This window comes from Bemisia tabaci, chromosome 9 (genome assembly GCF_918797505.1).
Source record: "Bemisia tabaci chromosome 9, PGI_BMITA_v3".
NCBI lineage: Eukaryota > Metazoa > Arthropoda > Insecta > Hemiptera > Aleyrodidae > Bemisia > Bemisia tabaci.
The window spans coordinates 21,423,407-21,490,594 of record NC_092801.1 but is presented as its reverse complement, the minus strand read 5'-3'; the positions used below and the strand labels follow the sequence as shown (position 1 = coordinate 21,490,594).

The window sequence follows — 67,188 nt, the reverse complement described above, 5'->3', positions numbered from 1 at the left end:
AGGTCCTCACCTAACGAGCACGACCCTTCTTTCCCACCGGTCTCTGGTTCCGTTAGGCAGAAATACGTCCGATTGATGGAATAAAAATGGAGAATTTGCACGCAAATTTTTTGACGCTTCATTTGAGAACGCTTGAAGATCGGATCCAGAGGCGGATCCAGCAATTTGGCAACAGCGGATTTCTTCCATTTAAACCTATGCTAAATAATCGATTCTTCTAAGAGCACCTGGCCCCTCCAAGAATCGATTCTTTTCCATAGGTTTTAATGGAGAAGAGACAATGTTGCCAATTTGCTGGATCCGCCAATGAGCGGATCCACAGTATTTTTAATAACTTTATTATAAAATGGGAAACAGTATGTAAATAGATTTGGAACTGAGAAAATGCACCGCCTAGTGACGTCATCTGGCGGAATTTCCAATTGAAACGCATGTATTTTAGCGGAGCAAATCATTTTGTCATATCTCCTCCAATAATTGTTCAATTTATGAACTAAAGGTATTCTCGTGTTCAGTTTACTCAGTAGTTTCCACTTTAACACGAAATGTTTAAAAATTAAACACCTGCAAATTTTCCATTTAGGCAACACAAGATTTCTTTTCCCGATAGAAATTGTACGTAGAGCACGTTGAGCATATCGGAAACTTTCAAAATTAAGGGGAGTCGGCAGTGATTTTTTTTTTTTTTTTTTTTTTTTCAAAAAAAATTTCTTTCGGTTTTTTGTTCAAAGCGATTTCTGCATATACGCTTTTAAATCCGAAATTTTTAAAATCTGGTCATTATTAAATACAAGTTACGTGCCGTTTTGTGACGGACGGAGTAATACAACCCTCACGTGAGTTCAAAACTTTAAACAGGGTTTTCTCAAAACCATGTTTTTCGACCTTAAGGTACACTTTTCTAAAGATCTAATGGATGGATTCTCAAAACTTTTTTGTTCTTCTTTACTTTTTTTCCAACTACAGACGAGAGGATATGTTCTTATTGTTCCTCAAAAGGAAGAAAAAGTTGAAGATTTAAAAATTCATGAAAATTTCAATTGATACAATCTTCCAAAATCGTCTCGTCCAAAGCTGTATCAAAGTCTATGAAACCAAACAACATTTTTGTTTTGAAAATCCACCGGGTAGAACCTGCGAACAGTGCTGCCAAGCTGAGGAAAAACGCCGTATGAACCTTCAGCGTTGCCAAGTTTCCCCTGGCAAATCGCTAATTTTTAGGAAGGTTTTTTAATATCTGTCTACCACTTTCTCAGATAATTTTTTTTTTTTGTAATTTGATCTAAAACTACTGAAAATCCAAGGAAATATATTCATAATTTTCCTCAACGATGAACATTTTATCGAAGGAAATTTGGCAACTCTCGAATGTTCATGCGGCGTTCTTTTTTAACACGGCAGAGTGGACTTTAGCATCAGTATAGTTCAAATGGTGAGGATAGGGACTACCTACTCCCCTTAACTCATGCAGGTTATTTCAAAAGTCTCGCACCACCCCCGTAACCCCTAACATTCTTGCCCGTTTCCAGGGTGGTCCCTTTCAAATTTTTTGGGTCCCCAGAAATGTTTCTCATGACTTAGGAGCACTCAAAAAATTTTTAATTTTCAATAGTCACAGGGGCAATGTCTGGTGCTGGTGAACTAATCGTGCGCTAAACTTATGAATCACCCTGTAAATAGTTGATTCTTGGTGTGAGGCAGCTTGACTCGATATAGATTGTTTCACATACATTTCAATGGAAGCACTCAGTATACCAACTTGCCAGCAGTGGCGTGGCGTGCTTTGCGATATATATTGTTTGATCTGCCATTTAATCCTGTGGAGAAAGGAGCGATAAACAGGGTGTTCGCAATGAACACCTTAATAATTGATTCTTAACCATAGCTTCAAAAAGAGAAATATCGATAATCGGTCATTTATGCCTCGCGAGAATCACCACTGTATATATCTATTTTGTATTGCCAAGGAGAAACTCCGTTTGTTTTAGTTTCTTCACATATCTTTCCCTGGAGACTTTAACGCAGACGTAGAAAAGTTAACCATATTTCTGCAGCAACGCATTGTTGCATATTCGTTGCGCATTTCGCACGGTGTATTGCTGAGGAGATACTCCGTTTCTCCGTCAGTTTCTTCACATATCTTTCCCTGGAGACTTTAACGCAGACGTAGAAAAGTAAACCATATTTCTGCAGCAACGCATTGTTGCATATTCGTTGCGCATCGCACGGTGTATTGCTAAGGAGATACTCCGTTTCTCCGTCAGTTTCTTCACATAACTTTCCCTGGAGACTTTAACGCAGACGTAGAAAAGTAAACCATATTTCTGCAGCAACGCATTGTTGCATATTCGTTGAGCATATCGCACGGTGTTAAGCTAAATTTTCAAGAAAGTAAAGATTTCCTCGATTCCAAGGTTTCCTCCGAGACTTCAGCGCTGAGGTGCGGAAAAGTACGTTGTAATTTTTAGGGCAACGTATCGTCTCATCTTAATATTACTTGCGCATATCGCATTGTGTTCCATGAAATATTCAGTGAGGAAACGGAGAATGAAGGAACCTTGATCTCTAAGCAAATGTCAAGCAAATCAGTTATGTGGACATGGGACTTTTGTTTCTCTTTCTTTTTTTCAATGAAAGAAATGAAATAATAGACAGATGTGAACAGTATTTTTTGTACAAAAACAGTAATTTTCGTATTGAAACAGTAATTTTTGTATTGAATTTATAGTTTTTGGGAGTAAATATAGAACCTAATTGTTTCGATGATTAACTCATATTTGCGCACTGGAAAAAAATAACAGATTGGATCTAGAGTCCATACTCTTGAAAGCATTCACAAGAAAAAATACTCTTGATTCAAACAGATTTTTGCTTAAATCAAAAGGAAATCCGCTCAGATTAAGAGACTTGGTTGTTGATTTAAGCAAACATCCGATTGAATCAAGAGTGTTTTTTCTTGTCGATGTTTTTAAGAGTCTGGACTCTAGATCCAATGTGTTTTTTTTTTCCAGTGCAAGTTAAAAAAAGGTTGCACTATCTTAGCGATATTGGAATGCTTCTGGTTCCTTTTGGCAAAATGCAATCCAAAAATGATGTCATGATGAGCTAAAGTCTCTAATTTTGAGACCGGAAATAACTAATTGCGTATATAGATCGGTTTTGATCATTATGTGATGCCACTACACTAACCTACGAATGATCATCGGCGTGGCTATTAGGTAATATATGTAACTGGGTAGCAGCTAAAGAGACCAGATAAGGCCAACTTCCTCGGTCGCTAGTTTTTTTAGCCCCCCAGTTTTTTTTTCCTGTGTCGTCGCGCGTATAATGATTACTGATACTGACATCGCGGTTCGGATATTCAAAATTCGGCCGTTTCCGATTTTTTCCTCCCGATGCGAGGTAATCTCGACAAAAAATGGTACACTTTATGATCGATCTAGGGCAGTTTTATTATCTCACTCGATTACGAACGCATCAGCTTCACCGTTCGACTCCGATCGAGGACCACTTGCCCACGGCGCGGCACGGCGCGCTCTACAAAGCGTTTCGTGCGGAAGTTCCGAAGGGAGAAAAAACAAAAATAGAGGTCGATTACCTTTCCTGTTTCCTCGGTTCTTCGTTTTTTATCTTCTCAGGGCACGAAATCCATCTGCGTCCATCAAGTGGAGATGGGCCAAAGCAAAGGTGCAAAGCTCGTCTGTGCGAAGGAGCATTCTACCGCAGGTATTCCTAGAGTAAACTCTAGGAATCCCTCCTGGGAGGAGACGTAGGGGACGCCCAGTGAGAGGTTGGCGACAGGGGGTGTTAAACGAGATGAGGGAGTGTCAACTCCCTGATGACCTGTGGGAAGACCGAGCTTTGTGGCGATTAGGCGTCGTAAAGCGCCAAAGAGCGCTGTAAAAGCGACTCGTATAGGTATATATACTCTAGGAATACCTGTGGTAGAATGCTCTTAACTGTATCGTGAGAGGACACTGGAAAATCTTTTTCTTATTCGCATGGGGAGGGGGGGGGCTGGCCCCCAGAATTGTAAATAGTATAATCTGCGCCCCCCCCCCCCCAGAAATTCGGGATGGTGGAAAAATCTTCGTCGAAGATATATACCTCGTTTAATGTAGGGTTTCAAATGAAAACACCGTGTTCATTCAGTTGGTATGCTCTAAAATGTTCGTCATAGAAGCCTCAGAGTACATCCAAACGGAGTTGAAAAGTCAAAAATTTTAATCGATTCAAAGATTGATGATTCACGGCTTTGACCGTCTATGCTTGGATTCGTTGATCGATTCACGGATATGTCTATCGATGCACGGATTCGTCGACTTATTCGTGTGTGCCGATCGATTCGCGGATTTGTCAATAGGACGTATTTCTGCCGAACGGAACTATGTGCATAAAGACATGAGCCCTGGGACCCATAAGATTATATATGCATAACAGGGCTCACGTCATAATGCACATAGTTCCGTCTGGCAGAAATACGTCCGATAGATGCACGGGTTTGTCGATCGATCGCGGCTTTGTCGATAGATTCACGGATTTGTCAATCAATTCGATGAGCATGACCATTCGAATGTTGCCAAATTTCCTCTCAGAAAATTGTTGATTTTGAAGAAAGTCGTGAGTGTTTTCTCTTGAAATTTTCAGACATTTCGGATCAAATAATGAACTAAACTCCCTGAAAAATCGACGTGAAAATATTCACGAACTAGGAGGCTCCGCCCCCCTGACCGCTGCGCGGTTCAACCCCTGGGGCGCTGCGCGGCCCCTAAAGCCGCTTCGCGGGCAGCGAAATCGTCGAAATCGCCCGTTGGCGGTTAATGAGCAAAGAATTTTAATAGAATAACAAAACGAAGTTTCAAACAAAAATTTCCCGCCAAACAATATTCTCTAACGACTTTTTCCTTACCCTGAATTTTGATTCGACCTTTGGACCGTCTTACTCTTCCTACCTCACCCCGTCCAGCGTCTTAACCATCTATGGCATGAATCAATTTTGGATCTCAGATTCTCGGGGATTTTAATCTACTTTGTATCTTGCATAAAGAAGTAGAGTACCAAATTTGTTTTCAAAATTTTAAAGTTAAGACAATCGAAGTTTCAAAAAAAGGAAAAAACTAATGAAGAAAAAATCACGGCGCAGAGAAAAAATTCAATTTTTAAAAACCCTGAAAATACGTCGTCATGCCGTCGTCGTCATACGTCGCTATGCCATAAAGGGTTAAAAATGCTTCCATCAGAATAGAGAGGATTTAGATTGAATGTAGATTCGAGACTTGTCTGAGAAATTTTGGCAACGTCTGAAGGCTCATACGGCGTTTTTCCTTATCGCGGCAGCATACTGCCGTGATAACGAAGAGAGCCGTAAGTGCAAAAATGAAGTTTTGAGAAAACGGGCTCAGAAGCTTCTGACAAGAACATTTTATTGAAAGAAGCCTCCGTTCTTTGTCAAATTGCCACTAATCGTCCGGAAGACTCCTAGAAATCGTATGGATGATTAAAAATCGACTGATTTTATTTCCGTTACATAAAAAGGGTATTTTTCATTTTCATGCTAGGTTATTATTAGGCAATACAGCCGTAAGTGTTATCTTCTGGATGCTTTCTTGGTTGTGTTTTGGACGCACAAAAAACACATTTTCAGGTCAGAAATTGGCAGAGGAGGGCGGCACTTTACTGGAAAGCACTGTTCTCATTGGCTCTCATGCATCTACGACTGTCTTGAAAAAAAACTGTGTCATTTTTTGTGCACTTACGGCTTTTACATGGACGTATTTCTATCAAACGGAACTAAGCGCCAATTCGAGTTCCTTTTAAGGAATTTAGAATCCCGGGTAGCGCGTTCTGTCAAACGGACCTAAGCGCCATGGAAAAGCATTGCGAGTATAGGACGGAATAAGCCGGACGCCCGCTTCTGCCGCCAATTCAAGCCCCCCTCTGCCTTCCTCACCCTATGGCGCTAGGTCCGTTTGATAGAAATACGTCCACATGCGTCTCGTTTTCATTAAATTAGGATGAATTTTGCTGTTTTAGCTGTCTCGTTAATTTCATCTAAAAGAGTTTAGACGAATTTTGAAGAAAACTCGATTTCGAAAATTTTGCACTTACGGCTCTCTTCGCCATCACGGCAGCATAGCGGTTCAGTAAACCGGTACGGGCGAGGGCCTTCACCTTGATGGCAAGACACCGCGCCGCCAAATATCGTCGCTCCTCTGACGTAAGGGCGTATCTTGATTTCCGTATGAGCCCCGGAAAGCATGTATTTAAATGTAAGATAGGGCTCACGAGGAAATTGAGATACGCCCTTACGTCAGAGGGGCGACGATATGTCATCACCCTCCGAATGCACGCGGTGAGCGGAAACGCCCGGAGGAAGAATAGTAACCGCTCACGAATTACATCACCGTCATCCACTTTCCTTTTTCATTCGCGCGCTGCTGCTCCACGTGGTGTGGTCCTTTATTTCCGACGCAAAAGCAGTATGCTTTTGACACAACGCACGAATGGACCACTCTACCGTGCTAAAGAAAAACGCCTTATGAGCCTTCAGACGTTGCCAAGTTCCCTTCGATAAAAACCGAATTTACTAGGAGCATTGTAAATATTTTTCCCCAAAATTTTCGGACAATTTTGTACGCAATTTAATCTAATATATCTGCAAATGAACCACTAGACAAGGTACGAATTTCAGCATTCTGATACATGTTTCTCAACCAAAATTTCACGTAGAACACGATACGCACAACGAAAATCACCAAAATCAACTCCTGACGAAGATATTTAATGATTCTTGATGCGTGAATTCAAACCACCCGCTCATGAAAACTCAATGCTCTACGTGATTCACATCGCGCGCTAAATGTTTATCATGACAGTCTCTGCGATGTAAAAATCTTCAACTGCAATCTTGACACTTTGGCTCAGCTATAGCAAATTACCAATAGTTTGAATAACACACGGTGGAAAATGAACATTGCTCGATTGAGAAGCTTGCTGAAACCGTTGTAGTGCGCGATTTGACTCACGTAGAGCTTTGAGTTTCTTGTGAGCGGGCAGTTCAAATTCCTCGTAATCAGTGCGAAATAAAAACGTTAATATCTTCGTTAGAAGTTGATTTCGGTAATTTTCATAGTTTGAATCGTGTTCTACGTGAAATTCTGGTTAAGAAATATGTATCAGATTGCATAAATTCGTACCTTGTCTAGTGGTCCATTCCGAAGAAAAATGTGCATGAATGTCGTCAAAAACACATGTTTTATCAAGGGAGATTTGGCGACTCTCGAATGCTCATACGGCGTTCTTCCTTAGCACGGCAGCACTAGCAGAGGCGCGAATTTAAACATTCTGCCGCGATAGCGAAGAGAGCCGTAAGGGTCAAATTTTCGAAATCGAGTTTCCTTCAAAATTCGTTCAATCTCTTTTGAATTAAATCACTGAAATAGCTATAACAGCAAAATTCATTTAATTGTTTAAAAATGAGACGTGTGAGAAAGCCGTAAGTGTGCAAAAAATGACGTAGGTTCAGGTTAGACAGCAGTAAAAGACATTATTCCTCCGGAGAGCGAATGAAAACAGTGCTTTTGAATGAAGTGCCGCCCTCTTCTGCCGATTCCTAACCTGAATAAGCGCTCGCATATTTTAACGAATATTCATTCGTTCAGTGTTCACCAGAGCACCTATAATGTTGTGATAGCGAAGGGAGCAGTAAGTGTCAAACTTTTGAAATCGAGTTCCCTCCGAAATTAGTCTGATCTCTTTTAGATGAAATCACTGAAATAGCTAAAACGGCGAAATTCAATTTACTATATGAAAACGAGACATATGAGCAAGCCGTAAGTGCGCAGAAAAAAACATAGTTTTAGGCAAGACAATACTCCTCCATAGAGCCAATGAAAACAGTGCTTTCAAGTAAAGTGCCACCCTTTTCTGCCGATTTCTAACCTGAAAATGTGCTTGGTGTGTGCCCAAAATGCAACCATGAAAGTATGCAGGAGATGTCAGTAACGACTGTCTTGTCGAACAGTAGCCTAGCATGAAAAAGAAAAATACCCTTTTTAAGTGATTTTCGTTCCAAGAATCGTTTTCTATGTGTCAAATTTTCAAAAAGAAACGTATATCAGTATGTTTAAATTCGTATCATGTCTGATAGTCCATTTATATAGGTAGCTACTTTGGTGTAATCCTTCGCTTTGATCCCATCCCAAATTCCAATCACCGCTCCTTCTCAGCGATCTGATACATGTTTCTTAACCAGAATTTCACGTATAACACGATTAGCGGAACGAATATTACTGAAACTATTTCCTAACGAAGATATTTACGTTTTTATTTCACATTGGTCACGAGGAATTTGAACTGCCCGCTCACAAGAAACTCTAAGCTGTACGTGAGTCAAATCGTGCACTACAACGGTTTCAGCAAGCTTCTCAATCGAGCAATGCTCATTTTCCACCATGTGTTGTTCAAACTATAAGCAATTTTCTACAGCTGAGCCAAAGCGTCAAAATTGAGGTTGTCAGATTTTTAAATCGCAGATACTGTCATGATAATTTATAACGTTTAGCGCGCGATGTGAATCACGTAGAGCATCGAGTTTTCATGAGCGGGTGGTTTGAATTTACGCATCAAGAATGATTAATTATCTTCGTAAGGAGTTGATATCAGTAATTTTCGTTGTGCGCATCGTGTTCTACGGTAAATTTTGGTTAAGAAAAATGTATCAGAATGCTGAAATTCATACCTTGTCTAGTGGTCCATTGCTATGGACTATCAAACTTGGGTTGCCCGGCCAAAAACAAACCCTGGGACCTCTTGATCATGGGGCCAGCGCTACAACCACTACATCGGAGGAGATCGACCTTTTTCTAGATTAAAATACACAGGAAAAATAGTATACACTGGAAAAAAAAACACATTGAATCTAGAGTCCAGACTCTTAAAAACATCGACAAGAAAAAGTACTCTTGATTCAATCAGAATCTAGCTTAAATCAAGAACCAAGCCTTTTAATTTAAGCGGATTTCGTTTTGATGCAAGCAAAAATCCGATTGAATCAAGAGTATTTTTTCTTGTCAATGTTTTCAAGGGTCTGGACTCTGGATCCAATGTGTTTTTTTTCAGTGTGGGAAATATATGTTTTATATTTATATATTTATTGAAATATATTTAAGTGCTATTTATTAGTACAGCACTTATATATCATAAAATATATTCTTCTATCTCTCCACCATCTCAGTAAGTAACACTTTATTTTGTAAAATCAACTCATTGGTTGCTCCACATGAATACAACGATAAATCAAGAGGTATTATTTTAATAAGTTGAATGAATTTAACTAACCCTATTTCTTCACTAATTTTGAGTTGATTTTGCTCATCTTTTCCAAGCTCCTTGCTCAAGATTCTCGAGAGAAGTAAAATCCATCTCTGGTATCTTTTTCCTCCAGGTCAATTGATTCTCAATACCACCGCTTTACATACTCCGCGAGAGAAAAGTTTGAATCCATTGAATATGGTTCAACTTATGAAGTTTTAGTTCTTAGCCTTTTAGTTTATGTTTAAAATTTCGAGATAGCCAACATGTTTCGTGTGAAACTATCATCCGGAAAAATGTGGCAGTGAAGTTATTTTATTCTCAACATGCCCAGTACCTAATCAATTAGACGCAGTGCCTTGGAGACTTTAACGCTAAGTTAGAAAAGTAAGACAGTGGTTGATCATTCTTTAGACGATGATTAGAAAGATAATGAGGTTGAAGATGAAAAAGAATGGAAAGGGGTGGTTATTGTGCTTCAAATAATCTTACAAAAAATTTCACAAATACATTCGATTCAAATTTATTTGATACAAATCTTATAAAAAGATGCAATCAATTTATTATCAATGGAACGAAGGTATAATATAACGCTAAACGCACCTATAGTATTCTTACATATTTGGTGACTGATCAACACTCATTATGCATAAGAGAAAAGATTGTGAGGAACCCAAAAAGAATTTATGGAAAAATCCCACAAACCAACAAATTCACAAAAATTATTGTTAATGAAAATGACTATTTTCAAAAGTTGACACAGATGCAAGATCAAGGAAAAACAACTTAACTCTGATGGATTTGAGGACATAGCAAACTGCAATGGGCTATAAAAATGTTAATGACATTTTCTACAAAAGTCAAATTTTTGAAATGATGTTTTCTTAAAAAAAGTAGGTACCCTTACTATATATACTACAATTACTATTACTACCACTTTTACTACTACTACTTTACAATCATTAAGTCCTATCAAGCAGAGAAGTAAGGTAAGCATTAAAGCAGAGAATAAGAGAGATGTTTTGGGATTAGAGTCTGCTAGACTTTATCTTTTTATTCCTGATTAATAGAAAAATTTGCAGTTTTAGTCAAAAATTTCATGTCCGACCTCTCTAATTGACTCGATCCACTGTGCGTCGCGATTCGTATCCTTATGACGGAGGTTGGCAGTAAGTTAGAAGCTCAACCAAATCCACTCGCGGAAATTCGACTAATGCATGTGTAACTCTTAGGTATCACAAGATTACGACAAACAGAAGAAATAACTATATCTAAGAGTTAAAGAACGAATCTCATTGGGTCTCAAAAGTAACTGTCTTGTTCTCGTTAATTTTGAAACTTCCGTCATCATTCATAAACACTATTTTTATATGAACTTTTGATTTCTTGTCGATCTCAATTTTGCTATTTAAAAAAACATAGTAGGTCGATTGATCTGTATCGTTAAAAATGAGTATCGTCTCCTCTGAGCTACTTATGTAATGAACTCTGTCCCCAAGTTGTAACATACGAATGCCGGCTGCAGCAGGGCGTATATGAATTTCAATTTCTGCCGATTTCATCTCGTGAACGAATCCCCAAGAAAGTGCACCTCCATTCTGCTCCACTATGTCAGAAACTTTCAATATTTTTTTCTTAATTTCTTCATTCATATTTTCCTCTGAGCTACTTTTATGATGAACTCGCTCCCCATCTTGTAACCTCCGAATCCTGTCTGCAGCAGGGCGTATATTTCTCTTAATGTTTGCTGATTTCAACTTGTGAACGAGCTCCCAAGAAAGTACCCCTCCATTCTGCTCTATAACGTCAGAGAGTGACCCTAGTTTTCCCTTCGTTTCATCATTTATATTTTCCTTCGAGCTGCTTTTACGACAAACTCTCTCCCCAACATGTAACATACGAGTGCTGTCTGCAGCAGGACGTATATTTCTTTCAATGTTTGCTGATTTCAAATTGTGAACGAGCTCCCCGGAAAGTACCCCTCCGTCCTGCTCTACAATGTCAGAATGTGTCAATAGTTTTCCCTTTGTTTCGTCATTTATATTTTCAACCTGAGCATTTAGTATTTTTTTGTCTTTGTCATTAGAGTTGCTGCGTTTTGATGCATTTTCAGTATTATCTAAATCATCATCTTCGTCGCTATCATCTGTATTATCATTTTCTGGTCTGTGTGCAAAACCACCAAAGTACCAATAATCCAGATAGTCAAAACATAAGGCAGTCAGAGTCCCATTTTTTTCTATATAAATCGTAGGAGTGTTGTATCCAAAACAATCGTCAAATTCGTAAATAAAATCGTAAAAGGACATTTCAGTTTTTATTTTTCCAGAACTCTCACGAACATCCCAGCATATATCCTCAAATGGAATCCAGTCGATTCGTAACTGCTTATGTTTTATGGGCCATTTTTCGATCGGCCAATCTTCACAGAATGTGTCAAAAATGACTCTAAGTTCTTCTTCCATTTCTGAAGTTGTGTATTTCATCACTGTTAAATCTAGTTTTAATGATTTTAATAAAGAATCTGTCAACGTCATTGTTTCACTGGTTTTTTTGTCAATTTTTTTACGCGTGTCATTTCCGTCGAAATCATTTTTCAATTTAATTAATCCTTTGTGCGAATCGGACATGTTCGAATTCTCTACGATATTATCGTATCCAAAATATCTCCTCTTACGAATCGAAAGTAAGTGCAATACATTCATTTTTTGCGTCAGCAAGAGGTACAATTCAAATAAACTATGAATGATTTCAATGCAGATAATACTATGAAAATATATTCAACGTCACGAAATACTACTAAATTAACTAACAAGAAGTAAAACGGCTAGATTCTCCTCATGCACTGAAAAAATGTCAACGCTCTTAAAGATGGAATCAAATCAAGAGGTAAGTTATTATTATTTTTATAAAGTAAAAATTACACATTTTATCTGACTGACATAATAAATAAAGCATCTATCTCTTACTTATCAAATCACTCTATGCTGTCTCTTCATCGAATAAGCTTGATTAGTGACTGAATCTCCCTCACCCTAATTTTCTAAGCATCTAGCTCATTATTAATTTGGAATATAAGAAATAATGTCGAATATAAAAATGCAGGAGCTATAAAATAGGTAAGACAAATATGATTAGGTACCGACAAAAAGCTCTTAGAAAAAGCTCAACGGACCTAACATTCTAATTGGGCTGAGTGAGATTAAGTTAACATGAAATTATTCCGATCTTTCTGGACTTTGTAAGAGTGGCTCATTTTTCAAGTCGAAGACATCTATCAAGGACCGACCAAAATCATATCATCAACCTGAAACAGGAGAACAAAACGGTCACGCAATTTTGGACTTCGTGGATATAATTTCGGTGAGCAATCGGGTGAATTCATCCTTAAAACTTTCGCAAAGATCTGATTGACAGTGGAAAGAAAGAAAGTTGTTTTCTTTTTTTTATAATTCTAATAAATTAATTAGGTGCAGTTATGTTACATTTTGGTTTCCACGTGGGAGAAAGTAAAAGTTGCGGTCCAACTACGGTTTAATGAAATAAATGAAAGGACATTTAAAAGTTCAGTCGTTTTTAATTCTTGGATATTATTTAAAGGGTCGTTCAAGCATTACGTAAGCCACATAGGGAAAGGAGGTTCGAGCTTACGCGGTCGCAAAGGGGAAGGGGGTTGGGCAGGCTTGTACGAAACACAAATGGGAGGGGGGGTGACAGGTTGTCTTTTGGGTGGCTTATAGGGGGACGCAATAAGGGGGTAAAAAAGTCGACCAAAATCAGTGGCGAATCCAAAGTGATTTGAAGTGGGGGGGAGGAGCATTAATTTTCTGATGTTGAGTCTGTGTTCCGGGGGTCTCCCCCGTACATTTTCGAAAAGATGCCCTCTCAGATTGAATTTTAAGCAGTTTTAGCATACAATTTGTGCATTATTTGAAAGTTGAAAAACGACGAATAATACATCTTTTAGAGAAATTTTATTTTCGTATATGGCCTATTTCTTTCTTCATTATTGAGTAACCATTGGTTTAGTGAGCTTGGTTAAATAGTTCTGAAGTTCTGTCTTGACACCATTTCAGTAAGTTTTTAGGAGCACTTTTTTTCTTTCCCTCTTTCTCCCTCTTTCCTCCTTTTATCCTCCTTTCCCCCTTTTTTTGATCCGATGGGGAGCATGGAGGGCATGCCACTGTGCCCAGGCCCGCCACAAGGGGGGGGGGGGATACTGAGTCCCTGGTACCGGGGCCCGAGCCCCGGCGGGGGCCCGTGTTACCACGTGAAAAACCACTACGAATTCACATGCAACCCTTGTTTCGTGAGAAAAAGTGAAAAATTCACCCTAAAAACTTCGCAAAAGGTGAATAGATTTTCAGAAACACGCTGGGGCACTGTAGAATTCTTCTTAAATTTTCAAAGAAGTATACTTTCTGGAAAATTTCGATCTATTCTCAAGATTTTCAGTACAGAGGGATATTTTTAGTAACTGCGTTTCATTTTCTTCCGTCGTCAGATGCTAAGAGTCTCCAGTCTGGGCATCCTCGACTTCAATGGCTCATGGCTCAACTCCCTTGCCATAGACAAACGAAGGGGGAGTCCAGGGGGCCTGGCCCTATTAGAACTGAAAATGGTATCATATGACACCCCCCCCCCCAAAAAAAAAATAAAAATGTTCCAGATGTTTTCAATTCAACAATTCGCAAGTATTTTGTGCTGAAAGTAGGGAAAAAAAACATAATTATTCCGCTGAAATTGATGGAAAAATTCTTTATGGAAGCTTCAAAATGCATCCGATTAGTCGTATAATATCTAGAATTTCTCGGGGGATGACCTTCGGACACCCCCCCCCCCTCCGTGCCTGGGGCCCGGACCTTAAAACTGGTACCCGGGGCCGAGATGGGATGTGGCGAGCCTGCATGAAGGCTATTTCCATTTAAATCTTCCGTTACATTCATACGGCGCAATGATACAACTATTTTAACTCTCCGGAATGCGTGAGGTATCACGCCGCATTTGAAGGCGTTTTCAAAACAGCCAAGTTCCGACACCCGGATTATCGTTTTGCATAGTTCATATTCTTTTGTTTCCATTTCTAACCACTTGTTTCATTCTAATACTCCTATAAAAACCACCCATTTGCTAAATACAATTCTAGCTGGAGCGCACTTCAGCTATGCATTCACCACTGTAAAAATGTCAGAGGAAATCGACACGCCCAGCGTGCATGGATGCTTTTTCCATTTAAATCTTCCGTCACATTCTTACGACGCAATGATACAACTATTTGAACTCTGCGGAATGCGGGAGGTATCACGCCGCATTTGAAGGCGTTTTCAAATCAGCCAAGTTCCGATACCCGGATTATCGTTTTGCGTAGTTCATATTCTTTTGTTATATTCCGTGCCACTCGTTTATTTTTAATCCTCGTAGAAAAACCACCATCTTGCTAAATACAATTCTAGCTGGAGCGCACTTCAGCTATGCATTCACCACTGTAAAAGTGTCAGAGGAAATCGACACGCCCAGCGTGTATGGAGGCTATTTCCATTTAAATCTTCCGTCACATTCTTAGGCGCAATGATACAACTATTTGAACTCTCCGGAATGCGTGAGGCTTCACGCCGCAAGCTCCGATACCCGGATTATCGTTTTGCAGAGTTCATATATTTGTGTTATATTCCGTGCCACTCGCTTATTTTTAATCCTCGTAGAAAAACCACCCATTTGCTAAATAATATTCTAGCTGGAGCGCACTTAGGCGCATTTAAGACTACAAAAATGTTAACGGAAATCGAAAAGGCCAGCGTGCATGAAGGCTATTTCAATTGTAATCTTCCGTCGCATTTCTAAGGCGCAATGATACAACTATTTGATCTCTCCGGAATGCGCGAGGTATTACGCCGCATTTAAAGGCGTTTTCAAATCAGCCAAGTTCCGACATCCGGATTATCGTTTTGCATATTTCATATTCTTTTGTTTCCATTTCTAACCACTTGTTTCATTATATATATATATATATAGAGTCGCTTTATAACGCACTCTGGCGTTCTACGACACCCAAACGCCACATATGCCTGTCTTCCCAGAGGTTATCGGGCAACTGACACCGCAACATCTCTTCGTCAACGCCCTGCCGCCAACCCTTTACGGGACGTCCCCGTCGCCTCTTCCCAGGTGGTACCCAATCCAAAACTTGTTTGGGCAACCTCTCCTCCGACATTCTTTGCACATGTCCATACCAGCATAACTGCCTGGACATGACGTCGTGCACGATATCTTTCTCAACCTTCATCACCTGGCGAATTCTCTCATTACGGACACGGTCCCGTCTCGAAATGCCGGCAGATCGCCGCCAAAAATCCATTTCAGTTGCCCTCAACATTTCTTGCGTTCTTTTCGTCAAAGGCCACACTTCACTACCATAGAGCAAGATACTTTTAACGATGGCATCATATATCCGGTGCTTGTTTGCCTTTGAGATGCTTTGATCCCAGAGCACCCCGTTCAGCATCGCGATGGCTCTCCTGCCCTGGATGATCCTGTCCTTAATTGCTCTATCCATCCTTCCATCCTGATCGAGCCAAACACCGAGATACTTATACTCGTCACACTCTTCGATGCGCCGTCCATCCTCAAGCTCTATGCTTTGCCGTTGATGCGCTGCTCCCATGACCAGCTTCTCTGTCTTGGACACACTAACGTCCATGCCCCATTTCCGATATTCTTCGACCAACTTCCGCGTCATGTAATCTGCATCTTCCTCATCTTGAGCTACAACGATCTGGTCATCGGCAAAGCATAGAGTATAAAGGGTCTGCCCATCAACGAGTGGAACGCCCATTCCCGCAACCTTATTTTTCATTATAATATATGTATGTTATATATATGTATATATATGTTTCATTATAATACTCCTATAAAAACCACCCATTTGCTAAATACAATTCTAGCTGGAGCGCACTTCAGCTATGCATTCACCACTGCATAAATGTCAAAGGAAATCGACACGCCCAGCGTGCATGGGGGCTATTTCCATTTAAATCTTCCGTCACATTCTTACGGCGCAATGATACAACTATTTGAACTCTCCGGAATGCGTGAGGTATCACGCCGCATTTGAAGGCGTTTTCAAATCAGCCAAGTTCCGATACCCGGATTATCGTTTTGCGTAGTTCATATTCTTTTGTTATATTCCGTACCGCTCGTTTATTTTTAATCCTCGTAGAAAAACCACCATTTTGCTAAATACAATTCTAGCTGGAGCGCACTTCAGCTATGCATTCACCACTGCAAAAATGTCACAGGAAATCGACAAGCCCAGCGTGCATGAAGGTAGGCCCGCCACAAGGGTGGGATAATAGGTCCTTGGTACCGGGGCCCGGGCCCCGGTACCAGGGCCGTACAGGCCCGTGTTACCCGTGAAAAACCACTACGAATTCACATGCAACCCTTGTTTCGTAAGAAAAAGTGAAAAATTTACCCTAAAAATTTCGCAAAAGGTGAACAGATTTTCAGAAACTCGCTGGGGCACTGTAGAATTCTTCTTAAATTTTCAATGAAGTATACTTCCAGGAAAATTGTTATCTATTTTCAAGATTTCCAGTACAGTGGGATATTTTTAGTAACTGCGATTCATTTGCTTCCGTCGTCAGATACTAAGAGTCTCCAGTCAGGGCATCCTCGACTTCAATGGCTCATGGCTCAACCTCCTTGCCATAGACAAACAAAGGGGGAAGCCAGGGGGGCCTGGCCCTCTTAGAACTGAAAATAGTATCATATGCCCCCCCCCCATAAAAAAAAAAAAATTAAAATAAAAATGTTCCCGATGTTTTGAATCCAATAATTCGCTAGTATTTTGTGCTGAAAGTAGGAAAAAAAAAACATAATTATTCCGCAGAAATTGATGGAAAAATTCTTTAAGGAAGCTTCAAAATGCGTCCGATTTGTCGTATAAATTCTAAAATTTCTCGGGGGATGCCCCTCGGACCCCCGCCCCCTCCGTGCTTGGGGCCCGGACTTTAAAACTAGTACCAGGGCCCGAGATGGGATGTGGCGGGCCTGACTGTGCCCCCCCCCCCCCCTGGATCCGCCACTGACCAAAATGGCTTACGTAGGAGATGAACGGTCTGTAAAGGCAAATGAGATAAAACTGTGAAGGAATCTCCAGTCACATTTATGTGGTATTCACGCCCTACACTGTCTAGCGTGTATACTCCGAGTTCGGGATCACAAACGGGGGGTACGCTCGTCATGCCGCATGCCCCTAGAAGAATCGATGACGTCATGCGGAGTATCGTGGCACGACCAACGAAACTGTTCCCTTAAGAGTACCTGTATACGGGAGAGTATTGCCATCTCAATCCTTTTACCACAGAAAAAGTATGCCGCTCTCTGATTGGTCGGCTATCATGGAGCCCCAATGTTGGACCAAGGTAAACAAACCCCAGCCCCTCCGCTCCTAGTTTGGCCCAATGTAAACAAACAAGATGGCGGAAAAGTTCTACATAGTCCTAGACGTGACTTTGGGCGTGATAGAATTTCGTTTACATCCAACTACTGAATTGAGTTTGGATCGACCTTTGATGAATAATTTTGCCGAAAATTAAGCTTTGAGTGTGATTGTCATTCATTTCTCAGCCGATATGCGTGTCCCTCTGGGTCCGGTTTGTTTACGTTGGGCCAACTTAGGAGCTCCATATGATAACGTAAAACTGATGAACCAATCAGAGAGTGGCACAAAGATGACAATACTCTCCCGTATACAGGTACTCTGCCCTGCTAAAGAAAAACGCCGTATGGACCTTCAGACGTTGCCAAGTTCCCTTCGATAAAAACCGAATTTACTAGGAGCATTGTAAATATTTTTTTCCAAAATTTTCAGACAATTTTGTACGCAATTTAATTTTAAATATCTGCAAATTTCAAAAATTCAAAGAAAAATGTGCATGAATGTCGTCAAAAATACATGTTGTATTATGGGAGATTTGGCAACTCTCGAATGCTCATACGGCGTTCTTCCTTAGCACGGCAGTACTCTAGTCCCCCCCCCCCCACTTCGGTCAGTGGGAAGCGTTATACTCTGACTGACGTCACCGATACCGGGGGAGGGGGGGCGTACCCCACATTTGTGGTCCCGAACACGGAGTACACGCGCTAGATAGCATTGTCGAGCATGGATACTAAATTTGAAGACCTTATAGATTTCTAAAGAGAAGACGAAGAAGAAAAAAAGAAGGAGAAGAAGAAGTCATAAGTTGCAGCTCCGTACCGATGGATAATCCATTTATCAAGCACTCAATTTACTGAAATCAGCATCAGTATCCGCACTGGAGTCAAACATTCGTACGGAGTGTTGATAGTACGGTGGGTACGATCAAAATCGAAGATTTTTGGATTGGAAATTGCCACTTGGGGAGGTCATACTAGATGTAAAAATAACAGTTTTTGTCCGTAGAACCACTTTCAAATCCGTGCAGGATCCAAGATGGCAGCCAAGCGCTTTTTTGAAGTGCTATATCTCTGTTGTTAATTGTCCGATTTTGATTTTCTTTTTTTTAAATGAGAGCTAAAAGGGCTTCGCATACATGGGCGCACTGAAAAAAATTCTCGGAATTTTTACCAAGGTCCGTTAGTATCTTTACCATTTCACTTTTTTTACAAATTATTGGTGATTTTACCAAAACAGACTGGTAAGCTTACCTAAAAACCGGTATTTTTACTGTTTTTTTCCAGGTAAGAATACCACTTTTATTGGTAATCAATTCCCGGTAACTTTGTGATTGTATCTCGGTAATTCTACCACAGTCGATAAAAAACATTGGCGTTTTTACCAAGGTCCAGTAAAATTACCGAGAAAGTTCAAAAATTTTACCGAGATTTCTCGGTAAAATTACCAACTCCATGAATGGTAATTTTACCAAGAAAAAACTGGGATCAGATAGAACCCTAAATTCTTGGTAATTTTACCCTTTTCTCAGTAAATACACCGAGATTTTTTTTTCAGTGAGGAACAAGGGAGAGGCCGAAGGCTCCCCCCCCCCCCAGAAATCTACACGGCCCCTGCCCCTCTTAAGGAATGTGACGGGGTTGAAAAGGTCAATGCAGTTTATATCTTTTATCTTTGAAATCATAGTTCGATCAATTTTTCGGTGAGAACATCTCAAAATCGCTTCTGAGACACTTCAAGCTGAATAAATCTCCCGAACCATCCTTTTGAGTTCGGCGAGTCCCAATGATTCACATTGGTGGGGTATTTTTTAGTACCCCTTGGAACCCCTTTGATGACGTGTCCATCTGCCCCCCCCCCCCCTTGTTCTTTGTTCCGCCGCTCATTGTATATCGATCGATCGAGGGATTTTACGGAGAAGTTGAAGGATGATGTAATAGTTGGCTCGATTAAACTATGATTTTAATCTCCAAAAATGGCGGAAAAATTTTAAATCACTTTCTCAGATCAAAGTTTTTTAAACGCAAACCCTAAATCCACTGGTATACTAAATAATCCTAAGATTGAGAAACGGAATATAAATATTACTAACTGAGGACATAGGTTACGGTCAAATATGAGGTAAAAACAAGAAAATTCTGAGGAGAATTTGCAACTAAAATGTGTGAACGACGTAGAAATATTTTTCAAATAAAGTGCTGGGTATATTTTTACAACATTTGATTCATGAATGATCATAAACGATCAGATGAAAAATCGGCGATTTGCAGTGCAAAGAATATCTGCACCCTATTTCGATTTTATTGAAATTATATATTATTGAAATAAGAGAGGCTCCTTCGATTCGTAGATACGCAACATGTACAACTCCTCGATTCATGAATTTTACCATGTATTCATAACAATCAAACGCAACCGGTGCTGTTTGCGGTGTTCCATGCATGAAACGTTGAATAGCGAACATGTTTTGTGTAGCCGCACTTTTCCCTTCATCTATTTCGATTTGAGGAATGTGAAACGGATACAAGTTATTTTATGAAAAGACTAGAGGGCTCTGCCCCCTGGCCGCTCCGCGGCCCAACCCCCTCGTATATTCTGTCAATTCGTTATGAAAATATCACTTAATTTTTTTTTAATTTACATTATTCTCGTAAATTGTATTAATATTAATACTGCTGAAGTTCTGTTAAGTGCTTATTCATTCAAAAGATCATCTTCAATTTAGCTAAAAACTTACTTCAATTAAGGTTGGAGTTTTAAAAAAAGGTGAATAATCAGTTTGAAACGGTTTATATGGGATAAAATAAAATGGATGGAAAGCAAATAGGATAGAATATAATATAATATAAACGAAATATAATAGGTTTGTCATTAATAAAACGGGATGTATTTATATTAACCTTGATAAAAGGCCACAGGTCGGTTTGATATTTAAATTAAAGAGTGGCGGTGATGCGTAACAATTTTTGGATTTGCTGCTGCAATTCCCGAGTAGTAGTGATCGCCATAAATTGCGATTTAATCGGAGAATATATCGCGATTTTATCGACGTCGCGATTTATTGCAATATTATCGGATAAAAAAATCGCGATTTTATCGACGGCGAATCATCGCAATATTATCGGGAGAAAAATCGCGATAAATTGCAATAAAATCGCGATTTTATCGAACGCGATTTTATAGAGATAAAATTGCAATAAATTGCAATTTTTCATCAACGCCTACTAACGCATGAATGACGCTTATGAAACATGTTTCTATGCCGCCGCCGCTGCCGTTTTTACCAAGGTCCGTTGGTAACTTTACCATCTCTTTTTTTTATCAATCATTGGTAATGTTAGAAAGGCAGACCGGTATTTTTACTGATTTTTCCAGGTAAGAATACCACTTTTATTCGTAATCAATTCCCGGTAACTTAATTTACCATTTTATCTCTGTAATTCTACCACAGGCGATAAAAAATATCGGCGTTTTTACCAAGGTCCATCGATATCTTTGCCATCTCACTATTCTTGGTAATTTTACAAAGACAGAATGATGAGATTACCAGTAGAACCTCATTTTACCAACCGTATTTCATAAAGTACAGTACGTATTTCATAAAGTACAGAGGAGGGAAAATAAAAAAAAAAAAAAAAAATCCAATGAAAACTCGGTGTCAGTCAACGCAATGTAAAAAGTTGTAAGGTTGCGAAGCGCCGATCCATCTACATAGAGGCAATTCGCACTTGGGAATCATGTTGCGGCCATAGCCTAATGGAAAAGTGTTGGCCTACCACCGTGGCGACTGAGGCGATAATCGCTCATATGTTGATGATCCTAGCGATTTTATCACCGGTAAAATCGACCGGTAAACGTGATGGACGCACGGAGAACGCCCAGAGTTAACGCCAGGGGATGAAACCCCTTGGGGACGTGATGGTACAATTTTTTATCTACCAATATTATTTTTATTATTTTTATTTTATCGGCGATAAAATCGCAATTTTTCCGTTGAAAAATGCTACTTGGGTTGGGTGATTTAATTTTACCGTGAATAATATTGGTAGATAAAAAATTGTACCATCAAGTCTCCAAGGGGTTTCATCCCCTGGCGTTAACTCTGGGCGTTCTCCGTGCGTCCATCACGTTTAGTGAAATTATAATTTTAAGTTATATACATAATAAAAAAAGGTTTGTTCATAGGGACAAAATTAATTGTTTTTAAGATAATAAGTACATTTTGCATTCCTCAATTTAAACAGTAGAAAATATACAAAGTTAATGCAGAACTTCTTGATAAACAATGTTCATTGCTGTGTTTTTATTTTTGTCGTCATCAAAATTAATGATTTTTATTTTTAAACCCTCTTTAGTCCTACATCTAGACAATGCTACATACAGTTGCCCGTGAGCGAACATTGGTCTTTCTTTATCTATAAAAATTCCCACTCTGTCAAACGATTGCCCTTGGCTTTTACTAATAGTCATAGCAAAAGCTAATCTAACGGGGAATTGTTTCCTATTCAAAACAAAAGGTAGGTTCGTTTGTTCTTTTGTGTTAAGTGTAATTTTTGGTAGTGAAACTATTTTTCCTTTTTTTTCTCCGGTTAAAATTGAGCAATGCAAAATGTATTTATTTATTTTTAAGACAATTAATCTTGTCCCATTGCACAATCCATCCTCGATACAAATGTTGCGTAGTAACATAACCACAGCTCCTTCTTTTAACTTCAAATTTTGACTTGGCATTCCTGAAGGGTTCAGTGAAGCTAAGTATTCTGGTTGATATCTCAGAGTTAACTCGTCTTGGTCTGTCAGGTCTCCGTCCACTGCAGTTGCCCAACTGAATCCTTCACTCACAATTGTTTCTCCTTCCATTTTTGAGAGTACTTCTTCATTCAATCTGTCAACTTCACAATTTCTGGATGCAAGAAGTATTGATGTTTTTAATGTTTCTTCGTTATATTCTTTAAAAATGCTATCAACAATGTTTTCATTACATATCATTTCTGATGGGAATTCAACTATTTCTTTCTTTCCATTTCCGATTTGTAGCAGCCATTCACTGAATTCTTCGTTGTTTGCTCTCATATTTTTTTTCAAGTGGAAGATTTTGAAATGTTTCCATAAAGGAGAGCTTATTAAAGCTGATTTGACTATTTGATTTCTGCTTCCTTTCTTTACTACTGGCAATAATTGTCTGAAATCTCCGCCTAGGCAAACTGCTTTTCCTCCGAATGGATCATTGTTTCTCATTAAATCTTGCAAGGTTACGTTCACTATTTGAAAAGCTGTTGACAATATCATTGAAGCCTCATCCCATATTATAAAATCAACTTCTGTTAATATTTGTTTTAATGCTGTTGTAAGTTTTGCCGGTTTAATGTCGTTTTCGGATGTCATCTGAAGTGGCAATTTAAAAACCCTGTGAGCTGTTTTTCCACCAGGAAGTAAAATTGCAGCTATTCCAGTCCATGCTATACATAATACTTTTTTATTATTATGTTTTAAGTGGTGATAGAGTGCTCTGTACAAGAATGTTTTTCCTGTTCCCCCTGGCCCGTCGATGAAGAACCTGTTTGTATTGTCGGTTTTCATTATACTTTTTGAAATTTCTGTAAAAATTTCTCTTTGCTCTTCATTCAAATTATCTATCATTCCATGAGCTATTCTGCCATGATCTGTGTTATCTATTCCGTCATCGAAATAATTTTGTGAAATTTTGTCAATATTTATTCCGAAATCCTTTAAGCTTTTCTCTTCACCGTTTAACTTTTGTTCTATTTCTGAAATTGCATTACTTTCATTACTATCTTCGTATAGATAATTCTTGAATTTTTCCCAAAGTCTTTTTCCATTGATGTTTTCTGAAGTTAAAAGAAGGTAAACAAAGAATGATCTCAATCCTGACGGCATCATGACAGAGACAGCTTCGTTCATTATTTCGTCAACATCTTCTTTATTCATACCATATCCTTTCGCATATGCTGCTTCTCTGAATGTTTCCAATTCTATATTATTGACTGTTTTTAAATGTGAAAAATTTAAAGCGCCTTTAACTTTTCTCAGAAGTATTTTCAAGTAAAACCGTTCACAATCTTTCGGAGATATTGAATACAATCTAACCACAAGTTTTGTCTGTCTTATTCTTTTCTTCCATTTTTTTTCTTCCGCTTTCCATACATAATATAAAAAATTTCAAAAATTAAATTCATATAATTTCGAACAGTAGAGAAATAGGAAGATTCGTAATTTTTTGTATAAATGGGGAAATTTGGGGGAATTTGGAATCGATAAATGCGGTTATCGAAACGTGCGATTATCGATACATGCGATTTGTTGTGTTTCATGGTGTTTCATGGTGTGTTTGATGTGTTTGATTGTGTTTCATGATGTGTTTGTTGTGTTTGATGTGTTTGATTGTGTTTCATGATGTGTTTGTTGTGTTTGATGTGTTTGATTGTGTTTCATGATGTATTTGTTGTGTTTAATGTGTTTGATTGTGTTTCATGATGTGTTTGTTGTGTTTGATGTGTTTTAGGTGTATCATGATGTTTATATTGCGTTTTACGTGTTTCATGATGTGTTTGATGTGTTTGCTATGTTTCATGATGCATTTGATGTGTTTTATCCCGGTTCCTTAACATAGTTACATCCACTATTATAAATGACTATACTGTATAGGTAAAATTACTGCATATTATCCCGGTCACTCTGAAGAAATCCGGTTTTATCCCAGTCATTACTGCTTTAGAAAAAAACGATGTATCGAAGATCGATACACAAAGATCGATATCCTTCCTGTTTTCCCGGTTTCTTAATATAGGTACATCCCGTTTTATCCATGACTATCCTGTATAGGTAAAATTCCTCCACTTTATCCCGGTCACTATGAAGAAATCCCGTTTTATACCAGTCATTACTGCTTTAGAAAAAACGATGTATCGAAGATCGATACACAAAGATCGATATCCTTCCTGTTATCCCGGTTTATTAATATAGGTACATCCCGTTCTATCGATGACTATCCTGTATAGGTAAAATTCCTCCCTTTTATCCCGGTTATTATGAAGAAATCCCGTTTTATCCCAGTCATTACTGCTTTAGAAACAAACGATGTATCGAAGATCGATACACAAAGATCGATATCCTTCCTGTTATCCCGGTTTATTAATATAGGTACATCCCGTTCATCCATGACTATCCTGTATAGGTAAAATTCCTCCCTTTTATCCCGGTTATTATGAAGAAATCCCGTTTTATCCCAGTCAATACTGCTTTAGAACAAACGATGTATCGAAGATCGATACACAAAGATCGATATCCTTCCTGTTATCCCGGTTTATTAATATAGGTACATCCCGTTCATCCATGACTATCCTGTATAGGTAAAATTCCTCCCTTTTATCCCGGTTATTATGAAGAAATCCCGTTTTATCCCAGTCAATACAGCTTTAGAACAAACGATGTATCGAAGATCGATACACAAAGATCGATATCCTTCCTGTTTTCCCGGTTTCTTAATATAGGTACATCCCGTTCATCCATGACTATCCTGTATAGGTAAAATTCCTCCCTTTTATCCCGGTTATTATGAAGAAATCCCGTTTTATCCCAGTCAATACTGCTTTAGAACAAACGATGTATCGAAGATCGATACACAAAGATCGATATCCTTCCTGTTATCCCGGTTTATTAATATAGGTACATCCCGTTCATCCATGACTATCCTGTATAGGTAAAATTCCTCCCTTTTATCCCGGTTATTATGAAGAAATCCCGTTTTATCCCAGTCAATACAGCTTTAGAACAAACGATGTATCGAATATCGATACACAAAGATCGATATCCTTCCTGTTATCCCGGTTTATTAATATAGGTACATCCCGTTCATCCATGACTATCCTGTATAGGTAAAATTCCTCCCTTTTATCCCGGTTATTATGAAGAAATCCCGTTTTATCCCAGTCAATACTGCTTTAGAACAAACGATGTATCGAAGATCGATACACAAAGATCGATATCCTTCCTGTTATCCCGGTTTATTAATATAGGTACATCCCGTTCATCCATGACTATCCTGTATAGGTAAAATTCCTCCCTTTTATCACGGTTATTATGAAGAAATCCCGTTTTATCCCAGTCAATACAGCTTTAGAACAAACGATGTATCGAAGATCGATACACAAAGATCGATATCCTTCCTGTTATCCCGGTTTATTAATATAGGTACATCCCGTTCATCCATGACTATCCTGTATAGGTAAAATTCCTCCCTTTTATCCCGGTTATTATGAAGAAATCCCGTTTTATCCCAGTCAATACAGCTTTAGAACAAACGATGTATCGAAGATCGATACACAAAGATCGATATCCTTCCTGTTATCCCGGTTTATTAATATAGGTACATCCCGTTCATCCATGACTATCCTGTATAGGTAAAATTCCTCCCTTTTATCCCGGTTATTATGAAGAAATCCCGTTTTATCCCAGTCAATACTGCTTTAGAACAAACGATGTATCGAAGATCGATACACAAAGATCGATATCCTTCCTGTTATCCCGGTTTATTAATATAGGTACATCCCGTTCATCCATGACTATCCTGTATAGGTAAAATTCCTCCCTTTTATCCCGGTTATTATGAAGAAATCCCGTTTTATCCCAGTCAATACTGCTTTAGAACAAACGATGTATCGAAGATCGATACACAAAGATCGATATCCTTCCTGTTATCCCGGTTTATTAATATAGGTACATCCCGTTCATCCATGACTATCCTGTATAGGTAAAATTCCTCCCTTTTATCCCGGTTATTATGAAGAAATCCCGTTTTATCCCAGTCAATACTGCTTTAGAACAAACGATGTATCGAAGATCGATACACAAAGATCGATATCCTTCCTGTTATCCCGGTTTATTAATATAGGTACATCCCGTTCATCCATGACTATCCTGTATAGGTAAAATTCCTCCCTTTTATCCCGGTTATTATGAAGAAATCCCGTTTTATCCCAGTCAATACTGCTTTAGAACAAACGATGTATCGAAGATCGATACACAAAGATCGATATCCTTCCTGTTATCCCGGTTTATTAATATAGGTACATCCCGTTCATCCATGACTATCCTGTATAGGTAAAATTCCTCCCTTTTATCCCGGTTATTATGAAGAAATCCCGTTTTATCCCAGTCAATACTGCTTTAGAACAAACGATGTATCGAATATCGATACACAAAGATCGATATCCTTCCTGTTATCCCGGTTTATTAATATAGGTACATCCCGTTCATCCATGACTATCCTGTATAGGTAAAATTCCTCCCTTTTATCCCGGTTATTATGAAGAAATCCCGTTTTATCCCAGTCAATACTGCTTTAGAACAAACGATGTATCGAATATCGATACACAAAGATCGATATCCTTCCTGTTATCCCGGTTTATTAATATAGGTACATCCCGTTCATCCATGACTATCCTGTATAGGTAAAATTCCTCCCTTTTATCCCGGTTATTATGAAGAAATCCCGTTTTATCCCAGTCAATACTGCTTTAGAACAAACGATGTATCGAAGATCGATACACAAAGATCGATATCCTTCCTGTTATCCCGGTTTATTAATATAGGTACATCCCGTTCATCCATGACTATCCTGTATAGGTAAAATTCCTCCCTTTTATCCCGGTTATTATGAAGAAATCCCGTTTTATCCCAGTCAATACAGCTTTAGAACAAACGATGTATCGAATATCGATACACAAAGATCGATATCCTTCCTGTTATCCCGGTTTATTAATATAGGTACATCCCGTTCATCCATGACTATCCTGTATAGGTAAAATTCCTCCCTTTTATCCCGGTTATTATGAAGAAATCCCGTTTTATCCCAGTCAATACTGCTTTAGAACAAACGATGTATCGAAGATCGATACACAAAGATCGATATCCTTCCTGTTATCCCGGTTTATTAATATAGGTACATCCCGTTCATCCATGACTATCCTGTATAGGTAAAATTCCTCCCTTTTATCCCGGTTATTATGAAGAAATCCCGTTTTATCCCAGTCAATACTGCTTTAGAACAAACGATGTATCGAAGATCGATACACAAAGATCGATATCCTTCCTGTTATCCCGGTTTATTAATATAGGTACATCCCGTTCATCCATGACTATCCTGTATAGGTAAAATTCCTCCCTTTTATCACGGTTATTATGAAGAAATCCCGTTTTATCCCAGTCAATACAGCTTTAGAACAAACGATGTATCGAATATCGATACACAAAGATCGATATCCTTCCTGTTATCCCGGTTTATTAATATAGGTACATCCCGTTCATCCATGACTATCCTGTATAGGTAAAATTCCTCCCTTTTATCCCGGTTATTATGAAGAAATCCCGTTTTATCCCAGTCAATACTGCTTTAGAACAAACGATGTATCGAAGATCGATACACAAAGATCGATATCCTTCCTGTTATCCCGGTTTATTAATATAGGTACATCCCGTTCATCCATGACTATCCTGTATAGGTAAAATTCCTCCCTTTTATCCCGGTTATTATGAAGAAATCCCGTTTTATCCCAGTCAATACTGCTTTAGAACAAACGATGTATCGAATATCGATACACAAAGATCGATATCCTTCCTGTTATCCCGGTTTATTAATATAGGTACATCCCGTTCATCCATGACTATCCTGTATAGGTAAAATTCCTCCCTTTTATCCCGGTTATTATGAAGAAATCCCGTTTTATCCCAGTCAATACTGCTTTAGAACAAACGATGTATCGAAGATCGATACACAAAGATCGATATCCTTCCTGTTATCCCGGTTTATTAATATAGGTACATCCCGTTCATCCATGACTATCCTGTATAGGTAAAATTCCTCCCTTTTATCCCGGTTATTATGAAGAAATCCCGTTTTATCCCAGTCAATACAGCTTTAGAACAAACGATGTATCGAAGATCGATACACAAAGATCGATATCCTTCCTGTTATCCCGGTTTATTAATATAGGTACATCCCGTTCATCCATGACTATCCTGTATAGGTAAAATTCCTCCCTTTTATCCCGGTTATTATGAAGAAATCCCGTTTTATCCCAGTCAATACTGCTTTAGAACAAACGATGTATCGAAGATCGATACACAAAGATCGATATCCTTCCTGTTATCCCGGTTTATTAATATAGGTACATCCCGTTCATCCATGACTCTCCCGTATAGGATGTAAAATTCCTCCCTTTTATCCCGGTTATTATGAAGAAATCCCGTTTTATCCCAGTCAATACTGCTTTAGAACAAACGATGTATCGAATATCGATACACAATGATCGATATCCTTCCTGTTATCCCGGTTTATTAATATAGGTACATCCCGTTTTTCTAGGACTATCCTGTATAGGTAATAATCCTCCCTTTTATCCTGGTTATTAGAAGAAATACATCCCATTTTTATACCTGTCTACCTATCAATAATTCCTTTACGGAAGAATACATTTAAATTTCCCGGGGATTTTCAATGACGTTTTCTGATTGGTTAATGAAAGACCAATGAGAATGCGAAATGACACGGACGTACACACAAAAAAGGCCTTATTTTTTTTTACTATAGTAAGATAAGATAAGAAAGTGAGAATATTGAAATCACCATCCAACTAAAGGAGTTTAAACACTTACCTCTGCAATTTCAATTGTCCCGTAGGATCATTGGTTTTTTTAATACATTGCACTGCACGTTTGAACAGACTGTAAGAACTGCAACACGCACAAGGTAAATACGCAGACTGTATCGATAAGTCACAGACCGAAATGCATGATGCAACTGCAAGTAGAAAGGCGTGATCGCCACGAGAGCCGAAGTGCGGAGGGTCGAAGGGACCCGCAAACTGCTATAAAAAAGCTCAACATTGTTGCGAAACTGTGCGTAAATCACAACGCCATTAAGTATTCCGGCGTTCACATTTCTGCCGTGATAGCGAAGAGAGCCATAAGTGCAAAAATGAAGTTTTGAGAAAACGGGCTCAGAAGCTTCTGACAAGAACATTTTATTGAAAGAAGCCTCCGTTCTTTGTCAAATTGCCACTAATCGTCCGGAAGACTCCTAGAAATCGTATGGATGATTAAAAATCGACTGATTTTATTTCCATTACATAAAAAGGGTATTTTTCATTCTCATGCTAGGTTATTGTTAGGCAAGACAGCCGTAAGTGCTATCTTCTGCATGCTTTCGTGGTTGCGTTTTGGACGCACAACAAACACATTTTCAGGTTAGAAATTGGCAGAGGAGGGCGGCACTTTACTGGAAAGCACTGTTCTCATTGGCTCTCATGCATCTACGGCTGTCTTGAAAAAAAACTGTGTCATTTTTTGTACACTTACGGCTTTTACATACGTCTCGTTTTCATTAAATTAGGATAAATTTTGCTGTTTTAGCTGTCTCAGTGATTTCATCTAAAAGAGTTTAGACGAATTTTGAAGAAAACTCGATTTCGAAAATTTTGCACTTACGGCTCTCTTCGCTATCACGGCAGGCTTGCAGAGATAAGGGATCAAGGAGTACGCATACGCGGCATATCTCAATAATTGTGAACGTTGCTCGTGTCCGTTATTTTGAAATTTTACATTTTGGTGCTTCGAGCGCTTTAATCTACAGAGAGAAATTTTTGAGAAAAATTACGCTTGGTCATTCGGATGATTTGATCACGTGCACTTTCTATCTCTTGGATAAATGAATCCATCTAATCTGCATACCCCAGTAGCATTTTTCAGCGGAAAAATTACGATATTCTGAAATTAAGTTGCGATTTTTTGTTGATAAAATCGCAAAGATCATCAAGATCTGAGCGATTATCCTCGATCTTGTCGCAATTGTGTCTATAAAATCGCGTTCGATAAAATCGAAATTGTATCTCAACTTATTACAATTTAGTTCGATCATAGGTATTGCGATAAAACGTAGTCTATAAAATCGCGATACATTCTCCGATCAAATCGCAACTTATCGCGATCACTGCTACTTGGGATAGTTGCGTTGTGTATTTCCCGAAACAGAGGCGGATCCAGCAATTTGGCAACATTGGATTCCCTCCATTTAAACCTATGCTAAATAATCGATTCTTGTGGGAGCACCTGGCTCCTCCTAAAATCGATACATTTCCATAGATTTAAATGGAGAAAAAACAATGTTGCCAATTCGCTTGGTCCGCCAATGTTCCGAAAGGAAATTGATTAATATTTTAGCAAGATATTTTTAGAGATAACTCTTCAATAGCTTTAAGAAACGAGCATGCATACCAGTATACTAGTGGCGAAGCGTAGATGATCGATTATCGATATTTTTCCATTTGAAGCTATGGTAAAGAATCGATTATTAGCGAACACCCCGGTTAGCGATCTTCTTTCATAGATTTAAATGGCAGATCAATCGATATATCGCAAAGCACGCCACGCCACTGATGCATACGGTATTTCACGAACAGTTTGTGAGGTCAAAAACCGCTGTAGGTTATTCATTCATTCATTCATTCATTCATGGTGGGGGGGGGGGGGGGGGGTTAATTTCAGCAATACTACATCATGCCATGTAGAATGTAGCGAAAGTATGAAACGACTATGTATCTCTTCACAGTCAGTCTAAAAAACTGGAGGTTCTTAGAGGAGGCTCCTGGAAGACTCAATATAATGTATATCGACGGTGAAACTACCAAACCACGTATCTCGTTTGCGGTGTTTAAAAATCTACGCTCACATTTTATTTTTTTGAAGTAGACCAAATCAATATCATTCTTTGAAATTTTCACGGAATTTTCTCCGCACGAAGAGGAAAAATCACAAAAATTTTCAAGACTGGATGTTTCCAGACTAAAATGAGTCAAGACTAAAATTTTATATTGTTAGATCTGCCGTTTTATTCCGCGAGAAATTCTTCAGTCATGAAACTTAGTATATTAGCTGCGTTTCTACATATGCAGCGTTCTTTTTACCCCCTCTCCAGTCCGGCCATCCTATGATATGATATTAATCCTCACCTAACGGTAATTCGATAGACATTCTAGGACGCGTTTAAAAGTGAATCAAAATTCCAAACAAAGACTGGCACACACATATGGCTATTCTCGCCCTGTCTAGATAGGTACTCCAGCGGCAGCGGGCAAGCAAAGGTAGTTGCGCATATTCGAACAAATCCCTAGATTCGCGCCAAACGTTGTGACTGGCTAATGCACTTTTTGACGTTTTTGGCGGTAAAGAGAGCTTGGGTGACTTACCGCCAGGGGTGCCCGCGTCGACAGTCACATGACCCGCCCTCCTTGCCCCTCTCTCGGCCTCAGCATTGTGATCTAGCGTTATCAGTTTATCCTTATCATTATCAACAGAAATGATTCATATTCATCATAACATTATTTTTTTTCATTTTTCCGAAGTGGTGATGCCGAAAATTCCGCCGGAAAGTTCAGTGCTCAGCTCTTGAAATGAACATCTTTTCTCCGCTGTACCGTTGTAACATTTGATACAATTCTTTGAATACGTATTCTTTCCCTGTATCACAATTCCAATGCAGAACTGCGTGAAGTGTTGATGTTCTCATCCACCCGTCTATAGTTTCCATTCTTGGATTTCGTAATTCAGTAGTTTCCTGATTTCTTTACTTATCCCGATTACGCCTTTATTTTTTAAGCCGTTTAGCAACTAGAGTGACTCGTTCTGTCTTTCTTTAAAACATTGTGTAAAGAAATATTTTGAGGTTAAGTCTTATCAGACTGCAGGTTAGCACGTTTTATTTACCTACCCATCAGATGCAACAGGTTCAATTCAGTCACGTTTGCGGATTTTGATGATCTCCCCACCTTGAGCACATTTATTTCAAGAATACTTCTGTAAGTATAATTTATTGTAATTGTAGTAATTTAAAATAATCAATGTAAAATTTGAATTCATTTGGCAAGTAACAATACAATGACAAAATCTTTCTGATCTCTCAGTTTATCCGATTGACTTGTTGACATCAAACTCACCACGTAACTTTGCCCCTGAGAAAATAGAGGATATAGTAGAGTAGAACGGCATCAGTGTTACTTCTCAGGGAAACAACATTTCGACGGTGTAAGTCGGCAATCACAACTCAGTTTGCGATGTCGCAGACTTCCTGTCATACATCATTTTTTAAACGGGAAACTAGGTACTCAACAGCAATTCTTTAAAGCTGCCATGATTTTTCAAAGAAAATTCTGCAAAAACTTCAAGGAATGATATCAATTTGTTCTCCTTTAAAAAAATAACATACTGGCGGAGATTTGCAGACGGTATGCAGACAGTACGTCTACAGAAAAAAGGGCTACAAAAAAAAGGGCTACCTTTTTTAGTCTACAGTCAAAACGTCTACATTAAATTGCCTACTGAAATTATGTCTACAGATTAATATGTCTACGCTATTAAAATGTCTACGGTTTGTTTGCCCACTTAGAAAATGTCAAAATATTTATGTTGGCCACTGAAAATATATAAAATATATTTCTAAAATAAAAAAATAAAAAAAATATATATAAAATACACATGATATTTATAGGGTCAATTATTCGTAAAATAAGACTCACAATTTTTACGCATCAGCTTCTGCAGCATCCACAGCCTCGTCCTGTCTTTGGGGATACACTTTCAAATGAAATTCTTACCAGACGACATAAATACGTACTTTGACATTTTTGGAGTAGGCAGTCAAACCAAAGACATTTTAATACCGCAGACATATTTTCCTATAGACACTATTTTATAGGCATTTTCATGCAGACATTTTGACTGTAGACCAAAAAAGGTAGCCTTTTTTTTTGTAGCCTTTTTTCTTTTAGACCTACTGTCCGTAAACCTTGCAGACACCTCAAATGAGACATATGATTGCGGACTTATGCTGTCAATTTACCAACTTACACATTACCTATACTTATCGGTCGCATTGAAAGAGGTTTTGTAATTGCTATTGTTTGCATGAAGCTCAGTGTAAGTAATGAAGAATTCTTACTGTACTATCACAACCAGAGCTCGCTTATCGTTTTGCTCATCGTTGATGAAGACAAGTGTCAACCATTGATTAGTCCAATCAAAGTACCAGTCAAATATTTAATGTGCACACTCTGTTGGCCAAAACAATGAAAGATGTTGACAGAATTAGAGTTGAGGGGCTTGGAAGACACGTTGGATGAGTGAATTTTTTGGGAAAAATAAGTTATTTATGAGTTAAACTTAAACTAGTCGTAATTTATATGCCGTGAAAATTCACCGTGAAAAACCAATTTGCAAGCATCAAAAAGTAAGTTGAAATTTTCTTTCTGCCATGAGATTTTATGTCATTTTTAAACTCTAAACGCATATTTCTTGAAACAGCAGGAACTCCACTTATGTGCCTTGTCTTCCTCCAAGCCCCTCAACTATGCTTTAGTACACAATGAGCAAACTCTAATAGAAGTCCCTGTAACGACCTTCCTTTTGTGATGTCATGCAGGTGATAAATCTCCTAAATTATGCTTATCGACAGGTCTTCAGAAACAAAAACAAATTGGTGTTGTTTGAAGTCAACGTATCGAAGCGATTATAGCTGCCTATGCAAGCTGTCAATTTAAAGTGCAGCATCAATTCAATGTTTAGGTAATGTTCCAACCTTTCCTCCTCCAGTCATTGGGCAGTTGCTCAGCAGCAATTGCGAGCTAATTTTCCTTACTGAATCCTCACCAAGCAAGGGTCCTAACACCTTTCATTGCACCAACTTTAGAAAAGCATCTCGGGATAGCGTCGGGTATTTGCAAGCTGTGTGAGGGAAGCTGTGACTGCACACAGAAATTTGTCGATGTATGAACGTCTTTTGGTTTGTTGTACCCAACAAGTAAGGAATAAGAAAAAACAGTAAAAGGCACTGTTTTTTTAAGTTTTTTGACTCTCACAGTTCTCATTATATAAACTCATTTTTCCAGAATGAGGGAATTTTTCACTCCAGAGTGTGTATATGTAAGTGTAGGATTACGTGAAATGGAGGAAAAGGTTAATTTTTCGACTCTTTAAAATTACTGCGTTACTGAATGTATAGGTATTTTGATCGCATCGTTTGAATGCGGATATGAAGCGGGCAACTATTCGAACTCCGGCGTGAGTATGTAGTATGACGGGAAACTGAAGGGAAATCTTAGCTCAAGACCAATCCACACAGGTCAGTCATTCCCGTGGACGAGTTTTGGTACTCTACTGCCCAGTGACGTAGTATTGAGTGCTTGCAATGTATTTCTTATGGGAGCACCCATTGTGACTAGTGTGACGTAGTATTGAGTGCAGCCGAGTTAGGGCCGGGCGGGGAAGTGGCTCTCAAGAAGATGCGCAATGACTGACCTGTGTGGATTGGTCTTGTCATAGCTTATCGCCTGTCTCAAACTACTGACAATGCTCGCATCGCTATCAAAATCGCGTATTTTCCACTATTTTGAGGTTCTCGCGACAAAAACGCTTAATTTTTTCATGATTTTACTGAACCGCTTGAAAAATTGCGTGATAGCCGCGATATTTACGTACGTGATTATCGCACAATTTCTCAATTGTTTTCACATAATCGTTGAAAAATTGCGTAATCCTTCCGATACTGTGATAGGAAGTGCGTGTTTCTCGTAATATTGAAATGAAAAATCACGTACGTAATTTCTTAGTTTTTAAAAAAACCTTCGCATGAATGATGAATGCAGATACGTGTATTATGCTCGCTTCGTTTCAAGAGGAAATCAAATGGACTGCATTTTGCAATTTGGAACTATAAATTCTAGCCCGGTTTAAAAATAACGTATGTGCCATTAGTTTCCCTATGCAACGTATGTGCCATTAGTTTCCCTATGCACATAAGTGTTTTTACGGATAAGTCAGAATTTATAGTTCCAAATCGCAAAATGCAGTCTAAATCAAGCGCGTAACTATTCGACCTCCTGAGTAGGTACGTTTGTGGTATCACGCGAAAATGAAGGAAATTCTTAGTTTTATTCCTTTCTCAAATTCTGCCGTGATAAGGAAGAACGCCGCATGAACATTCGAGAGTTGCCAAATTTCCTTCGATAAAATGTTCATTTTTGAGGGAAGTTATGAATATTTTTCATCGAAATTTTCAGGGACTTTAGGTGAAATTACGAGTTAAATTATCTGAAAAATTGGAAAGAAAATATTTAATAGTTTATCAGAAAATTCGTGTTCTATCAAAGGAAATTTTGCAACGCCTGGAGGTTCATACGGCGTTTTTCCGTAGCATGGCAGCATTGCTGACGTTACTGAATATCTTCCCAAATATTATAGGTTTTTTGGGGTTTACTGCACGACTTAACTGGCTGGAGGGCTAAATCGACCGCAGACCGTGCAGGCGAGCCCGATTGAGTTTCTTCGTGTGTATAAAAAAAAAAAAAAATAGGGTAGGGTAGGGTAGGGTAGGGTAGGGATAGTTAGGCAGCAGCCACCCGTAGTCTCCAACTTTTTGGGGGAGTTTTTTTTAGGATTGGGCCGAGCCACCTAGAATATGCGCGCGTCGTTTTTCAAATCGCGTATTTTCCGCGTTCTTGAGGTGAAAATGTTGTGATTTTTTTTTGTTCTCACATCCTTTGGAAAAATCGCATGTAAGCCGCGATATTGATGGTGAGAATGCGCGATTTTCCCACGATTTTATAAAATCATCGGACAAATCGGACCTATGCTTCGATAATGTGTGTCGTGTAATTTCTGACTCTATTACATAATCGCTTATAAAATTGCGTACATGTATTTCCTGCGCGCGTGATTACCTATGGTTTTTCAAATCAACAGAATAATCGCATACCTACTTCTTCCAATATTGACTTTTAAATCGTATAATTTCTCAGTTTTTCACAAAACCTATGTATAAATGATGAATGCAAGTATTGAGCTCGCATCATTTTACTGAGCGCGTAACTATTCGAACTCCGGGGTGGGTACCTATGTGGTATCTCGCGAAACTGAAGGAAAATCTTTGCTTTTCGCCTGTCTCAAATTACTGAATACTATACTTATTCCTTATCAAAATCGTGTATTTCCTGAGACTGTAAGATGAAAAATTGGCCCTTGATTTCTGGGATTCTATTCAACTGGGTTGTTTTTGCTCCCATGCCTTAATTTCAGCGGCGTGGGTGGCGCGTTTTGCGTTATATCGATTGATCTGCCATTCAAACCCATGGAAAAGTATCGATAAAAAAGGTGTTCGCAAGGAACACCTTATTAATCGATTCTTTACCATATCTCTAAATGTGGAAATATCGATAATCGTTCATTCACGCCTCACCACTGTTTGATTTCAAATCAAAAGCGGATGCAATATGCATGCCCGCTACATCCCATCTCGGGCCCTGGTACCAGTCTTAAGGCGCGGGCCCCCAGCAGAGAGGGGGGTCCGAGGGGCCTTCCCGGGAAATTTTTGCGCGAAATGGGTCTCAACCGAAGGATGCAACTATTCTTGTTCCGCGGGTGCCCATTTTGCATATTCCAAAATTGAAGGCGTCTTAGCCTCGCTTATGCCCTCACCATGTAGATGCGCGCTACTGGCTACCATACGTATTGCGGAGCGGTGATCATTAATACAAATGCATACAACGCAAAACATTTACGCACTTTAGACTGCGATACAAGAACAGCCATCTTGATTCTTTCATTTTCTTTACGTGTAAAAGTGACAGCAGACGATCTTTCGTCGCAATCTGGAAGTGCGTAAATTTAATTGGCGTGGACTTTACCGTCGTCCTAGTTACTCCGTCGTGGGTAGCATTTTGTTTCTTAATTTTCATACAACACGGTTATAGGCTAAGTTTAGACCTTAGACTTGATAATTTCGATAAAATGAGCGCGCAACTTTTCGAACTACGGTGTGCGGGTATGTAGTATGTCGCGAAACTGAAGGAAAATCTTAGCTTTTCGCCTTTTATGCTCATTCCTTATCAAAATCGCGTATTTCCCGAGACATGAAGGTTAAAAATTAGCCCTTGATTTCTGGGATGCTATTCAGCTGGGTTGTTTGTGCTCTAGGTATATCAATGATCCATGCCTTAATTTCTGTGGCGCACAGTGGATCGATTCATTAGAGAGGTCGGATATGAGATTTTAGGCTAAAACCGCTAATTCTGAGGTTTATTTCGTCACTGGGACGTATTCTACCAAACAGCCTATGGGTCTAAGTGAGAAGTATTGGGTGTCAAGCTCGTTAGTTCTCTTTGGTAGCGAGCGTGAATGTGAATACTGCCTCCGCCTGGATCGAACTCGGATTCCGCGGTGGAAGACCAGCGCGTTAACGACCAGGGCTATGGTCGCTCGCGGCGCTTTACTGTGAGCCTGTGCACACAGGCTCTGTTAAGCGCAATACGTCTCGCGGCTCTGATTAGCACTACTCATGTTCAGTGCACACCTAGTCTGCTTCGGTGTTGACTGTACAGCGCTTAGACGCCAGCCCTCAATCTCCTCACAAACGGCCAGTAGGCTCAACCACTAGTCTTGTTTCTTCCGTGCAGCCTTCAATTCTGTGCGCACCCCAGTGATCGATTCACTTAGAGAGGTCGATAGGATTTTAGGCTAGAACGCTGATTGATGTTATTCGTCACTTATAAATTTCGAGAGGTACTCTCAGGAGAAAATTGCACGAGGAAACCAATGGAACCACTTTTAGAACCTCAAAGCTTCGTACAAATAGAGTTATGAGCGTTTAGAGTTTCCAAATTGTGTCCGACCTCTTCTATTGATCCGATCCACCCTCCGGCCTCCGGCGAGATTCAGAAAAATCGATTCTTTATCGATATGTTTCCTAGTTCAAAGCAACTACTGTCATCACAGCTTGCGTTTGGTTGATTTACGGTCAAATTTAATCTGACTCAATGAGAGAGATTAAGCAAAACTCATAGGCTACTTGAGACAACGAGACCAAGTTTAACAAAAATAAAGTTATCAATTTCAGAAGCTAAAACAGAAATTTGGACCTCATCCACAATCTTGGATTTGAGAATTTCGAAAATTGGACTGAAAATTCGAGTTGCTGGTCGACAAATACCTCATGATACATAGTTTTACGAAAATCGGTGGAATAGGAGCCAAGATAGCATTTTAGGCCATATCCGCCATCTTGGATTTGCGGATTTTTCAAAAGTGAATGAAAAATCGAGTTTCTCGTCGAGAAGTACCCCCTGAAACGAAGTTTTTCGAAAATCGATACAAAAAGAGCCGAGACAGCATTTTATGCCGCACCGCCATATTAGATTTACGAATTTCGAAAATTGGACTGAAAATTCGAGTTTCTCGTCGAAAAATACCCCCTCTTACCAAGTTTTACGAACATCTATGCAATAGGAGTGGAGATACGGGTTGATGAGTTTTGAGACGTAAGAATAAAATCCATGTATGAAAGACAAGCCTACCAGGAGTGCATGAAGTGGACAAGATAGGAGAAAAAAGGAGGCAATCGTAACTAAAAACATTGCCAAAATAGGCATTGCTTCCCGCTGCAAAAAATGGCGATCATACCCATGGTGCAATGCGGGCCCTGGTATTACAACATTATTAACACGGTCGATGGAAAACGGCCGGAGAGAGAGTACACTACAAGCGTGGTGAACGCTCAATACATTGGTCTGGCAGGAATTGTTGTTTATGTGTTACAATATCGTGTAATATCTGACAATTAAAAATTGACGTGGAGACTCGGAATCGGATGTTTTCATGGGTAATCGACCTCTGTAAATCCGAATTTGATCATAGAGGAAAAAAGGAGGTGTTTGCATCTTGAGGATTGTTTCCCCCGTAACCCAGGTCGATACAGGTACTCCAGCAAAATCCGGAGTTCGAAGTATGACACATGGACCATAACGTCCGATTTTGTTTTTTGCTGAAGTCAATTCATGGTAGAATTTCAAATAATTAAAAAAGTATGATTTTTTGCATAAATTGCAGCATTTCCAAGAAAATCGATTATAAAAATTTTCCGTGTCGACTTACGTCGTCAGAAAAAATTCAAGATACCCAAGATGCAAACACATCCTTTTCTTTTCTCTATGGTTTTAGATGATCCTGTAACCCGAGGCACTGATGAAGAATAAGGAGAATCCTAATTGGATGAAATTTAGGAGTTCCAGGAGGACAAAGGGGCTACTTACGGGACCATGAAATCCGGATCCCTTTGAGTCAATTCCCTCCTCAGTCCGACTGCGCCGTCCCGACTTCGTCCGACTAAAACAACCGCGAAAAAAGCCGCACGGGTGGCGTGGGGGGACCCTGTATATGTTCTTGATCGGTATCTTCGATAAATAGGAGAAAGTGAACCTAAATTAAAAACCAGAGGCCTCAATGTTGATAATAAATCCAATATTGAAGACATTTTTGCCCGTAGAAATGACGGTACCTCTCAAGGAAAAAGCAACTTAGCACTAAGCCCTAGGTAACACTTTAGGTAAAATAGCGCAAACCTTAGGCAGTGCAGAGTTGGGCGCAAATAACTCGGCAAGTACTGAAATTGGTGCGGCAACACTGATTAGACGCTCGGTCCTCAAAATTCTCTTTTCGGCGATTTCAGCGTTGCGAGTGCGACAACGAGGGAAGGGAACACGGCTGCGTGATCTTCGCAGTTTGACGCGCCTTCAATCCGGCTGGCTGCAACATGCCTTCATCCGTGGTCAAATAGTTGTATCGTTACGCCTGCCGTGAATGAATTGAAATACCAACGGCTGCACGCGAATCAAAGCGTATTTGTTTCCGACTGTAACGTTGCTCTCATCTACTAATGCTTTATTTTTAATCGATGTTTTTTACAAAGTTTCCTGCGGTATTCAGAAGCCTTTCGGAAATTTTCCGAAATTATTTAAAATTATAAATCGCAACAAGCTTTGACGCGATTTTTTCGTGTTTTAATCTCCTTTAACAGAAAAAAGAATCAAGTGCGGTTCAATTTTTTAAATCGTTACAGTTGAAATACATATTTCAACTAAAAAATGTGAGGAATAATGACCTGTAGTCCTAGGTTTGCTGTGATTTCATCGTCGTGACGGGCAGGAAAGGGACCACGGCCGAGTCATCCTCGCAATGTGACGCGCCTTCAATCCGGCTGGCTGCAACATGCCTACACCCGTGGTCGAATAGTTGTATCATTGCGCCTGCCGTGAATGAATTTAAATACCAACGGCTGCACGCGAATCAAAGCGTATTTATCTCCGATTGTAACGTTGCTCTCATCTACGAATGTTTTATTTTTAATAGATATTTTTACCAAACCTTCCTGTAGTTTTCTGAAGGTCTTTCGGAAATTTTCCGAAATGATTTAAAAATAAAAATCACGGAAAGTTTCGACGCGTTACTCTCGTTTTTTTTATTCTCCTCAATCAAAAAACGAATCAAATGCAGTTAAATTTTTTGAATCGTTCTAGTTGAAATACATGTTTCAATTTAAATTATAGTGAAACAGGGCTAGAAGGGAAAATAATGACGCGTATTCTTAAGTTTGCGGCGTTTTCAGCGTTGCGACAGCGAGGGAAGGGAACACGGCTGCGTGATCTTCGCAGTTTGACGCGCCTTCAATCCGGCTGGCTGCAACATGCCTACATCCGTGGTCAAATAGTTGTATCATTACGCCTGCCGTGAATGAATTGAAATACCAGCGGCTTCACGCGAATGAAAGCGTATTTGTCTCCGATTGTAACGTTGGTCTTATCTACTAATTTTTTTTTTTTTAATTGATGTTTTTTACAAAGTTTCCTGCGGTATTCAGAAGCCTTTCGGAAATTTTCCGAAATTATTTAAAAATATAAATCACGGAAAGTTTCAACGCGTTACTCTCGTTTTTTCATTTTCTTCAATCAAAAAACGAATCAAATACAGTTACAATTTTTGCGTCACAACTTTTACGCTACATTCAAATTGTGCACCTAGGGTGTCTACGATTCCGGAATTTCCGGAAAGTACGGGACTAGTACTGATTTTTTAAGGGTGGTCCGGAAGTACTGAAAAAAGTGCGGAATTCCTCAAGAAGGTCCGGAATTTTTTCATTTTTTTGTCGCAATTTGAGCGGGAAATTCAAATTTTTAAAATTTTCGAAATCTCGTCAATTGGAGATACTGAAAAAGTACTTAATTTATCTGATGAGGAAGCACTGACTTTTCGGGAATGTACTGAAGAAGAACTGTAAAAGTACTAATTTTTGGCCAGCCTATTTTAGTAGACACCCTGGCACCCGACCGGATCGACGAATCTCAAAAAGATTTCTCTAAGCTAATCTTAAAGTAATGCTCTTAAAGTAGATCAGGAGGAAGCTGGAAAAGTCGGGGAGTTCTAGTCCGTACTTTCTGTGGACCCGTTTAAAATGTTTGAGTGAACTTAAAACACTGCCATTGGTCAATTAGGGCCCGCATTCGGATGATAACGATCGACAGCAGATTTGTTCGACATGCCAGTTAAATTCAATGAAACACAACCATTTTTCTTGTTTTCGAGTATGCATCTTTATCGACGCGTGAGATAGCTAACGCCAAAGTGGTCCACGAGTTTCGCCTCATCAGTTGCGCCTTCATTTTTGTCACGCTGTCGTGCATGCAACTATTTCGACTCGAGGGATGGTTATCTGCATAACCACCGAAATTGAAGGCGCGCAGTCCGCGGCGACGTCCTCGAACGGTTTTTACGGGTTCCAAAAGATATCTTAATGCAATTAAATGATTTGAGACGCTAACTGACAGTTTCGAAGCAAGCTTTATCTTTCACCTCAATCCCAAAATATTGGTTTATTTAAGTATGTGCGCACACAATGCACGGAAAATCCATATGCTTTAATGAACTAACCACAACAAATAGACAGAAGACAGATCAAGACCAACAAGAGCAATATCAGGACCCAATGAATAAAGTCAATTAGGATCGAAACGAGAGTGGAGACCTAAAACTAACTAATTTATTTTATTTTTTAAATTTATTATTCCACAGGAACAACTCTCTCAAGTAAAAACAGAGCCGAATTCACAGCAATCTCGCAGAAAACGTTACAGTCCTGTATCAGCAAGAAATATTCTCATCGCGAATTTACGTACTGGATGTTGGGTATTCATTATTAGATGGGTCAGGAGACAATTAGAATCAAATTAATAATGAAAGTTGGCACATGCGTCGCTCACCCTACTTATTTCTTGGCCTCAAGAGTTATCACTTATCAGTCACTTAAGCCGGTTTTCCATCATCCTTATCAGCCCCCCGCGCGATAAGCAGACGCCTTTATAAGGAGCACGTTGACTCGCGCTTGGCGCACTCTCTCCTCGACTGTTCCACAGTTATTTCACTCCTTTTTCGCTTTTCGCTAATTTTTTCGCATCCTCCCATTTTTAGTAGTTTCCGCTTTGATCTCTTTTCTGTTTTGCTCCTTTTTTTCGGGTGCCTTCCCCGCGTCCGACTCTCGTTTCAAACGATCCAGTCCACGTGTTGTTCTGTTTACGCGGAAAAAATCACTCTCCTCTCTCCGCAATCATGGAGGAATCCTTAGGAGCCATTATCAAAAACTCAGAAGTGTGGACTCCCACGTTAACTATCATTGGTCCATCCATTTCTACAAGAAAAAACTAAAAGTCGTTATTTTATCGTTTAAATTTACGTTTAGCTAGGATTTGCCATTACCATTGATGATCAGCCAGCAGGTTGGTATGCACTGCACCTAATATCTGGACCTTGTTTAACAGAAAGTAACCAAGTCGAATTTGAGAGCAAGAGGTTAAAGCGGCACTTTAAGCGGCGACATAGAGTCACATTTCAATAATCGCCCCGCTGATAAGATAGATAAATCTTCAAATTACTCGTCCAATTGACGATTGATGGGACGTTTCTGTTTGACGAAATAATTTTCGAATAATTTTTCCCAACTCTGACAGTAAGGCTGGACCCTCTTCAGGGCTCGACACCATTGCCTGTAGTCGGCGCTATTTTACCTAAAGTGTTAGGGATCAGCGCTAAGTTGTTTTTTCCTCGGTGCGTTTTATAACAGCTCCTCCAGAGCCTTTCTTACGATGAACCGCTACAACTATTGGTAATCTTATGTTCCAGAAATACCTTCAATCGCACCATGTACCTGCAAGGACTTATCTTTACTGCAGACACTCCGATCACGAGTACCTCGTCAAACCTCGTATCCTGCCCTCCAGATGTTGCGCCTACATCCTATCTTCTCTTGCCAAGCGTCGGAGAAACAAAGGGAGAAAACGAGATAAGGAAAAAGCTATCCTTGGTACAAACGTATGCGGAGAGGTTGAAGCCGTTCCTACAGTCTAATGTCGTCATCCTCAATGAAAAGAACGCATCGCATCTATCGGAAATAGATCAGATCAAAGTCTACGAATTTTTCGTGAATTTGCGGACAACAGATTCATTCTTTTCTCCTGTAGAAAAGATAACTTGGTTTCTTATCCCAGCTAGGCCCTGCATGCAATCCTTTAAACGGTATATTTCTGCGCCTATCAAGTGTATCTCTGACTACGTTGGGACTCGTGAGGTTGAGCACCAGTTCAAATGTGCGGTTGATGACAGCAACTTGCATTTGCTGGAGGGTCTTCTAAGCCGCAAGCCCGACATTTCTAGCAGTGATGGAAGGACTTTGTTGCACCTGGCCGCCAAGAGATGCTGCCTTGAGCTTGTCAGAGCATTGCTGGACCACGGAGCGAACGTCACACAACTCTCCAGTCTCGGAGAGACCCCTCTGCATTGTGCTGTGATGGGAGGGTCCCCTGAGATAGTACAGCTTCTCTGCGAAAGGGGTGCGGATGTAGACGCAAATGATTGGGATGGTTTTACCCCGCTTTTCTTTGCAAAGCACCCTGACGTGGCTAATGTACTCTTGGAAAATCACGCAAATCCTTGCGCGGTTTGCGACGAAAGTCAGTTGATGGAGAAAAAACTTAGATCAGAATACGTTACCGAGGAATTGCTCCGAGTATTCTTCAAGTATGGAGTGCGGTATTTTGATGATTGCCGTGAGTCGGGAAATAGAACCCTGGAGAGTGTTGGTTGGAAGATTGATAACATCGAGCTATTTTCATGTATGCTTGAAAGCTGTTTTATCGGTCCCGATCGTTTAAAGAAATTATATTCGTGCGCCGAGGACGAGGAAAATATCAGACCTGACAGTTGCACATTCTTAGACTTGCGCAGGTATGCGTCTAAAATAGCAGCCCTTTTCCAGAACCCCCAGTTCGACGAATTTGTGAGTTCTAAGTACACAAGTGATGTTGGTCGCGCCTTGTCATTGTGGCCTGGCAGGGGTGTCGATAATGCACTCCTAGAAGGTATCGAAATAAGATTAGCTTGTGATGAAGAAGTGGCTCGCATGAAGTGTCACATTTTCCCTGGTGCAACTACGTCAGTTTTTGACCTACTGATGAAGAACGTACTGGAAGTCGCCCGCCTGTTCAGAAACGAAGTTTTTGCTTCCATGGTCGACGCCTTCGAGTGGAATGAATTTAATAATCAATTTCCGTTGTATTGTAGAATCTTCAGATATCACCTGGAGAATGGCAGCCATCGAAAACAGTTTCAGGAAGAAGCCCGGAAAATTTTAGATTCCCTATCGCTCCGCTTTAAACGGTTGCCTAGTGAAATTCAGGAGCATATACTCGACTTTCTACGCATGATAGATCTTGTCAACATTAAGAGAGTTCTAGGACTTCCAAGTGACTCTTGAATAAATAACTCGTCTTGCCGTGAGGAAAGAGTCTATTTTCCAACGAACCCTCAACCGCAAAAAACTCACCAGAGAATGAAGTTTTTTTGTCACATCGTTGAAAAATCGCCGATTATTGTGATTGAAGCAACTCCTACTCCCTTGTGTTTTACTCGCGATTACCTTTTATTCCTATGTATCCTTTTGATATGTTTTGTTATGTTCCCTACTCAATCTCCATGGAAGTTTAGATCCTCTTGAAATTCTAATGTTTATTGAAATCCTCCAATATATGTTCATTTATTAATTTAAAAATTCTACAATAATACGTTACTAAAAGGGGGGGGGGGAGAAGGATACATTCTCAGTGTAAGCCAGCATTTCAATCGTGATTTTAATAAACCAATCTCTTTTTCTATGAATTGCGATTCGATAAACTTTTTTTGTATCAATTTTTCGAGGCTTAACACTTCATTGATGTTTTAAATGTTCAATTGTATTCTTTTTTTAGCGTTTTTTTGTATTCGTTTTTTCTTTGTATTCTTTTGTTTTCTTTTTTTCATTTTGTCATTTTTAACGTGTATTCAAAACCTTAATTACCTCATATGTATAACCCCTGCAGTATTGTTTTCTTCAATAATAAAGGTCATTTTCCTTTTCACGTATTTGCACCATTGCTCTTCCAGTTCGACAGCTCTCTTAGTATCTTTTATTCGTCACGGAGACAAAAGTTTCAGGAGTTATCCCACGACACTGCCCAAATTCGTTGGATGATATGGTCGTTTCCAATTAATTTTGGTAGCACCGCTACTCAAGTTGGGGTAGTCACGCAACATCTGGGCTGGTTACCTAATTTCTTGGGGATATTACCACCATTAATTAAGGTATACTATCAAAATTATTGGAAATGTCCAAGTTGGGACTTAACCCCTACCTTTTTTCGGTGGTGTTTTACCAGGATTTCATGAAAATTACGCTTATTGGGAGATCAATTAAATGAAATAAAATATCAAAATGTGCCATCATAACTTCAATTTTGCATTCGGAGGTGCAAAGAGAGTTGGTAAGAAATTTTCAATAAGGGTATATTCATTAGAACTTAACATTCTTTTTTTTCTGGATACTTGTTTTAACAGTCTCTGTCTACATGGGAGAGATCTAACTTTCAAACTAATGACAATATTTAATTTTTTTTCTTTGTGCACCAGAAGAAGTATCTAATTTATTCTTGGTATCTCTTGAAAATTTTCCTTTGGTGCCAGTATTACGTAAGGCACTTTTCCGATTTTTTGACCGCCCCCTTACCCCTTGTAACGCAGCCCTACACCCCCTTTTTGAATTACGTAACGCTGGCCTAACCTCCCCCCACCAATTTTCAAAAAGTAAAAAAAAAAAAAAAAAAATGCTGAGAAAACAGCTTGAAAAAAATTTGAGGTTTTTGTCACACTATCAAAGCTAGCCATCAAAATATCAAGGTCAGGTGTTATGATTGGCTTATTTGATGACTCGGACCAATCACATCACTTGACGTTAACATTTTGATGGATTATCTCGATAGTGTGACACAAGCTTATCTCTTCGCATTGCTGCGTCTCACTACACCGCATGAGTAGAATTATCAAACGAAGCTTTTTGACAAATACTTTGATCCAATTTCTACCTAAAGTCGCAGAAATATGATCCTGGCTGTCGCGGCTACCAATTCTTGGCTTCTTGAACCAATCCTAGGGCCGACATAAACTGCATGTTTAGTCGTGTTGAAAATGGAGATCCTCTTCCAACTCTTGCTCATACTCTTCGATCGCACTTTCAAGACTTATCAGTCAGGCATAATATTATGTCTTCATATCCGTGTAGAAACGTCATTTACTGTACCTTTCATGAAGTACCTTCCATTAGCTAGTCTCGCTTGAAATCCTCGGAACTCAGGTTACAAAATATTTGGTGCTTTTTATGTTTCAGCCAATCCAATCCAAAATTCACCATGTGTTTTCAACAGGGGCTGATTTTTATCGTAGATGAACATGCAGCAAGCGCTTCTACGGATCAACTATCAACTCCTGCCACGATATCACCGTCTGGCAACCTTCCAGCTCTTTCTCACGGTACCGCGGCCGCAGCCCATGTCCTCCTACCCGATGGATACATGCAGGACCACCCTCGCATGAAGAAACTGTTTCGGGATAAAAACGTCCAACTTCTGAACCGAGAGAATTTATCGATTCTGACAACCCATGTCGATAAGCTTCGTGTAGTCGAAATCCTCCTAACGGTAGCCACTGACTCTCTCCACATCGCCGCCGCTTACCTCTCTGGAGGAGTTGACATCGTTAGCCGACTTTTAGGTATCCCGGTGGATTCGGCGTGCCCTGAAAATCGTAAAAATATGCTCCTTGCTGTCGACGATGACAACTTGCAACTCTTGGAACCAATCCTGAATCGCAAGAATGATATCAAGTGCGTGTTCGGTCGCCTCGGGTATGGGGATCTGCTGCTCTTGGCCGCCGAGACGGGCCCGGTAGCCCTCGTCAAATCGTTGTTGGAACACGGGGCCGACGCCAACTGTCGAGACGCGTCTGAATTTAGTTTATTCCCTTCGGAGAGGGGCTTCACCGCTCTGCATTACGCTGTCTTGCGTGGCTGCGCCGCGTCAGTCGGGCTCCTCGTCGAAAAGGGCGCCGATGTCAACGCCCGAAAGTTTAGGGGAGAAACCCCTCTCCATCTCGTCCGACATCTCGACGTGGCCGAGATCCTCCTGGAGAACGGCGCCGATGTCAACGCGCTGCAGGAGGGCGACAACGCGGACTTCTACACGCCCCTCATTTCCGTCATCGCGCATCACGAATGCCAGTTCGGGACGCCTGAAATGAAACTAGACATCGTGAAGCTCTTCGTCAAGTATGGGTGCCGTTTGGACACGGAGCGCATCCCAGACTTAGCGTTGATAGGGGGGAAAGACTCTCTACCGGCTGTGTTCTCGTGCCTCCTCGAGAATTGCTTCAGTGGCCCGAACTTCTCTTGGGATGTCGGTTCGGGCCTCCGAAAACGCATCCGGAGAGATTGGCGGAATCACGGTATGCACTTTTCTCAATGCGGCCAAGTCCACGCTGACTTCGTCCACCTTCGTCGGATATTCGCGTGCCATGCAGTGAAGCTCTTCTGCCTCTACCCGGAGCCTAATTTTTCATTCGATGACGTCGAATCATGGTGGCTCGATGATGACGACGTTGAAGCCCTCGTTGATGACGACTTGACTGCGTCGTGGCTAACGCGCGATGCAGCCACCAGTCTTACTGCACTCATTAGCGCGTGTGAGGAGGAAGTGAGATGCCTCTTCGAACAGTTCTGTGACACTGAAGAGTTTGTATACGACGTCATAACAAGCAACGTGTATGACGTCGCTTGTCTGATGAGAAACGACTTTGTCGCCGCAATGGCCGAAACTATCGATTGGATCGACCGGTTCCCCCTCTACGGCAGTATGTTGAAATTCCGTTTAGATAAAGGGAAAAATCAGAACTGGTTTCAGGAGGTCGGGTGCCGAAGCTTCGATTCCTTGTCCGAATGTTTTAGAGAATTACCAGAGGAACTAAAAGGAAAATTAATCTCTTATCTCAGGCCTGTCGACATAATGACTCTGCGGAGGGTCAGCAAGCTCTGCGCTAAAACTTGACCTTCATTCTAGAGGGGTACCTCTTGAAGTGCATATTTTCATAAGGCAGTTGCAGCGCTGCTTATTGATCTTGTCATTAAATAGTTCCATTTCAGTGGAGGAGGAAAATCCATCGCTTCCAACTTTTGATGAAATCCCTGTAGAAATTTAAACTGTTCCATGATAAGTCTATTAAAACAAATTAAATAAAAATAAAACATGACTGAAGATGTGCAATGTTGCAATTGAATAAATAGGCTTTGTTGGCGTGCAGCCATCCATATTTGACTTTGACCGATCTGCGGAAGGAGCCTTAGAGATAACTATTCGACCACCGGTGATGCCCACATTGCCGTTAACTGAAATTGAAGGCGCGCCACACCGCGACGATGACACGACCACGCTGAGCTGCGCTCTGTAAGCTCTGCCGTGATAGCGAAGAGAGCCGTAAGTGCAAAAATGAAGTTTTGAGAAAACGGGCTCAGAAGCTTCTGACAAGATCATTTCATTAAAAGAAGCCTCCATTCTTTGTCGAATTGCCACTAATCGTCCGGAAGACTCCTAGAAATCGTATGGATGATTAAAAATCTACTGATTATATTTCCATTACATAAAAAGGGTATTTTTCATTTTCATGCTAGGTTATTGTTAGGCAAGGCAAGCATGCAGAAGATAGCATTCTTTCGTGGTGGCGTTTTGGACGCACAACAAACACAGTATCAGGTTAGAAATTGGCAGAAGAGGGCGGCACTTTACTGGAAAGCACTGTTTTCATTGGCTCTCATGCACCTGCGGCTGTCTTAAAAAAAACCATGTCATTTTTTGTGCACTTACGGCTTTTACATACGTCTTGTTTTCATTAAATTAGGATGAATCTTGCTGTTTTAGCTGTCTCAGTAATTTAATCTAAAAGAGTTTAGACGAATTTTGAAGAAAACTCGATTTCAAAAATTTTGCACTTACGGCTCTCTTCGCTATCACGGCAGAGCTATGAAATACTCAAGTAGAGTCTATATCCCTGAATTCTCCGGGTGATTCGTCTATTGAACACTCTCACACAGGAGGCGCGCCCGGAGGCTCTTCACGCTACCTGATGAGTCTCCAACCTGCACCTCCGTTCCCTTCAATTAGGCCGAATATCAACTCCGCGCAATAACTGTATAGTTATCATTCCTTAAGTGGATTAGTGGAAAGTTCGAGGGAACATATAAAATTTTTTAATGGAATTTTGTAATTTTTTACCTCTCGATTCACAGTAATTTTGAAATTTTTATCTGTGTTTTTGTAATCAAAACCATAACGAAATATGTGCATTTTAAGCAATTAACTCTACTTAACTCCCCTTCAGCTAATAAAAATTTGGACGTTTTTCCGCTAATCGGATCTAAGCGCCAAAGGGGAGAAAAGGGAGGGGGGAAGCTCGTTCCATCTTATGCTTAGAATGCTCTTCCCTGACGCTTAGTTCCATTTGACAGATGCGCTATCTGGGGTTATACAATTTTCAAAAGGAACTGAAAATGTCGCATAGTCCCGTTTAGCAGAAATACGTCCATTTTTACAATCCTGAAACTTAACTTTTATACAAAGATTAAAAATCGCGAAATTTACCGCACTTAATGGGCCTTCCTTTTACTGCACTCATGATTAAAACGACGATATCCCCCCCCCCCCCCCAACAATTGAACAAAACACCTAAAATATTAGACGCCGAAAACGGCAGCCCTTTCCTTCAAAATATTCAGTACTTTACTGATGCACTCGTTTTCTCTTTACAGATGCATTTTACGTGTCCGCGGAACGGTAGTTAGCATCTCACCCTTGAACTCGATCGCTTCACCATGGCGTCCACCTTCGGTTTCACACTCGGTGACTGGCGTCGGCGCTACGAGGAGGATCCCGAGCAAGCCGCGCGCCTCTTGCAGACCCACCTGACGGCCATCGACCCGCAGGACAACGCCTGGCTGCACCGGGCCACGGTCTCCGACCTGCGAGCTCAGATCGAGCCTCTCCTGGCGACTTACCTTCGGGACCCGACATCCCTGCCTCTCTTCGGCGTCCCGTTCGCCGTCAAAGACAACATCGACGTCGCCGGCTGGCCCACGACGGCCGCCTGCCCGGCCCTCACCTACACCCCCGCTACCGACGCCTTCGTCGTGGCGCGTCTCAAGGCCGCCGGGGCCGTCGTCGTCGGGAAGACGAATCTGGACCAGTACGCTACGGGCCTCGTCGGCGTGCGCTCCCCTTTCGGCGCCGTGCGCAACACCTTCGACCCGGCTTACATCAGCGGCGGCTCCAGTTCCGGCTCCGCGTCGGTCGTCGCGCGCGGCCTCGTCGCCTTCGCGCTCGGCACGGACACCGCCGGCTCGGGCCGCGTCCCCGCCGCTTTCAACAACGTCGTTGGCCTGAAACCCACCAAGGGCTGGCTCTCCGCCGCCGGCGTGGTCCCCGCTTGCCGCCTCAACGACACCGTTTCCGTCTTCGCACTCACGGTCGAGGACGCTTTCCTCGTCGCCAGTCTAGCCGCCGGTTACGATTCCCGAGATGCCTATTCGCGATTTCACCCGCGCACCGCTCCGGCCGCTTTCAAAGCCGGTCCGGACCTCGCCGTCCCACTCCGCGCGGCGATGAACTTCTTCGGCGACGCCCATGCGGAAGCGGCGTGGGACTCAGCGGTGTCACGCCTACGAGAGTCGGGCGCGAACATGATACCTATCGACTTCGCTCCGTTCCAGCGGCTAGCGGAAGAGCTGTACGGGGGTCCGTGGGTGGCTGAGCGCACCGTTGCCGTCGGGGATATGCTGCGGCGTCCCGACGCGATGGACTCGGTGGTCCACGGCATCGTCAGTTCCGGCGCCAAGTACACCGCGGTGGACGCGTACGAGGCGGAGTACCGTCGCGCGGAACTAGCGCGCAAGATCCAAGAGACCTTGGCGCAGGTGGACGCCTTGGTGGTGCCCACAGCGCCGACCATCCACACGATCGCGAGCGTACGGCGGGAACCGGTTCTCTACAACTCCCAGTTGGGCACGTACACCAACTTCGTCAACCTGGCGGATTTGGCCGCGCTGGCGGTACCAGGGCCGTTCCGTCCAGACGGTCTGCCCGCGGGGATCACGCTCATCGCCCCGGCTTGGCATGACCGAGCTCTAGCTGAGCTGGGTGTCCGGTGGCAGAGGGCGCTGGCGCTACCCCTCGGCGCCACGAACTTACCGCTGCCCGCACCACCCACCGCTCTACCGCCGTCGACAGATCACGTGCGCCTGGCGGTAGTTGGCGAGCATCTCAGCGGTATGCCGCTTAACCACCTCCTCACGGAGCGCAGGGCGGTATTCGTGGAGGAGACGCGAACCGCCACTGGTTACCGCTTGTTCGCGTTGTCCGACGGGTCGGCGAAGAGGTCCCGTCTTCTGCGTGATGAACGCGGAGGGGCGGCTACCGTGGAGTTATGGGATGTTCCGTTGGGTCGCTTTGGCGAGTTTGTAATGGAGGTTGTTGGTGTCGGCCCTATAATTTTAGAGGACGGCCGCGTTGTGATTGGATTAGTGAGTGATGTGCCGAATCTGCAAGCGGCGGTGGAAATCACCGAGTTCGGTGGATGGCGCAACTGGATCACCGCTTCCAGCGACGGACATACAGCTTGCATTCAAACCAATATTTCAACCTGAGCCTATAGACGGTGGTCAGGCCTGTATGATACTTTCAGTCTTCCAATGCAATTCGTCTAGTGAGCTAAAGGCATTGTCGTAGATCTTAAGGAGCTAAGGTGGGCTGTATCATCTAGCCCTACATAGAAAATCTGCACCATCCCAAGTAGCAGTGATCGCGATAAATAGCGATTTGATTGGTTGGTTATCGCGATTATATCGGTGGCAATATGGCGAGATACTATCGAATAAGAAATTGCGATTTATGGCGATTAAATCGCTACACATCGCAATTCGTGGTTCGATAAAATCGCGATCAATTTTCTTCGCTAAAATCGAGATTAAATCGCCATTTATCGCGAGTTTTATTTCGAAAATATCGCGATAAATTGCTGGGCAATGAAATCGTGATTTTATCCCGATTAGATCGAGGATAATTGCTCCGATGTTGATGATCCCAGCGATTTTATCACCGACAAAATTGGAATATACCTATCCCGATTTTCCGGTTGAAAAATCCTTCTTGGGATAGAATTCAGCAGAAGAATCCACACAAAACCCAGCTTTATTGTGGGAAAAAGGAAATAGTTATTTGTGTGCTTTAAGAATGTGGAGTAAACCTTAAGCGTACGTGGGCCAGATTAATTTTGCATTCAAGGGAGGTCAAAATTTCCGTGGAAACTCCGACCTCCTAACAGCTAATAGGTACTCCCCCCGCCCTTTTTACTGAAGAGACTTCGACCTCTCCAGCCAAAGTTGAGTTCAGGCCACCTTCTAACGGTTTCTCTAGGTGCGTCTATGGGCTTACCTAGTGGTGGATGGGGGGTAGTGAGTGTGTGAGGCTCAGAGCATCCTATCCTTAATTAAGTATGAAGAAGAAATAGAAAAGAAGACGAGAAGTCTAATGACCGATCATTCTCTGAGGCGGAAGAAAGAGGATTCGTTATTCCTGTGGTCAAGGTAACAAAAAATCCGTCAAAAGGCATGTTACATTAAAATACAATTTCGATGTTACCTCCATCCTAAAACAAGCAAAGCAATATGTTAATTATACTTTCATGTCAACGTATGTCTCTTTTGGTCGTTCAGATAAAAGTGCAAATTTTCTTCTCAACGCCTTCCCTTGAAAGTATCTAGGCTCAGTAATGTGTTGAGAGCACGAACAAACGCCTTAAAATATTCAATAACGATACGTCATATCTGATACGTATGCTGAAATCTTCTAGAGAGCATTAATGTGATAAAATTGAAATTGATTTTTGAAAGTGCTCAAAGCCCTCTAAATAATTTAATGTTCCCTATAATAATTAGTTTGGAAAGAAGATTTAAATTTTGAGAAATTGTTATAGATTTAAAGAAGTTTTGATCGAAGAAAGAGCATTTGCCGTTAGAAGTAGCTTTTTGTCAAGGTAATAGAATTATATTTGGCCATATTTAACCGAAATCAGTCTCACTTCATCAGACGTTAACGTCGAAGAATCAGGTTTTTCAGGATCAGGGAAGAACCTGATTCTTTATACATATTTATGATTTTTTAGTTTTTAAAAAGAAATCGAAGTAACCGTGAACCTTGAAATTTTTAAGGGGATACGTATTCCTCATAATCGAGAGTAGACTCACAGTAAGTTTAAAGGAGTTACTTAAGTAGTTAAGTTCTCTGTTCAAAAATGTGACTTAAAAAAACATCAGAATCGTGAAATGAAGTCAGGCTGATTCCAGGTAAATCCATCCATTTATCTTTACATGAAACTCAACTCTCTTATCCCTAGATTCGCCGAAATTCATTACAGAGTGTTGGGCATCTGTTACATGATTTTTGTCACTGAAAAAAAAAATCCATTTTACTTTCTTCCTGAACCCCCCTCCATTTAATTTATCGTCGCATGAAAGCATCTTATTAGACTAGCGATGAGGATACATGTTCTCCTGAAGTTTCTCTTGAAAATCTACAAATGGACCAAATAAACAATTTTTTGTTGCCTTATCTAGCTCTTCAGTGATGAAGTTCTTAAGTAAAAAAAAATATTCCTATATAAAATGAGAAAAAAGGGAAACACCTGTAACCTCCCAGACTTGGTCTTTAAAAAAACTGCCAAGATATTTATGTATAACAATTTAAAAAATCTACTTGTCTACCCTCCTTTCATCTTGTTATTTAATTTCACGTGTGTTTGAAAGTAAGACCTCTTTACAAGTAAAAAAAAAATGGATTTGGATCTCCATCAAAATTATGCATGAATCCAGATTGAATAAATGTTATTAAAGTATTTTTAATATTTCCACTTTGTTTGCATTTTTGTAGCGTAAGAGCATACATATGCAATTTTTCTTCAAATTATTTTTTTTACCTGAAATACTTACTCTTTGAATGTTAAGAATATTTGGGAGAAAAATATTGTCAGGGCAAACAATCAGTCGATTGTGATGAATTACAACCAAAGATGTCAATAAATTTTTGAAATAGATAAACCCCAAGGTAAATGGTCGAACCGGCGGCGTAGCGTGAAGTATATCGCATGGAATAAGTAAAGACTCTTCTCAGATTTTGATCCAGTGGTCGGAAAATGACGATAGCCCGAGCCTATGCGCTTGACTCTGAAGGTTAAATCTCAACGAAAAAATCGCAAATTTTGTAGAAATAAAGGCAGGATTTTGTTTCACGAAAACAACTTGCATTTGACACAGCAATCGATCTGTTCATTAGACGCAATGTCTTTTCTGTGGGCAAATTCTGTTTTAATTTCTCCGAAATTTGACCTTTTTTGGTTGAAGAAGAAGACTCGACTCGTGCGTATAGGTTATCGTCCTTTTATGGGCTACGAAATCAAAATCTGCCAACATTTTTTTACTTCAATGTGGAATATGGCATGTTAGTTCGGCCACGCGGAAAAGCGACGACGAATCACTCTAATTAGATATTTTTAATGCTAAAGTTCGCGAAAAATTCTCTAGTGACTCCACCAACTCCACCTCGTTTACTTACCTATCCATGTTTTCCAAATTTAGCATTAAAATGATAGAAAAAAAAATATTTTCCCAAAATATCCCTTTTTTCTTATTATTATCATTGAATTACAATATCTAAATGCGATCGTTAACATTTTTGGGGGAATAATGTGAAGAAAAGTTAAAGAAAATGAGTATTTAGAAGTTAAAGATTTTTAAGAAATGTCCAGAAAAATCGCACTCAAGTTTTCTTGTAAAATAATTAAATCGCCAAATTAAATTCGGCAATAGCTGACTGCAGTACTGGCTTGGTTCCTTTCTGCTGAACTCATTTTTCTAAGTAACTCAATTCTATCGAAAGTGTTCATACCTGCAACGACATGCGGACCGATAAACATTATTTAAAATTATGGATCAGAAAGTCATTGCCCCTTAACGAGAAAGGTATACATAAATGAATAAATAATATTTTATTCTGCGTATGGAGCCATGGGGCTATGATACACTATCACACAATAAATTTTAGTCTACATACATATGTACATAACAATTTTATTCTACACTTCTTACAAAACACTTTGTTTAAATAATTACTTTTTATTCTATGTACATAACAGACATACATGTAGGTAACTCCTTCAAGGAGTAATGAGGCCTAAAATCGAAAGCTCTCCGATCAAGTCGAAACCAAGCTAGTCCGCTTGAAAATGACCTGCTGAGTCCGATTCTTGGGTCGGAAAGTCTCCTCGAGTGTCCGCTGGACCGCACAATCAGCAAAAAAACACTTTTACAAAAACACTCGTTTTCGACGGTTTCTCGGCTCAGGGAGCCTCGCCACGCGTCGAGACCGTACGCAATCGATTCTACGCCTTTAACTACGTAGGATGCGACTAAAATATCGAATTTTTTTTCCCAGTCCAAAATTGAGAAAAATCGACCTGGGTTAGGTACATTGACTACATTTTTAGGGTCGAAAAGAACTTTTCATTGGACGTCTTCATATTAAAAGGAACCATTCCGACATGAGGTCTGAGACTCACAAGAATGCATGCTTGACAGGGCTCATGTTACAGTAAATGTAGTTACTTTTGATACAAATGTGTCCAATTTTGGTAAAAGGAATAAGATAATTTTGTTAAAAGTGGTGGAATAAAAAAGAACATAATTACTTTGTCCGTCAAATGCCCATTCTCATACCAAAATTTTCCAATTCTTTTTCGGTCCATGCCTTTCAAGTGCCTCTTTATCTTAGTGTTTTTATTGACACCAGGGATTATTTTCTATGAATTGCATCGCATGCCATTTTTTTCATTATCTCTTAAACGTTCAAATATTTTATGATGCGCATGTCGCATTTACGAAATTAACGGTTGAGACGCATCCGATCATAATCTGCGTGAAGCATAAATTAGCTAGGAATCATAGCTGCCGTCAAAAATCACTCGCCCACTGGAATCTCTCACCACTCAGGTGGGAGGGGAAGACCTGCAAACAGGTCCGTTCATTTGAAAAACGTAACATTTGCCGCCTAAAGCTACGATTGGCCAATAGCTATTAATCCAACGAGGGCGGCGCTAGTGTCTGTGATGCAAGATGCAACTTGCATTGCAAGCAGTGTTCCCAGGCGTGCGGATATTTCCGCGCCGCGCGGACATTCCCTATACCCGCGCGGACAGCGTACGGACAAAAACCTTATGGGAAAATTTTTCCCTATCTTATTTTGTCCGTACGCTCGCCCGGCCCTGTCCGTGCGTCTGTTTATCCGCTTTTCTTTGCAATATTTATTACTTTTGCGTAAGTTATTGATACAATGATGTTTAGTATGAAAGCCGGGTATCGTTTGGGAACAAATTAGATACTTTTCGCATTAATTATATTGTATTCTTATCAAAATTCAGTCATTTCATTTATGTCCGTGCGCCCGCCCGGCCCAGTCCGTGCATCTGTTAATCCGCTTTTCTTTGCAATATTTATTACTTTTGCGTAAGTTATTGATACAATTATGTTTAGTATGAAAGCCGGGTATCGTTCGGGAACAAATTAGATACTTTTCGCATTAATTATATTGTATTCTTATCAAAATTCAGCCTTTTCATTTAAGGTCCGTCCTTGTTTTCTGTATTGTTGTGCTTTTGTGTTTGATCACTCAGACATTTTTTCTTACTTTTTTTTCTCAATTTCGCCAATGTTATTGATATAAGGAAGCCACGAATAAAACCCAGGTATCATACAGGACCTTTCTGCATTAATTTATGTGTTATTCAATCAGTTCAATGGGTTAGGAATTATGAATTTCATGAAAAGTCAGCTCCTTTCTTTTGAATTATTGCTTTTTGATGTAGGCACCTATAATTGTTCCGATTATTTTTTCCTGTCAATGCTTTCTAGAGGACATAGGTACTTGAATGTCACAAGAGATCAAGAGAACATCAACATTATCAACAAAACAGCCGGAACCGGAAACGGAAACGGAATTCACGGAACACGGACGGAGCACGGAGCGGCACGGATATACACGAGCCTCCCCGAGTTCATCCGGAGAGCGTACGGACATTTTAAGATAGGAGCACCTGGGAACACTGATTGCAAGTGCAAACGCGTCATTTACTCATTTCATTTGTACTGGAATGAATTTAGCTACAACGGCCGTCAACTACAATGAGCGCCGTATCCGGGTACGGCGCTCCGCCGCACACTGGGCTCGAGTGCCGCCAAATGCTACTCCACGCAAGCGACCCCATCCTCATTCGACTTCATAAAAGAGCAATTGGACGCCCTTCCCCATCTCCCCCCCCCCCCCAATTTATACACACAGAAACCCAAACAATTACCAGCGAAAAATAGTTAATTTATTGAAGAGCTTCTCCGAATTATTTAATGGTCTTTCAATTATGATTTCAATTATGACATGAATTCTTAAAAATCTCAAGAAAATGAAACACGTGAAACGAGTATCCCATTACCCCCCCCCCCCCCCTAAACCACACAGCCACATACCCCCCCCCCCCCCCCGCGCCGAACGGGAGAAAATTATAAAAGGGCGGAAATCCACTCGGGAGTATTATAGGAGTTCGAACAAGCGAAAAAAAATCATGTCACCGCGGAAAATCTCGGAAAAGTCTCTATTCCTTACGCCTATCTATATTCGTTACCTACAATGATAAAATGATTTTTCCAAGGGAAAGCTGTTGCATGTCCATTCGGTTTGGGGCCTGAAATCTACTTAGGGGCGTCCTAGGAGTCCGACTGAGCACAAAAAACATCATGTCACCGCGGAAAATCTCGGAAAAGTCTCTATTCCTTACGCCTATCTATATTCGTTACCTACAATGATAAAATGATTTTTCCAAGGGAAAGCTGTTGCATGTCCATTCGGTTTGGGGCCTGATATCTACTTAGGGGCGTCCTAGGAGTCCGACTGAGCAAAAAAAACATCACGTCACCGCGGAAAATCTCGGAGAATTCTTCATTTTTTAGGACGCCCAGAAATCCTTACCTACAATGATGAAATGATTTTTCCAAGGGAAAACTGTTGTTTGTCCATTCGGTTTAGGGGCTGAAACCTACTCGAGAGCATCCTAGGAGTCCGACTGAGCCAAAAAAACATCATGTCACCGCGGAAAATCTCGGAAAAGTCTCTATTCCTTACGCCTATCTATATTCGTTACCTACAATGATAAAATGATTTTTCCAAGGGAAAGCTGTTGCATGTCCATTCGGTTTGGGGCCTGAAACCTACTCCAGAGTCTCCTAGGAGTCCGACTGAGCAAAAAAAACATCACGTCACCGCGGAAAATCTCGGAGAATTCTTCATTTTTTAGGACGCCCAGAAATCCTTACCTACAATGATGAAATGATTTTTCCAAGGGAAAACTGTTGTTTGTCCATTCGGTTTAGGGGCTGAAACCTACTCGAGAGCATCCTAGGAGTCCGACTGAGCAAAAAAAACATCACGTCACCGCGGAAAATCTCGGAAAAGTCTCTATTCCTTACGCCTATCTATATTCGTTACCTACAATGATAAAATGATTTTTCCAAGGGAAAGCTGTTGCATGTCCATTCGGTTTGGGGCCTGAAACCTACTCCAGAGTCTCCTAGGAGTCCGACTGAGCAAAAAAAACATCACGTCACCGCGGAAAATCTCGGAAAATTCTCTATTCCTTACGCCTATCTATATTCGTTACCTAAAATGATAAAATGATTTTTCCAAGGGAAAGCTGTTCTTTGTCCATTCGGTTTAGGGGCTGAAACCTACTCGACAGTCTACTAGGAGTCCGACTGAGCAAAAAAAACATCATGTCACCGTGGGAAATCTCGGAAAAGTCTCTATTCCTTACGCCTATCTATATTCGTTACCTAAAATGATAAAATGATTTTTCCAAGGGAAAGCTGTTGCATGTCCATTCGGTTTGGGGCCTGAAACCTACTCCAGAGTCTCCTAGGGGTCCGACTGAGCAAAAAAAACATCACGTCACCGCGAAAATCTCGGAAAATTCTTCATTTTTTAGGACGCCCAGAAATCCTTACCTACAATGATGAAATGATTTTTCCAAGGGAAAACTGTTGTTTGTCCATTCGGTTTAGGGGCTGAAACCTACTCCAGAGTCTCCTAGGAGTCCGACTGAGCAAAAAAAACATCATGTCACCGCGGGAAATCTCGGAAAAGTCTCTATTCCTTACGCCTATCTATATTCGTTACCTACAATGATGAAATGATTTTTCCAAGGGAAAACTGTTGTTTGTCCATTCGGTTTAGGGGCTGAAACCTACTCCAGAGTCTCCTAGGAGTCCGACTGAGCAAAAAAAACATCACGTCACCGCGGGAAATCTCGGAAAAGTCTCTATTCCTTACGCCTATGTATATTCGTTACCTACAATGATAAAATGATTTTTCCAAGGGAAAGCTGTTGCATGTCCATTCGGTTTGGGGCCTGAAATCTACTTAGGGGCGTCCTAGGAGTCCGACTGAGCAAAAAAAACATCACGTCACCGCGGAAAATCTCGGAGAATTCTTCATTTTTTAGGACGCCCAGAAATCCTTACCTACAATGATGAAATGATTTTTCCAAGGGAAAACTGTTGCATGTCCATTCGGTTTCGGGGCTGAAACCTACTCCAGAGTCTCCTAGGAGTCCGACTGAGCAAAAAAAACATAATGTCACCGCGGAAAATCTCGGAAAATTCTTCATTTTTAGGACGCCCAGAAATCCTTACCTATAATGATGAAATGATTTTTCCAAGTGAAAACTGTTGTTTGTCCATTCGGTTTAGGGGCTGAAACCTACTCGAGAGCATCCTAGGAGTCCGACTGAGCACAAAAAACATCATGTCACCGCGGAAAATCTCTGAAAAGTCTCTATTCCTTACGCCTATCTATATTCGTTACCTACAATGATAAAATGATTTTTCCAAGGGAAAGCTGTTGCATGTCCATTCTGTTTGGGGCCTGAAATCTACTAAGGGGCGTCCTAGGAGTCCAACTGAGCAAAAAAAACATCATGTCACCGCGGAAAATCTCGGAAAAGTCTCTATTCCTTACGCCTATCTATATTCGTTACCTACAATGATAAAATGATTTTTCCCAGGGAAAGCTGTTGCATGTCCATTCGGTTTGGGGCCTGAAATCTACTCCAGAGTCTCCTAGGGGTCCGACTGAGCAAAAAAAACATCACGTCACCGCGGAAAATCTCGGAGAATTCTTCATTTTTTAGGACGCCCAGAAATCCTTACCTACAATGATTAAATGATTTTTCCAAGGGAAAACTGTTTCATGTCCATTCGGTTTCGGGGCTGAGATCTACCTACGAGCATCCTTGGACTCCAACTTGGCAAAAAAAACATCACGTCAGCGCGGAAAATCTCGGAAAATTCCCTATTCTTTACGCCTACCTATATTCGTTACCTACAATGATGAAATGATTTTTCCAAGGGAAAACTGTTGCATGTCCATTCGGTGACACTTACTCGAGAGTATCCTAGGAGTCCGGCTGAGCGACAAAAAATTCATTTAACCACGGAAAATCACGGAAAATTCCCTATTCCTTACGCCTACCTATATTCGTTACCTATCATAAAACATTCGTGCGTTCGTAACAACGAATGTTAAATGAAAACTGTTACATGTCCATTCGGTTTCGGGGCTGAAACCTACTCGGGAGCATTCTAGGAGCTCGAACAAGCAAGAAATGCATCGTCCTGCTTTTAATTAGTAAACCTTTTTCGCTATGACTTTCTGAAAAAGGTTTTATAAGCAAGAAGCAAATTTTTTCAATCCGACTTAACTTACCATTTTCTCACTTTCAGTAGTACCTATTCGTCTGAAATTCTGCAAATTTTTAAGTATGTCAATTTCCGCTTCACGTTTAACATGGGTGCCTAATCCCATCTACCGTCACGCTATTAATGTAAAATCTTCCCAAGCACTTTGTTATGCTAACGTTTTTAAAATTATAATGTTCTCTTTTTTTCTTTCTTCCTTTTTTTTTGTTTTCTTTGGTTGATGCATTATGAGGCTTGACTGAATTTGCGGGCACAGAAGAGAAACCCCGCAATTTTAAAAATCGCGCCATGATACATCGACTATCGCTCACTCTACTGGATCATTTTTGCATGATGACGCCGCCCCGCCATTCAACGAGCTCCACTAACCAACCACAACCACTAATAAAGGCAAGATGGCGGTTTGCGTTCGCCTCGTTCGTGTGGATTGTTAGTGTTCTGGATCTAGCTGATGTAAGTTAATAATATATTTCGTTGTTTTTTAATCTCCCTAAGTACGTTAAGTGAAGATGGCCATTACGCTTACCCGTTACGGCTCTCATTTTCTAAAACGTGGACTTCGTATCTGGCTTCTGAATCATTGATTACTTGAATGTACGTTTGCTTCTCACGTCATGAAGCATCATGAAGCCTATTATTCTTTCAACACATACGCAAGACGTCTGCTGGTGTAACGTCTCTCGCAGCCCATTAATGATCAGGTTTTCCTATTGTATAGTCCACGCCAATAAGTTATTCCACTTCCAGACGGTTTTGAAGGATCGGTTCATGTCATTTTCGCATAGAAACTAAACTTCATACTCAATCAATATGGCTGATCCTGTGTTGCTGTCTCATAAGGGCTTTTTTTTTATGCGGAACGCGGTGGGTGGATCGCGATGAACATCGGTATTTTTTTATTCCGTTCTTCAGCCGTGATCCAAGCGTTCCAGGTGGATCAGGGCGGAACGCTGGATTGCTCTTCCGAGGAGGGGCAAGCTCGTGATCCACTGTGATCCTAACCTAATGCGAGGAAGTTGCCGTCCCCAACAAATCAAAACAATAACAAATCTAACCGAATTCCAAGTTGGATTTTTTTATCACTTAGAACACTGGGGATTGCTCAGGATTCCCATCCAGTGCGATCCACCCTCATCCGCGATAAAAAAAAAGCCCTACAGATGCACTTAGTGGTGACCTCACGGAGTGGTATTGTTGGTTTGATATCTCAAAAAAGTCGAAATGTGCCCCAACAAACAAACATAACCTCCAAAATGTAACTGTACCAAACTTTTACTGCGATTATCTTTAATTAGAACATCCAGCAGAATACCTAGGGATAATGTTAAATAGAGGATTAACATGAAGCGAGCATGTCAAAAAAAATTGAAGGACAGCTCGGCAAGGTCATGTACTCCATCATCTTACTGAAACGTTTCCTTAGCCTTGACTCTCTGCGAATAGTCTTTATGTCCTTCTTTCAGTCTCTTCTCAATTATGGCATAGCGGTCTAAGGAGGCACCAGCAGCAACATCCTTAAGCCAATCATAAGACTTGAAAGAAGGTCAATAAAGACTATCCTCTGGTCAATGAGGTCTATATTGGAACAAAAAATTTGTCCTTTTGAGAGGAATAAACAAGGATTTAGTGTAGTTGGGTAGTCATCAGTATCCAAATGTAGCCCTGAAACTCCTCAGCTCCCTAAGTACCATCGATGACAAAAGTGCGAAAATACGTATCCCTGTTTGCGACATTGCGGAGTCTCTGTCATACTTTACTTTTCCTCTGGAAAACCAGTCAGCTTAATTTCTTGAAAACTAAGCACCTTCATTCTCTTTCTTAATTAGCAGAGAATGCTGTGGAAATTTCCGTGCTGCAAGTGTAATTGACTTGCCTCTTTGAAAAACCAGGATATAGGAGGAGAGCGTTTGAGACACCGCTATGGAGATCATAGGCCTGCTCTTCAGTCATCATATTTCCTTGATCTATGTTGAGAAAAGCAATTGAAACAACTTTAGTGAAACTTTCTTCATTTTCCAGGTTCACCTTGTCTAAGTTTTGATATCCGGAGGGATTCGTTTGGTGAAAATCGAGAGCCATTCCCTAAAACTGCTTACGTTGTAGCAGGGACACAAGCTGACCAAGCCAAGAAAAATAAAATTTTTGTCATCAAGGTATGTTGTCCGATTCACTTTTGTATTTTTACTCAAATGGGAACATGGGTGTATATTTAAGTATATCTTATCAGAATCAAGTGCATCAATATACTTTCATAATTCTTGTTTTACTGCGAATTTAAATAAACTGTCAAATTTTATATCAAATGAACAATTGATGAAAGAATGCTAAAACTAGCCCAAAACTGAAACATTAAACCATGAGACCGTAAAGTTATGAAAGCGAGTTGTTTTCCAAAACGTTTGAGACCACATTCACATGAATTGATAATATAATAAACTCGTGACATAGTACTTAGTCTTTGGACAGCGTTGTGTTCGTTTGTTGGTGCATATTTCGACATTCGATATATTGAAATTAAATCGAGATGTTACGTCACACTAAATGCGCCTATTAGAAGACACATTTAGTGGTGACGTCATGGAGGAATATTGTTGGTTTGCTTCAAATTAATTTTTTTAAATTATAAGGGTTCGAAAAAATGAATGATCATTTAGGTATTCCTTTGAAACCACCACAGTCCTTTTCTTTGATTATTGTCCCAGTTTTTGATTTTTGTTGCCATCTTGAAGTTTTGTGACGTCAGGCGGGTACCACTTTTGCCAGGCGTGTGCCAGGCGACTACCGAATCTGTAGCGCGCATTTCAAATCTTCGCCTGCTCTCAACAAGATTAGAACAAGATGAGGACGAGAAGCATTGTTTGATAAGTGAGATGACGATGTATAAATTAGATATAAATGATCCGTCACATTCCTTCCTAGAAATGTGCCTGTTCCAGCTGAATTTAGTTTTTTATTTCTGAATGATGAAAGAATCTCAAAGGATCGAAATATGACTAATTACTAGCTCTGTAGCTTGCAAGATAACGCCCTTACCTGAGTTATGAATTTTTCCAGTATCGTTGAAATATAAGTAGAGTACCTAGTAGCGGCACCCAGTGTCACAGTATGTCATACCTATTTGATGTACCTAGGTAATTCTCATCCAAACAAGAGAAGAATAAATATTTACCTTCATTAACACCAAGTAGACGAAAGTTCCACTGTGAACTTAGTTGGCCAATAAAAATGCAAACAATGAAGCAATTATTTTTATTTCCTGACTCCAAATGGTAAGAATTATGGTAAGAACTCTAAGGCATAGTAAAAACTGTATTTATCATTCCTCAATAAATACAAGGTTGACTGTTTGCATGGAAATGATAGTACATTAGTTGGCGGCTTATCTATTATTCTAAACTTTAGATTAAGTTGATGAAGGTAGCAGGTTGTTGTCAGCAAGAGCTGTTGATATGAGTATGTAGTTTAGAATGGTCTGCCAGAGGAGCATCATTAGTAGGGGTCTCTGGATACTATGCCACCTCTTATCAAGAATGTTTATGCTAATTTTGTTGCTATGTGGTGATGGGAGAGATAATTTCAAGATTATTTTGGTAAAAGTCGGACAAATATGAGGATGCCAAGTTTATAAGAAAATCTCACATACCAAAGTGAACATTGTTTCATGCCTCTGCAATTTTCAGCTTCGGGCTAGGTTCTCGCAAGAAGGTCAGCACAACGCGCTGATCAAACTTTTGTGGAATTTCTTGTTAATTTTAGAATGTGTGCCAAAGTCACAGTAAGTATTCCACAAAAATTGCAAATCTAAAAAATCTAGAAAAATAACAAGTACCTCTCAGCCTCCGCGCAATTCGCACCCCTGCTAATAAATGTTGGAGAATAGAGAACACTTTACCCTCAAAACATTACTCGCACTGATTTTAAACTAATATGTAATTATATGTGTACGATGGTGGATCTGAGCTGTACTTACTTACCAAACTTTGTTGAGCGAAGTTGTTACTTAGGGGAAATTCATTAACTGCTGCCAAGGATTCACAAACTCTGACCTTGATAAATATTTCCGACATATACTTGAGATACAGTCAGATGTTTGGAATTCTGGACATTCAGTTATTGTTCACATACAAAAGAAATTGACTAACAAATACAACCGTTTTATATTTACATAACTGCTCAACAGAACATACCGACAGTTGTGATTAGTTTCTCGACAGCACTCTGACAGCGGTAGGATAGCTAAAGGATCCCTACCCTGCGGCAAAAATGGAGTTGATTGAAATTTTGATTCACATGGTGCTAATGCTGTCAAGACTCAAGACAAAATTACACTCCACGCACAGTCAAAGAGTATTTTGATAAGTAAGATTATCCATTAAGGAAGTTGCACAAATCACAAATCAAACCGAAGGACACGGACAAACCAAGGAGCCAGCCATAGCCAGCTCAGAAACTCGGCAATTCAGTTTCTCTCACTGCAAAAGGTGGAACCATCCAAAGTACCATCAATGTTAAGTTGAAGGGGTGAATTACTTATTTAAAGAGTGCTAAGTCATTTTGGGACTTTTTTGAAGAGATTTAAAGGAAAAAATTGGAAAATGCTCAACTATAAAATGAACGTAAACAATCCGCCATTGTATCAAAGCTGACGCACAAATGAAACAAGCGCTAAACACAAGGGTAAAAAGTACATACGTAAATTGATTTTGTTTTATAAGGAAAATGGTGAAAAAGTTAGGAAATTCATATTGGAAATTGAAGCTTTAAGATATAAAGAACTTCAGATAATTAATACAGTTTATTTAGAAACGGAGTTAAAGAAGGCAAAGTTAAGGAAACTCAGAAGGAACAGGGTATTTTGTAGGAAAGGGTTGGTAGGTTTAGAATTGAATCGACGTATCGACGTATCGAACAGCGACTATCGATAGTCTCGAAAAACCCCTGTAAAATACACACTAATACGATAAGCGGTTACATCAGATCTTATGGGAGCGCACTCACACATACAAAAAATCGCTTTTTCAAGCGATTTTTTACAAGAGAACAGAGGAAAATCTCACTAGCGATCGAGATTTTTCGAGATTTTACATTGATTAAACGGCCCAGGGTGAAAGGAAAGTTCTCTCCAGTTGATCACTGGGAGAACAATAAAATATGATATCAGAAATCTGAGCCAAGTAAGAGTACAACAATCCAGACTCGAAGTCTCTAAACGAAATGTTGGATATACAGTCAAGTGCACCATCTA

General features: G+C 40.3%; 3 protein-coding genes across 5 annotated transcripts; 2 read left to right on the top strand and 1 right to left on the bottom strand.

Annotated features, from left to right (window-relative positions):
• Nucleotides 1-9,819: 9,819 nt before the first annotated feature.
• LOC109034720 (uncharacterized) lies at nt 9,820-29,580 on the bottom strand. The gene is made up of 2 exons (XM_019048005.2): nt 29,423-29,580; nt 9,820-12,619 (listed from the first exon to the last, which is right to left on the bottom strand). Exon 2 carries the CDS (start codon nt 12,015-12,017, stop codon nt 10,605-10,607), a length of 1,413 nt encoding a protein of 470 aa, XP_018903550.2. The 5' UTR covers nt 12,018-12,619; nt 29,423-29,580; the 3' UTR covers nt 9,820-10,604.
• Nucleotides 29,581-32,056: 2,476 nt separating this feature from the next.
• LOC140225353 (allophanate hydrolase-like) lies at nt 32,057-55,000 on the top strand. 2 transcript variants are annotated; one of them, XM_072303901.1, is made up of 2 exons: nt 32,057-32,619; nt 47,385-49,641. In XM_072303901.1, the coding sequence occupies exon 2, from the start codon at nt 47,407-47,409 to the stop codon at nt 49,093-49,095; it is 1,689 nt and encodes a 562-aa protein (XP_072160002.1). In that variant the 5' UTR covers nt 32,057-32,619; nt 47,385-47,406; the 3' UTR covers nt 49,096-49,641. The 2 variants fall into 2 exon arrangements, with proteins under 2 accessions (XP_072160002.1, XP_072160001.1); XM_072303900.1 differs by lacking the exon at nt 47,385-49,641 and adding an exon at nt 50,850-55,000 and having other exon boundaries at nt 32,063-32,619.
• Nucleotides 42,224-47,365, top strand: LOC109034675 (uncharacterized). Of its 2 annotated transcripts, none has more exons than XM_072303902.1 (2): nt 42,224-43,104; nt 43,814-47,365. In XM_072303902.1, exon 2 carries the CDS (start codon nt 43,833-43,835, stop codon nt 45,441-45,443), a length of 1,611 nt encoding a protein of 536 aa, XP_072160003.1. In that variant the 5' UTR covers nt 42,224-43,104; nt 43,814-43,832; the 3' UTR covers nt 45,444-47,365. The 2 variants fall into 2 exon arrangements, with proteins under 2 accessions (XP_072160003.1, XP_018903477.2); XM_019047932.2 differs by lacking the exon at nt 42,224-43,104 and adding an exon at nt 43,120-43,410.
• Nucleotides 55,001-67,188: the final 12,188 nt, after the last annotated feature.

Bases quoted from the DNA above. Each gene is read 5' to 3' on its own strand.
- LOC109034720 (XM_019048005.2), bottom strand. From the start codon at position 12,017: ATGAATGTATTGCACTTACTTTCGATTCGTAAGAGGAGATATTTTGGA.
- LOC109034675 (XM_072303902.1), top strand. From the start codon at position 43,833: ATGTACCTGCAAGGACTTATCTTTACTGCAGACACTCCGATCACGAGT.
- LOC140225353 (XM_072303900.1), top strand. From the start codon at position 50,913: ATGGCGTCCACCTTCGGTTTCACACTCGGTGACTGGCGTCGGCGCTAC.